The sequence below is a fragment of the Urtica dioica genome, chromosome 8, assembly GCF_054948205.1.
Source record: "Urtica dioica subsp. dioica isolate 48M chromosome 8, U.dioica_male_clone48M_v1_H2, whole genome shotgun sequence".
In the NCBI taxonomy this organism is placed as follows: Eukaryota; Viridiplantae; Streptophyta; class Magnoliopsida; order Rosales; family Urticaceae; genus Urtica; species Urtica dioica.
This window is the reverse complement of record NC_142763.1, coordinates 12,399,997-12,461,063: the sequence shown is the minus strand read 5'-3', so window position 1 is coordinate 12,461,063 and position 61,067 is coordinate 12,399,997. Positions and strand designations below refer to the sequence as shown.

The 61,067-nt window shown below is 37.7% G+C and overlaps 3 protein-coding genes and 2 long non-coding RNA genes across 5 annotated transcripts; 1 reads left to right on the top strand and 4 right to left on the bottom strand.

The window, feature by feature from the left end:
* Window positions 1–1,354: 1,354 nt before the first annotated feature.
* On the bottom strand, window positions 1,355–2,949 carry LOC149388197 (uncharacterized). Its single transcript, XM_089622374.1, has 6 exons — window positions 2,859–2,949; window positions 2,343–2,779; window positions 2,174–2,260; window positions 1,997–2,055; window positions 1,813–1,882; window positions 1,355–1,459 (listed from the first exon to the last, which is right to left on the bottom strand). The coding sequence occupies exons 1-6, from the start codon at window positions 2,947–2,949 to the stop codon at window positions 1,355–1,357; spliced, it is 849 nt and encodes a 282-aa protein (XP_089478500.1).
* Window positions 2,950–3,665: 716 nt separating this feature from the next.
* Window positions 3,666–6,543, bottom strand: LOC149388196 (uncharacterized). The gene is made up of 4 exons (XR_016300764.1): window positions 6,375–6,543; window positions 5,513–5,612; window positions 5,042–5,137; window positions 3,666–3,962 (listed from the first exon to the last, which is right to left on the bottom strand). It is a non-coding gene; the product is annotated as an uncharacterized LOC149388196 (long non-coding RNA).
* Window positions 6,544–12,230: 5,687 nt separating this feature from the next.
* On the bottom strand, window positions 12,231–15,108 carry LOC149388195 (uncharacterized). Its single transcript, XR_016300797.1, has 4 exons — window positions 14,940–15,108; window positions 14,078–14,177; window positions 13,607–13,702; window positions 12,231–12,527 (listed from the first exon to the last, which is right to left on the bottom strand). It is a non-coding gene; the product is annotated as an uncharacterized LOC149388195 (long non-coding RNA).
* Window positions 15,109–22,898: 7,790 nt separating this feature from the next.
* On the bottom strand, window positions 22,899–23,570 carry LOC149388194 (uncharacterized). The gene has a single exon (XM_089622373.1). The coding sequence runs from the start codon at window positions 23,568–23,570 to the stop codon at window positions 22,899–22,901; it is 672 nt and encodes a 223-aa protein (XP_089478499.1).
* A 3,312-nt stretch (window positions 23,571–26,882) lies between these two features.
* Window positions 26,883–40,732, top strand: MYA2 (myosin 2). The gene is made up of 39 exons (XM_089622975.1): window positions 26,883–27,293; window positions 28,139–28,267; window positions 28,360–28,503; window positions 28,641–28,786; window positions 28,869–29,025; window positions 29,148–29,206; window positions 29,339–29,498; window positions 29,682–29,831; window positions 29,927–30,063; window positions 30,136–30,282; window positions 30,412–30,513; window positions 30,967–31,024; window positions 31,108–31,209; window positions 31,958–31,995; window positions 32,143–32,269; window positions 32,393–32,563; window positions 32,650–32,781; window positions 32,893–33,002; window positions 33,087–33,147; window positions 33,607–33,784; window positions 33,896–34,101; window positions 34,477–34,596; window positions 35,008–35,106; window positions 35,406–35,618; window positions 35,718–35,857; window positions 36,173–36,290; window positions 36,506–36,550; window positions 36,665–36,745; window positions 36,847–37,017; window positions 37,118–37,273; window positions 37,615–37,803; window positions 38,348–38,473; window positions 38,567–38,637; window positions 38,719–38,818; window positions 38,938–38,994; window positions 39,329–39,385; window positions 39,680–39,760; window positions 39,850–39,932; window positions 40,114–40,732. The coding sequence occupies exons 1-39, from the start codon at window positions 27,291–27,293 to the stop codon at window positions 40,226–40,228; spliced, it is 4,539 nt and encodes a 1,512-aa protein (XP_089479101.1). The 5' UTR covers window positions 26,883–27,290; the 3' UTR covers window positions 40,229–40,732.
* Window positions 40,733–61,067: the final 20,335 nt, after the last annotated feature.

Below are 61,067 nucleotides of genomic sequence, written 5' to 3'. Positions count from 1 at the left end.
GGATTGTTAAATGTTATTCAATTTATGAGGGGAAAAAAGTTATAATCAGTTAAAAACAATAACAAATCTTAATGATTTCATAGGGTTCGTAAACCCTCGTTTTGAGAGTTTTGGGTGCTTCAATGGAGACCCCTTAAACCACAATTTTGAAAGTTTAAATAGTGAACCCTCAAAATTTGAGTGCACTGTTCACACTCTAAAAAATTGTTATGTAATTATATTTTAGTAATTTATTTTGTATAATTGTTAAAATTGATCCCATTTTTAAAACTTAATCAAATATTTTTATTTTTTTAGTACACAAAGATGAAAGTATTATGATTAAATCCTTTTAACTTAATAATTTGATATATTTACTTGTAGATGAATAAAAAAAACACGATATAATATACAACAATGTTATTAAATATTAAGGACTAATATGTAATATAAATATGAAAGTATAAAAAATGTTCAATATTATTAAATATTAATATGTAATATTAATAAATTTTTAAGGTTTGAAGATGAGAGTCTCCATTGAAGGGGAGGACCTTTAAACTTTCATTTTAAAGTTTGAGATCGTCAAAATAAGAGTCTTCATCGGAACTAAGACAACTGTTATTTGAAAAAAAAAGAGTAAATGGCGGCAAAAGTCCCTAAAGTTTCCAGAAACAGCTAAATTGGTCCCTATTCTTTTTTTTTTACGGCGAAAGTCATTCATGTTGAGTTTTAGTCATGCCGTTGATCCCCAACCCCATTTTAGCGTCAATTATTGACGATGTTACAGCGAAAACGTTAGTATTAACTGACTGTGGGTTTTAAGGCTCAATTTAAACAAATAAAATGAAAGAAAATTAAATAAAATGAAACAAAACAGAATAAAAAGAAATCAAAACAAAGCAAACCAACAGAACGAGTATCGATAAACATTTCCCCAAATCCAAAATTGAAAACCCTAGAATAAATTCCATCTGTAATCGTTGTAATTAGTTCAGCACGAACTCAAATGGGTGATGAAGGTTCAGCGTCGTCGGTATATAGCCATTCACAGCGCACGTCGAGGCGAGGAATCACTGGGAGTCAAAGCTCGGTATCTCATGGTCGGATAGTTAATGGACGTTGCTCGTGTGGGGTCGCGGTGGTGCAAAGGACGTCGTGGACGGATTCAAACCCAGGTAGAAGATTCCTTGGTTGTTACAAGAAAAAGGTAAGTTATCGGATTCAAACCCTAGTTTTTTGTTTGGTAGTTTAATTTCGGTATTAAACTAGGTCTGAGTGATGTAGGCAGATGGTGGATGCACAAGTTTTAGGTGGGTTGACCCAGACATTTGTGAGAGGTCAAAACAAGTAATTCTTGGGCTACTGAGAACAATTAACCGCTTGGAGTTGGAGAATCGCCACTACAAAGAACAAGCAGAAGCATCAAGTGTTTGTAGCAAAGATTGTTGTAGCAGAGTTCAAGTTGTGGTAAAAGAACCTGTGAATAAGATGTTGTACATAAATATTGGAGAGTTTGTTATGATGTTTGTAGTGATAGTATACAGCTGTGGTCGATGAGTGGTAGTGTAATTTGTAACTGACTTGAGTTGTAATGAATTGGTATCTGGTTTGAATGTTATGAATGGCAAGCTAAAATTGTAAGGAATTGGTATTTGGTTTGAATGGGAACTCTGGTTTGAATGGCAAGTCTGAATGTTATGAATTGTTATCTGTTTTAAAATTGCAATGGTAGTAGGTACTGCATTGACACTGCAAATTGACACTGAATTGGCACTCAAATTTCACTGCAAATTGACACTGCAATTTAACTCAAATTGACACTGCAATTACACTCAAAATGACACTGAATTGGCACTCAAATTTCACTGCAAATTGACACTGAATTACAGTCAAATTGACACTGAATTACAGTCAAATTGACACTGCAATTACACTCAAATTGACACTGCAATTACACTCAAATTGACACTGCAATTACACTCAAAATGACACTGAATTGGCACTCAAATTTCACTGCAAATTGACACTGAATTGGCACTGCAAATTGACACTAAATTGGCACTCAAATTGGCACTGCAATTACATCATAATAAACAGATTCCAAAACAACATACTACAACTACATAATCTGTTTTCAGCAGTATTCCAACAAAACAGGTATGCACACCAAAACAACATTTAAAATCTAAACTTGTGACTGAGCAGTTTGCTTCTGTCTTCTCGCCCTTCTCTTGATTGTCTCTAATGCAGGGTTTTTAGTCTTAGGTCTGCCCATCTTCTTTGTTGGTTTGACCTGTGAAACAAGCAAATCAGTTGTCCAGATTTAAATCTAAAATGTTACAAGTCAATTCAAATTGTACCTGACTTGATCCTGGATTAGAACAGGTTCTCTTGGAATGGCCTTCTACACCACAATTGCTGCAGTGATTCTTTTGCCCCCTCCTAGACTGTTTTGTTGCAGTTGTATACTCTGGAAATGGCCCAAACCCAGGAGCTGCCTCATCACCTGTTCTGTTCCTTTTCTTCTTAGGTCTTCCAGGCAAAATCATTTCTGGTGGTGGCAGAATTTTGTTGAGACCAGGTTCTAGCCACTTATCTGGACTTGCCATTGGCTCAATTATCACACTGTAACACGCATTGTGAGCCTCACGCTTGTGCCAATTGTCTACATACTCATAGTCTTTGAGTCCAGATGCCCATATACATGTCAAGGCATGTGGACATGGTATGCCAGACAGTTGAAACACCCTACAAGTGCAAACCTTAAGCCTCAAGTCAACAACAAAAGACTGTGAGCCTTGAAAGTTAACCCGGCAATTGAAAACAATGTATTATTAATCACTTGAAAAACAATGTATTGTTCATGTATTGAAAACAATGTATCAAAAGTACCTGGAATTTGGAATTTCCAGCAAGTGTGGACTGACAGTATCTTGATACAGTTTTGTGCTTCTCAATTATCTCCATGATCCTAGGACCAACTGGTGTTTTCCATTTCTGAGCTGCATCTCTTTTTTTTGCAAACCGGCACATTAGCCAAAACCTAATCTTCTCTAACAAAGTGACTATAGGTTTGTCTCTGGCCATGAGTATTGCATTGTTGAAGCTCTCACACAGATTGTTCAACAGCATGTCACTTTTGACAAATGTTTTGAATTGAGACCTACTCCACTCCTTAGGGTTTTTCTGACTAAGCCACTCAAAGGCCTTCTCATTCTCATCTTTTAGCTCAGCCATTTTGAGCTTGAATTCTTCTTCTGTTGAAGCTCTAGCACAGTTCCACATCAGTTGCTTGAGTAATAACCCCTTGTGTTCCTTCTTAAAGTTGGCATGTAAATGCCTAACACAGAATCTAACCTCTGCACCAGGAAACACCTCTGCAATAGCCCTCTCCAAACCCTTCTGCCTATCACTAATCACAGTAAATCCTGTTGAGTTTTGTATGCCAAGATCCTCACTGAGAAGCAGCATGAACCACATCCATGTGTCTGTATTTTCCTTCTCTACCACGGCAAAAGCAACTGGGAAGCATGAGTTGTTAGCATCAATACCCACGGCAGCAAGTAACATGCTGTCACGACCCGTAGGACACCCGTCGCCCTCGGATTGCGACCTTTCTCGTAACATTTTCATAATCATTTATATTTTCAAACGAAATGAACATAAAACATTTTCAAACGTCATTTACAAAACGTTTATTAAACAACAGCGGAAATAAAATTAATTTACATATAAGGAATAACAAGGGTTCCTAGAGCTAGTCCGCTAAAAACTGGTAAAATTTTTCGCTTTTAAAGGGGTTACAAAAATGCGGACTACCCTAGCTTGCTATCCATAAGCTATATAAAACTTTCACGAGCATACAAGCTCGGTTTTCAAAAACCTGATACCCATTTTTCAAAAAGACATTTCCTATGCCACAGGTCGTCATGAGATCTACCTTGACTAGCACTCCTGCTTCGCCTGAGCTTTTCCTTTATCTACAAGGAGAGGGATTTAAGGGGTGAGTCACACCGACTCAGTAAGCAGGATATCTAACCTAGCACTACATGAGATGCATGGGTGCAGATGATAGAATGCAGATGACAGCAGGTGATAGATTCAGAAGAATAAAGAAGTTCCATCATTCAATCAGGATAACAAAAATCTCATTCAATCAACATAGACATATTCAGTTTTAGAACCCCGTTCTAAAACAATCAAACACATAATCATATAGGAATCCGGCTAACAACCGTCTTCCTAGAAACTCATCCATCTCGCTCATACCGGCGCCTTACATCAGTGGACTGGCCAATCAACACTTCAGTCCGCAGCCGTTCATGAGAGATGAGTAAACCATTCTGAGGACTTGAGCCTAGCCCTCAGAAGGCCGAAGTTTTAAACGTCTGGGATCCACTAGCACATGTAGGAGGGCCTTAGCGCGCGTTTGGTAGAGGGAATCAAACCCTCACCAATCCCTGGTCGATCCAGGGTTCATATTTCCTTCAGGACAGGTAAGCCACTCATCGACTTACCTGAAGCCACCCATCGACTTCCCATTAAAGGGCCTTCGGGAATGCCACTCGCTACATTGCCGACAAGAGTTCGTTATGTTTTACAGGAGCTGTCTACAGCCTACCTGTCTATCTTAATACAGGAGGAGATCTTATCGGGATAAAGCCCGTCATTAACATTATTAATTTCACTGTATGGCTCTTTAAGTATTTTAAAAGGAGTTGTCAACAGCTGTGAGGCTGGACCTTCTCCTAGAACAGTTCCTCTCGGGATTGAATCCGAAGGACACCGTCTTTCCTCCTCCTGTTGTCCTCTCATCAGGACGAAGGGGTAAAACCTATAACAGAAGCTCAACATAGTTTTAAAGGCTTCAAGGTTCTTAACCCGCTAACCGTTTAATCCTATCATTTTATTATCTTATTAGTTAGTGGCCGAAGCCTTATTCGGTCGTCTTGTCTAACTGAGGGTTTCTCTTTGTTTTAGGATTAAACGAATAAACATAAACAATTATTCTACTAGGCACCATTCCCCTTTTGGCGCCTCAAACTTAAATCCCACATACCCGGAATAGTTCGTCGGAGAACTCGATGAATTCCGGAGGACACTTTGCTTTACACGCTTCCCGAGACCTTTAGCACGTCCTGGAGCGTCGAGAGAACTAGAATCCGAAGTTGAAACTTCGTTAGTTATCGAACTACTTGAAAAGATAATGGTCGTCGTCGGGATTAGATTCGAGTCGGTTCGGAATTCGAGAATTTAATTCATTATTCTCCGGTTTTTCGGGAGTCAAACTTATTCAAGACTCGCGTATTTTCGTATCGAGAACAATACGAAATAAAATCCAATAACATGCTTATGAGTCTCAAATAAATTGATCCGAATAAAAAGTAACCGAGAATTCCAAAGCGAATCAAATCAAACTCTTAAACGTTATTAAATAAATAAACATAAATTATTTATTTAAATACGCGAAATACATCACATAATCAAATCCAAGAGTATTTAAACGCACTAAGCGATTTAAAAAACTCACGAGTTTATCGAGCTTTAACTACGATAACTCTTTTCTTGAAAATTCCAAATTCCGGCTTCGTTGCCTTCGACTCTGCCGGTTCTCACTCGTCCGTCTGAATCTGCGAGCAAGTCATCGAATCCAATAACGAGTCAATTTCAAACTCATAATCAATCCTGAAATCCAAATCCCGACATCTTGACCCAAAACCCGACTAAACCAAACAAACACTTAACCAGCCCCGGCTGAACACACAGAATCAAACGCTCGGCAAAACACAAACAAATCACAAGAATTTCCCGACAGCCCGACCCACTAGCGCTTAAGCCATCATAACTCGAGCTACAAAACTTGAAATCGATTGATTCTAGCGGCAAATGAAAGTAGACTCATGTAGCTTTCTAACGAGATATTACAAGCATACATACGACAAGAATAGCTATCTCAAAAACAGCCCGTAATTTCCGGTTACAGTTCTGGAAATCCTGTAATTACTGCTGCGAAACACAATCTTTGAAAATTCATAACTCATTCAATACTCAATGGATTTACATGTTCTTGATCATCTTAGAAAGCTCATACAGTCTACTATCCATGAAAAATATCCAAAAATAAGAACTCAGATCGTACCGTTCTGTCCACGTCGATTTACAGAGGCTACTCAAACAAACAGTTTTCCTTTTCAAAAATTCGGCCAAAATCAACAAACCCAGAAATCCGAATTCAAAACTTCAAATTCAGGTCATATACATCAACAAACGAGTCCAATTAACGTATGAAACCAATCAATTTCACGAAAATCCTCATTGAAATCGAAAACCCCCAAATTTTCAATTTCAAAAACCCTAACCATAAATCAATCCGAGGAAGAGAAATTCCTTACTTCTTTTCGTGAAATCAAACTCGTTGGCGCTCTCTCTCTGATTCTCCGGCGTCCTCTCTCGGTCGGCGCTCGCCTCCAGCTCACGGCGGCGTCTCGTTCTCCTCAGCCTGAAGCGCGCGACGACGGGGACTCACGGCGGAGATGGCGCGCGACAAGAAGAAAGGAAGAAGAAGAAAAATAAGGAGGAGAGAGAAACCCAAAGTCTTTACTTAATGAGGAAGGATCGGAGGTGGGCCTCGGATCCACAAATCCAACAAAGCTCAATATTGGGTTACTAACTCAATTTGATCCAATAAATCTCATCTCTTTGTCCTCATGTATTTATTTTCCAAATAAATACGCTAAACCCGACGAATTATGATTTTCGAAAACTCATTCGACTAAAATAAATTCAATCCTTTATTTGAATAAAATTCAAATACGAATCCATCGATATATTCTCACTTAAAGGATTACATTTATTTCTCGACTCGTCCTTGTCAAGATATCTAATTGTCCAGGATTGAGTTTCGAAATTAAATTCATTGAGTCTCGTGCAACAAAACACCATTCAAATCTATTCCCTTGTATCCAGATTATCGAAGTTCATAATTTCCATTTTGATTTCCAAATGTCATTATGAACTTCCTCTGAGATTCCAAAATCTCACTAAAACGTGGAACGAGAAAATATAGAGAGAACATCTCTAATAAACTGAAACGAGAGAGATTGTGAAATTAATAACTCATTCAACACGGAGAGAGAAGAAAATTTCCTTTATTTACTGATAAGAGGAAATTTTTACAGAAGCTGACGTGTACAAAAGTCGGGTCTCACAACCCCTAACCCCTTAAAGAAGTTTCGTCCTCGAAACTTAGAAAAGCGATGGGTACTTTTTCTTCATTTCTTCCTCGAGTTCCCATGTCGCTTCTTCGACATTGTGCCTTTTCCATTGCACTTTCACCAAGGGGATTACCTTGTTCCTCAAAACCTTCTCTTTCCTGTCGAGAATTGCAACTGCTGGCTCTTCATATTGTACACTTTCTGAAACCTCGACTTCATGGACCGGAAGAACGTGAGAAGTGTCCTCTACATATTTCCTTAGCATGGAAACATGGAAGACATTATGCAGATGAGACATTGACGGTGGCAAAGCTAAACGATAAGCTACCACTCCAACGCGCTCCAGGATCTCAAAAGGTCCTGTATACCTGGGGCTCAGCTTACCCTTCTTGCCGAATCTCATCACCCCGCGCATTGGTGAAACTTTCAGAAACACTTTGTCTCCGACCTGAAACTCAAGAGGTCGTCTCCGTTTATCTGCATAGCTCTTCTGACGATTCTGAGAAGCCTTCATCCTCGCTCGGATCTTCTTGATTGCTTCTGTGGTTTGCTCTAGCATCTCTGGCCCTACGAGCTTGTTCTCTCCGACTTCGTCCCAGTGGATAGGGGATCGACATTTCCTTCCATAGAGTGCTTCATATGGCGCCATTCCAATAGTCGCTTGATAACTATTGTTATACGCAAATTCTATCAAGGGAAGGTAACGGCTCCACGAGCCCTGAAAATCTAACACGCTGGCTCGGAGCATATCTTCCAGAATCTGAATGGTGCGCTCACTCTGCCCATCAGTCTGAGGGTGGAAGGCTGTACTGAACTTCAATCTTGATCCCATGCCATCGTGGAGACGTTGCCAAAACCTCGAAGTGAATCGAGTATCTCGATCTGAAACGATCGACAAAGGAACTCCATGCAGGCGCACTATCTCTTTGATAAATAGCTCAGCTAATCTATCAATTGAATAAGTGGTCCTTATGGGAAGAAAGTGGGCCGACTTCGTCAACCTGTCTACAATCACCCAGACTGCGTCATACCCTGTCGTAGTCCTGGGTAAACCCGACACAAAATCCATCGTGATCTGGTCCCACTTCCACTGTGGAACTTCCAAGGGTTGCAACATCCCTGCGGGTTTCTGATGCTCAGCCTTAATCTGCTGGCATGTAAGACACTTTTGGACGAACGTCACCACATCTCTCTTCATACCCGGCCACCAATAGATCTTCTTGAGATCTTGATACATTTTCGTCGCACCTGGATGGATCGAATATGGAGTCCCATGAGCTTCTTGCAGCAATTGGCGTCGGAGATCATCATTGGCAGGCACACAGACTTTACCGTTACATCTCAACATTTCCCGATCGTCGAGTTTGAATTCACCTTCTTGATTCCCTTGGGCGTCAAACATCTTCCCAAGCAAGAAATCATCCGCGTATTGTCCCTCCTTTATCTGCTCAAGAAGGGTTGGTCGCACATTAAGAGCTGCTAATCTCCCAGTGATCAGCTGCATCTCCAACCTTTCTATCTCTGACTTGAGCTGAGGAGACTGTCCAACTAGATTCGCAGCTACTGCGGCGGTCTTTCGACTAAGGGCATCAGCCACCTTATTCGCCTTTCCAGGGTGATAATGAAGCTCAAAGTCGTAATCATTCAACAATTCCATCCAACGTCCCTGCCTCATATTCAACTCTTTCTGAGTAAATAGGTATTTGAGGGTCTTATGGTCCGTGTAAATGTCGCAGTGTACTCCATACAAATAATGCCTCCAAAGTTTGAGTGCAAAAACCACAGCTGCGAGCTCCATATCATGCGTTGGATACCTTGTCTCGTAGTCCTTGAGCTGTCGAGATGCGTAGGCGATCACCTTGCCCCTTTGCATCAACACTGCTCCTAGGCCTTGTTTCGATGCGTCACAATAAATTGCAAAACCTTCAGTTCCTTGGGGAATTGCAAGGATTGGAGCTATCGTTAGGCGCTTCTTTAGCTCTTGAAAACTGCTTTCACACTTGTCTGTCCATTCAAACTTGGTTCCTTTTCGCGTCAATTGCGTCAGAGGCATGGCTAACTTAGAAAATCCTTCCACGAATTTCCTATAGTAGCCAGCTAAACCTAGGAAACTTCTTATCTCCGTTACTGTTTTCGGCCTATTCCAGTCCTTAACTGCTTGGATCTTCGCTGGGTCGACCATAACTCCTTCCTTCGAAATGACATGACCCAAGAAGATTACATTGTCAAGCCAAAATTCACACTTCGAGAACTTGGCATAGAGCTGTTTTTCTCGGAGTTTCGCTAGAACCATTCTTAAATGCTGCTCATGATCCTCCTGGGTCTTCGAGTATATGAGGATATCGTCTATGAAAACGATCACGAACTTATCCAAGAACGCCTCAAACACTCGGTTCATTAGATCCATAAATGCTGCAGGAGCATTCGTCAATCCAAAGGACATGACTAAGAACTCATAATGCCCATATCGCGTTCGAAACGCTGTCTTCGGAATGTCTTCACCTCGGACCTTAAGCTGATGATAGCCCGAACGTAGATCAATCTTCGAGAAAATTTGCGCTCCTGCTAATTGATCAAACAGATCGTCGATACGAGGAAGCGGATATCTATTCTTTATAGTCACCTGGTTCAATCCTCGGTAGTCGATGCATAATCTTAGAGAACCATCTGCTTTCTTCACGAATAACACCGGGGCTCCCCACGGTGAATGACTTGGACGGATGAAACCTTTATCCAACAACTCCTGTAACTGCGTCTTAAGCTCTTTCAACTCTGCTGGAGCCATCCGGTATGGGGTCTTCGATATCGGTGCAGTTCCAGGAATCAATTCTATGCAGAATTCGATCTCCCGATCAGGTGGTAATCCAGGTAGATCTTCAGGAAATACTTCTAGAAACTCCTTTACGACTGGAATATCCTTTGGCTCTACCTTCTGTTCATTCGATACATCTCTTACGCTTGCTAAGAATCCGGCACATCCACTCTGTAGCATCCTCAAAGCTCTCATTGCTGATACCATTGGAAAGGCTGGTTTCCGAGATGATCCATGAAAGTAGAACGATTCACTTCCAGGAGCTTGAAACTTAACCTCCTTCTTATTGCAGTTAATCACTGCGTGATGCTTGCTTAACCAATCCATCCCGAGTATAACATCATAGTCAACCATTTCAAGTTCAATCAGATGAGCCATCAGCTCTCTACCTTGAACGTGAATTGGTACGTTCTTGAACCATAACTTAGATTCGAACAGATCTCCTGCCGGACTGACGGTTATGAACGGGTAGGAAAAATTCAACTTTTCACGTCCTAACTTTTCAGCTACTCTAGATGCAATAAATGAATGCGTAGCACCTGAATCCATGAGTACATAAGCTGAAAGATTTCCCACAGAAAGCTGACCTGTAACCGCAGTGGACGTTCCTGCACGCACATCATCTTCACGAATAGTGAACACTCGAGCATTGGCTTTCGGTGGGGCCTTGGCTGGTACATCTCCTTGTCTCGGGTTTGGACAGGTCCTGGAATAATGTCCAACTTGGCCACAATTGTAACAGGTAACATTATTGGCTCGGCACTCGCCTGAATGTCGGTTCCCACACTTCGCACATTGAGGGATGTTCTGATTGTCAGGTCTGGCGCGCTTGTTGTCGACGTTCTGGTCACCTTTTGGGAAGCGCTTACCTTTTCCATATGAGTTTACGCCTCCCGACTGATTCCTCTGTTGAGGCTGATTTCCATAGTTCGTCGGATTACGGCGTCCTGACTGCTGCTGGAAACGATTCCTCTTGAACTGATTCCCTGTATTCGAACCAACTTGTGGTGGCGGCACTATAGTAAGAGGGGTTGGAGCAGAAACTGCCACGTCTCCATGCCAAGCGTCGATCCTCAACGCCCTTTGAACCGCACTAGCGTAGGTTCTTGGCCCAGTGTCTCCGCTCTCTACTAGCTTCACGATTCCAACGTTCAAACCATGCATAAACTTCGTCTTCCGTGCTTGATCGGTCGGAACCACGGACGGAGAAAACTTTGCCAACTCGTCGAACTTCGCAACGTATTCCGCTACTGGCATCTTCCCTTGACGCAGATTCATGAACTCTCGAATCTTGCCGGATGTGCTTGCCTCGCTCAGGTATTTCTCATGAAAGAGGTTGATGAAGTGTACCCATGTCATAGTCGTTACATCCTCTGACATGACAGTTACCTCCCACCAGCTTCGAGCCTCAGAGGTCATCTGGTAGATCGCGCAAGCTACGCGCTCCGCGTCGGACAACTGCATGTAGCTAACAATCTGTTGGATCTTCTTGATCCAATTCTCAGCCGCTACAGGGTCTGGACCTCCTTCGAACACTGGTGGCTTCTGCTTCCGGAATCGTTCGTACACTGGCTCTCCTATAACAGGGGCTACATCAGGAATACGGTAGTTCAGCTCTTCCGCTCTCGCTACCGGTAAGGCTGGAAGAGGTTCTTGAGGTTGGTTCTCGGCAGCTAGAGGAGGATCCGGTTGAACCTGCTGATCCATTCGCTCAAGCAGCAATGCCATCAAACGGTTCTGTCTCTCCGTTTGCTCATTCCTTTGCTGCGCTTCTCTAGCCTGTCGTTCCAACGATTGCTCTATCCTTGCGATACGAGCGTCAAGACTTTCCCCTTCTTCCGCCATTACTTCCAGATTCTAAAGGAATCACATAACAATAACCAGGTCAGAAACTGAACGACGCCAGAAAGCTCAAGATATCATACATATTCTCCAACGAATCCAAACAGGAAACACAGCACACCGAAACATTGATACCATCATACTATTAGTAACCATAAAAAAAAAGTCACACATGTAGACACTCAGACCGTAAACAAGATGCTTAGTCAACTAATAGATCTCACAGTCTACAGAAACGACTAAACCTGTGGCTCTGATACCAAAAACTCTGTCACGACCCGTAGGACACCCGTCGCCCTCGGATTGCGACCTTTCTCGTAACATTTTCATAATCATTTATATTTTCAAACGAAATGAACATAAAACATTTTCAAACGTCATTTACAAAACGTTTATTAAACAACAGCGGAAATAAAATTAATTTACATATAAGGAATAACAAGGGTTCCTAGAGCTAGTCCGCTAAAAACTGGTAAAATTTTTCGCTTTTAAAGGGGTTACAAAAATGCGGACTACCCTAGCTTGCTATCCATAAGCTATATAAAACTTTCACGAGCATACAAGCTCGGTTTTCAAAAACCTGATACCCATTTTTCAAAAAGACATTTCCTATGCCACAGGTCGTCATGAGATCTACCTTGACTAGCACTCCTGCTTCGCCTGAGCTTTTCCTTTATCTACAAGGAGAGGGATTTAAGGGGTGAGTCACACCGACTCAGTAAGCAGGATATCTAACCTAGCACTACATGAGATGCATGGGTGCAGATGATAGAATGCAGATGACAGCAGGTGATAGATTCAGAAGAATAAAGAAGTTCCATCATTCAATCAGGATAACAAAAATCTCATTCAATCAACATAGACATATTCAGTTTTAGAACCCCGTTCTAAAACAATCAAACACATAATCATATAGGAATCCGGCTAACAACCGTCTTCCTAGAAACTCATCCATCTCGCTCATACCGGCGCCTTACATCAGTGGACTGGCCAATCAACACTTCAGTCCGCAGCCGTTCATGAGAGATGAGTAAACCATTCTGAGGACTTGAGCCTAGCCCTCAGAAGGCCGAAGTTTTAAACGTCTGGGATCCACTAGCACATGTAGGAGGGCCTTAGCGCGCGTTTGGTAGAGGGAATCAAACCCTCACCAATCCCTGGTCGATCCAGGGTTCATATTTCCTTCAGGACAGGTAAGCCACTCATCGACTTACCTGAAGCCACCCATCGACTTCCCATTAAAGGGCCTTCGGGAATGCCACTCGCTACATTGCCGACAAGAGTTCGTTATGTTTTACAGGAGCTGTCTACAGCCTACCTGTCTATCTTAATACAGGAGGAGATCTTATCGGGATAAAGCCCGTCATTAACATTATTAATTTCACTGTATGGCTCTTTAAGTATTTTAAAAGGAGTTGTCAACAGCTGTGAGGCTGGACCTTCTCCTAGAACAGTTCCTCTCGGGATTGAATCCGAAGGACACCGTCTTTCCTCCTCCTGTTGTCCTCTCATCAGGACGAAGGGGTAAAACCTATAACAGAAGCTCAACATAGTTTTAAAGGCTTCAAGGTTCTTAACCCGCTAACCGTTTAATCCTATCATTTTATTATCTTATTAGTTAGTGGCCGAAGCCTTATTCGGTCGTCTTGTCTAACTGAGGGTTTCTCTTTGTTTTAGGATTAAACGAATAAACATAAACAATTATTCTACTAGGCACCATTCCCCTTTTGGCGCCTCAAACTTAAATCCCACATACCCGGAATAGTTCGTCGGAGAACTCGATGAATTCCGGAGGACACTTTGCTTTACACGCTTCCCGAGACCTTTAGCACGTCCTGGAGCGTCGAGAGAACTAGAATCCGAAGTTGAAACTTCGTTAGTTATCGAACTACTTGAAAAGATAATGGTCGTCGTCGGGATTAGATTCGAGTCGGTTCGGAATTCGAGAATTTAATTCATTATTCTCCGGTTTTTCGGGAGTCAAACTTATTCAAGACTCGCGTATTTTCGTATCGAGAACAATACGAAATAAAATCCAATAACATGCTTATGAGTCTCAAATAAATTGATCCGAATAAAAAGTAACCGAGAATTCCAAAGCGAATCAAATCAAACTCTTAAACGTTATTAAATAAATAAACATAAATTATTTATTTAAATACGCGAAATACATCACATAATCAAATCCAAGAGTATTTAAACGCACTAAGCGATTTAAAAAACTCACGAGTTTATCGAGCTTTAACTACGATAACTCTTTTCTTGAAAATTCCAAATTCCGGCTTCGTTGCCTTCGACTCTGCCGGTTCTCACTCGTCCGTCTGAATCTGCGAGCAAGTCATCGAATCCAATAACGAGTCAATTTCAAACTCATAATCAATCCTGAAATCCAAATCCCGACATCTTGACCCAAAACCCGACTAAACCAAACAAACACTTAACCAGCCCCGGCTGAACACACAGAATCAAACGCTCGGCAAAACACAAACAAATCACAAGAATTTCCCGACAGCCCGACCCACTAGCGCTTAAGCCATCATAACTCGAGCTACAAAACTTGAAATCGATTGATTCTAGCGGCAAATGAAAGTAGACTCATGTAGCTTTCTAACGAGATATTACAAGCATACATACGACAAGAATAGCTATCTCAAAAACAGCCCGTAATTTCCGGTTACAGTTCTGGAAATCCTGTAATTACTGCTGCGAAACACAATCTTTGAAAATTCATAACTCATTCAATACTCAATGGATTTACATGTTCTTGATCATCTTAGAAAGCTCATACAGTCTACTATCCATGAAAAATATCCAAAAATAAGAACTCAGATCGTACCGTTCTGTCCACGTCGATTTACAGAGGCTACTCAAACAAACAGTTTTCCTTTTCAAAAATTCGGCCAAAATCAACAAACCCAGAAATCCGAATTCAAAACTTCAAATTCAGGTCATATACATCAACAAACGAGTCCAATTAACGTATGAAACCAATCAATTTCACGAAAATCCTCATTGAAATCGAAAACCCCCAAATTTTCAATTTCAAAAACCCTAACCATAAATCAATCCGAGGAAGAGAAATTCCTTACTTCTTTTCGTGAAATCAAACTCGTTGGCGCTCTCTCTCTGATTCTCCGGCGTCCTCTCTCGGTCGGCGCTCGCCTCCAGCTCACGGCGGCGTCTCGTTCTCCTCAGCCTGAAGCGCGCGACGACGGGGACTCACGGCGGAGATGGCGCGCGACAAGAAGAAAGGAAGAAGAAGAAAAATAAGGAGGAGAGAGAAACCCAAAGTCTTTACTTAATGAGGAAGGATCGGAGGTGGGCCTCGGATCCACAAATCCAACAAAGCTCAATATTGGGTTACTAACTCAATTTGATCCAATAAATCTCATCTCTTTGTCCTCATGTATTTATTTTCCAAATAAATACGCTAAACCCGACGAATTATGATTTTCGAAAACTCATTCGACTAAAATAAATTCAATCCTTTATTTGAATAAAATTCAAATACGAATCCATCGATATATTCTCACTTAAAGGATTACATTTATTTCTCGACTCGTCCTTGTCAAGATATCTAATTGTCCAGGATTGAGTTTCGAAATTAAATTCATTGAGTCTCGTGCAACAAAACACCATTCAAATCTATTCCCTTGTATCCAGATTATCGAAGTTCATAATTTCCATTTTGATTTCCAAATGTCATTATGAACTTCCTCTGAGATTCCAAAATCTCACTAAAACGTGGAACGAGAAAATATAGAGAGAACATCTCTAATAAACTGAAACGAGAGAGATTGTGAAATTAATAACTCATTCAACACGGAGAGAGAAGAAAATTTCCTTTATTTACTGATAAGAGGAAATTTTTACAGAAGCTGACGTGTACAAAAGTCGGGTCTCACACATGCCCTTGCAATATCCTTTGAGAAAGCATCCATCAAATCCCAATAAGGGTCTGCAACCTCTATTAAACCCCTCCTTGCAAGCATTCAAACAAATGTACACTCTTTGAAACAGTCTTTCGTCATCAACTAAGTCTGTTTTCAGTATAGCTGTTGAACCTGGATTAGTTGCAAGAATTTGCTTGCAATAATCTTCCAAAATGGCATACTGGTCTCTAACTGAACCTTCTAGAGCATCTCTGGCATTCTTCCTGGCTCTAGTAAACACTGGATACGAGACATTGGTGTAATGAGCTGCAGCAGCTAGCCCTTTGAAGTTCTGATAGTCCATGTTAGGGTTGAGCCTAAAGTGCTCAAGGAACTCAACAGACAACCACTTACTCTTGACTAATTTATTATCAAACACTAGTCCACAGTCATGATTGTCTAAAAGAGTGTTGATTCTCATAGTCCTATTATCAGAATTCTGAACTTTAGCATATAACGTCCAATTACAGCCTTGTCCTGTGCACCTAGCTCGTACTCTGGTTTGATCATTATGCACATACTTGAATGACCTATGTTGTTTAATGAAAACCTCTCTTAACGTGCATCTCAGAGACTCAACAGATGGGAAAAGCATACCTAATTTGAACTTGAACTCTGCTAAGTTTGCTCGCGGGTTGAACGAACTCCTCGACGGCTGCTCATCGTCTTCGTCGTTGAGGCTCTCAAGCTCGCTCTCTGACCTAATACCTTCAGAGTCTTCGCCTGGACCACCCTCACCTTCTTCACATGCCTGATTCACCGACGACCACCATTGCTGAGGGTGCTTTGGATGTCGATCTTCGTCATTCTCTTCCTGGCCAACATATGCCTCCTCTGCGAAGTCAAACTCATCACCATTTCCTTCTTCAATTTCGGGTTCTTCGATTTGGGTTTCTTCGATTTGGGGTTCGATTTGGGGTTCTTCGATTTGGGGTTCGATTTGGGATTCTTCGATTTGAGGTTCTTCCATTTTCAAATGGCGGTTTTATTTTCAAAACTCGTTGGTTTGCTTTGTTTTGATTTCTTTTTATTCTGTTTTGTTTCATTTTATTTAATTTTCTTTCATTTTATTTGTTTAAATTGAGCCTTAAAACCCACAGTCAGTTAATACTAACGTTTTCGCTGTAACATCGTCAATAATTGACGCTAAACTAGGGTTGGGGATCAACGGCATGACTAAAACTCAACATGAAGGACTTTCGCCGTAAAAAAAAAAAAATAGGGACCAACTTAACTGTTTCTGGAAACTTTAGGGACTTTTGCCGCCATTTACTAAAATAAAAATATTAATTAAAAGCAACAAGAAAAAGAAGATAATGTTCAGAAACAAAAATAAAAATTCGCTCATCTTTCACGACGTATTAGCTAACTTGTCAATTGATTTAAGGAAAAAAAAAACGTAGCCTACGGTCCATTAAGGAACAGCCATTGTACTTAATGAGCTCCGACAAAAGAAAAGCATGTATTTAACCTTTTGGAATGTGGATCATAACATTATTTGGCTTTGTTTATGTAAACTCGTTTTTATCAATACCAACCTAGGCCTTGTTCCCAACAAAAAAAGATGTTAATGTTGTGCACGGTTTGAAAAAATGAAATGTAATCGATTCAATTAAAAAATAACAAAATTGTGCTAGTTTATTTTAGACTTGTTCCCAATAACTGATTTTCGCGGTTAAATATAAAATGGCCAACTAAAAATCACTTCTTTAGTGATCTCCTCCAGAGTAGAGCAAGTCACCATCGTTTAATAATTTTTTTTAATAATCTCCAAGTTTGAGTTGTAACGTCGTGGAGTTCATCTTCAGATTCCTAGAGTGTGAAACGCTAGAGAACTGTTAATGTAAGACTTATATATGCAGTTTCTTATTAAGTTATCATTTTTTATGAGTTTGTAATTGATTTAGGAGTTATGATGAATTAATATGCAATAATGGATAGAATGTGTAATCGTTGTCAATGCCTTGTTCTTTGGGATATCAAAATTTTAGTTCACAAGCAGGTACTTATTCATATATCTTTTTATAATTTTTTTTTTTTTTTGCCTATAATGTACCCACTACCCAGGGACGAAGTAATAAATTTTTTCAGGGGGATTAACTATAAAATTGTAACATTGTTTTGTAATTATTCATTGAAATAAATCGATTAAAAAAACTATTATTAAGATTATGGAGGATAATTATTTTTTAAACTGAGTTATGGAGGATAATTATTTTTTAAAATAAGTTATGGGCTTAAAGTTATGACATGTAATTATTATTTGAAAACGAGTTATATAGGGAATTAGTTTTTTTTTTAAAAGTCAGGAGGGGCTTTAGCCCCCCGAGTTGCACCTGCCATGTATCTTTCGGGACATCTAATAAGGCCAATGAATGAGTTAGTTACTTGTTCGACAAATTCATTAAAAAAAAATTAAATTTATTAAATATATAAGCTAATTGGACACATTTATTGACAGACAAATAATCAAGATGTTACAATTGTTCTAATAGAGTTCTTCCATGACATGCCTAGGGACGGATCTAGGTGGGGGCCAGCCGGGGCATGTGCCCCTCGATTTTTTTATTATTTTTTTTTTACATATTTTCAAAAATTATTTATACTTAAATATTTTGTTTTCAATGTAATACTAATATTTACCACACACAAATGAAACCTTGGCTGCATGGTCAGAGAGCCGAACTGCACATGCGGGTCCCAATACCAAGATCTTATATGTCTTTTTTTTTTGGAAACTAACATTTTATGTATGATTTAAAGTTGTCTGTTTTTAATGCTTAAAAGCATAAATATATTCTATTTTTTATTACTCATATAAATCTTTTATGAAATTCAAACTCTAATAGCTTTTAATTAATATAATTGAAAATATTTTTTCCTCATACAAAATAAACTACAAGAATATTATAATATTTATGCTGTGAATTCCATGATAATTTTTAAATGGATTTAAACACTGAGTTTGAATATTTTGGATTTGATGATATTTGTTGCAATTTTAAACTCTATTATGCTTCAAACAACTTTGAATATAAATTGACTTTAAATATTAGTAATTTGAATATTAATATTATTTGTTGTTTATTTTTTTATACACAATCCTCTATGATTTAAGTACTTTTTTATTAAAAAAACTTTAAATATAGCATTTTACTAATAAATTTATATATCATTTAACTATAATTTTTATAATTTTTAATGTTGTTAACACCGATTGTAATTTTAAAGTTTATTTTGCTCTTTTAATTTAAAAATAATAATAATCACTAACTTTTTACAAAGATGGTTAAAAATATTGAACATTTGCAAATATTTATACATATATACTAATTTATGCCCCCATTTAATAGAATTTCTAGATCCGTCACTGTCATGCCCGTCATAGAAGTGGAAAAAAATGAATAATGAAAAAAATCCATTTAATTATACTTTTATATTAATCCATAATTTATAATTACTATTTATTATTTTATTATAGCTTATGTATCACTTATATTCATATTGGTAATTTCATATAGTAATCTAGTAAATTTTATTTTACAAACCGAGCCAAACCTATAAATAAACAAGCTATTAAAACTTCAAATCCCTATTTTTTTTTTTTTTTTGACGGAACCGTGGGCGGCACCACGGGAATAATTCATAAAAACCCTCACATGTGGCGGAGGAATACCGTGGTTACAACAAGGCTTTTTGATCGTCTACGACATTCCGTAAGGCACAAGGTGGGACAAGCCCCATCCAATGCACATCGGAACCGACAGTAAGAGAAAACCGAGCCAAATTATGGGCCACGACGTTACAAGAACGAGAAATAAAATTAACTTTGAAATCCAAAAACAGCCTAGCTTTTACCTTAATGTCGTTGATGACGGTACCAAGCTCCGTAACCGGAATGAACTTACTCTCGATAGTTTTAACGACCTCAAGGCAATCGGTTTGGACCACAACCCGCCCAATACCGAGATTCTCGGCTAACATCAAACCGCGGAGAACCGCCGTAGCTTCCGCCACCGGAGGAGAGGCACCCACAAGATTGCTCGAAATAGCCGACGAGATGACAAAGCCGTGGTGGTCACGGATAACGCAGCCGGTACCGAAACGTGAAGCTTTCATATCAAGTGCCGCATCAACGGAGATGGCCATGGTTCCGGGCAGCGGAGGCGGCCACGCAGGAGCCACGGTCTCAACCTTCTCCGGCGAAACCTTCAAATTAGCCTTCCTAAAATCCTCAAGGTAGTCCCCGACCCAATTAACGAGTTCCTCCGGGATCCATTTCTCCTTGCCCGAAACGACATTATTCCTATGATTCCATATTTCCCAAGTCAACACAACGAAGAATTCAAAGGAACGTACCTCGACCGACTCCAAGGCTTTCGTGAAGTTACTAGTAGGGTCCTCCTCGTGCACCACTTTGAGGACTTCATTAAACCCGGCGCTATCCCACACCTTTCTCGTCCACCGACAACTCCAAAGCGCATGCGAAATCGTCTCCGGGCCGCCATGACAAAGAGGGCAGCGATTGTCGTTGGTAATCTTCCGTCTCTCGAGCACGGTTCCCACCGGGATCCATCCCTTACACACCCGCCACACGAAAAGCTTGATTTTAGGAGGAATCGGAAGATTCCAAAGGGAGTTCCACCAAGCGGACGAGGAAGAGGAAGAAGAGGAGCTAGGCAGCGGGGACCCGGTCATAGCCACTCTATATCCGCTTCTCACCGAATACTCACCATCTTTCGTATAATGCCAACGGATAACATCGGCGACTCCGCTTCGGCTACCCGGTATACTAAGGATGGCTTCCGCATCTTCAAGGCCAAACATGGCTCGGACCAAGGCTTCATTCCAAGAACCATCGAAGTTTTTTAATTCCGCAACACGCATATTCTCGGGGATGAACGGAGGATCGGCGAGGGTAAACCGGTGCGAGTGCGGGATCCATCGATCCTTCCGAACAAAGACCGATTCTCCGTCACCAATCTTCCATCTAGCCCCTCTATCAAGGATCTCTTTACCCCACATCAAACTACGCCAAAGGGAGGAGCTATTCGATCCACAATTCGCTTCCAATAAACCACCTTGCGGGTAGTAGCTCTCACGAAAGACCCTCTCAACGAGACTCCCGGGCCGCCTCAAAAGCCTCCAAACTCTCTTAGCGATGAGAGCTTGGTTGAACTTTTCTAAATCCCGAAATCCAAGACCTCCTTCCCCTTTATGTTTGGTTAAGTTCTCCCATTTACACCAATGAATTTTCCTCTCGTCGCCACTACTTCCCCACCAAAATTTGGCCACCGCCTTGTGAATCTCGGATATGAGCGTCTTCGGGAGTCGAAAACAACTCGCCATGAAGCTAGGGATGGCTTGTAGAATCGACTTTATGAGGACCTCTCTCCCGGACTGAGAAAACCAAATGCCCCTCCACGACTTAATTTTCTCCCAAACTTTCTCTCTAGCTTTGGCAAAGATCTCTCTTTTCCTTCTTCCGGTCAAGGTAGGGAGACCAAGGTATCGTTGGTGACAAGACGTAATACCTACTCCGAGGCTCGCTGCAATCTCTTCTTTCCTCTCGTCCGGGACATCACGGCCGAAGGAAATCTCGGACTTAGAGAAGTTAATACTTTGCCCCGAGGCTGCTGCAAAGGAATCAAGGCAGCCCGCAATAGTAATACATTCTTCCAAAGAGGCCCGGAAAAAAATAAGACTATCGTCGGCAAAAAGAAGGTGAGAAACATAGACATTTTCCCGACCGAACCGAACCCCGGTAATATTTCCTCTCCTCTCTTCGTTTCCAATCATCGCCGAAAGACCCTCCGAACAAAAGAGGAAGAGAAGAGGAGAAAGGGGGTCACCTTGACGAAGACCGCGTTGAGGAGAAACACGACCCCGAACCACCCCATTGATGTTGAAGGAGTAACTCACCGAGGAAACGCATCTCATAATCTTCTCCACCCACCGCTCATCAAAACCCAACTTCAACATAATGGCCTCAAGATAATTCCACTCCACTCGGTCGTAGGCCTTAGCCATGTCGATCTTAAGCGCCGCACAATCCCCATTTCCAAACCGTCCTCTTTTCATAGTATGAATCCCCTCGAAGCAAATCATAACGTTGTCGAAGATTTGACGGCCCCCCACGAAAGCCCCTTGGTTCTCCGAGATGAGAGCCTCCATGTGGACCTTAAGCCTCATCACAAGACAACGGGAAATGATCTTATATATCACGTTACAAAGGCTAATAGGCCGGAATTCACTAACCTTTGTTGCCTTGTCAATCTTCGGGATAAGCGTAACCACCGTGTCATTAATCGCTGCCACCGAATGCCCGTCGTTGAGAATACCCAAGCAAGCTTTAGTGACAAGCTCCCCGACAATACTCCAATTTTTTTGGTAAAAGAGGGCTGGAAATCCATCACTCCCCGGCCCGGGGCTTTGAGGGCCCCCATAGAGAAGACTGCCATTCTCACCTCGTCTCGATCAAAGGGTCGGAGTAGATCTTCATTAACATCGGCCGTAACTTTGCTCGGGACCCCCTCCAAAGCCGCCTCAATACACTCCACACTCGGCCTTGACGAGGTGAAAATATCCTTAAAATAGGACACAACCACCTCTTCAATCTCCAAATCACCTTCCCGCCACTCTCCCGTCCCATCAAAAAGGCCCCGGACTTCATTTCTCTTCTTTCTCGTAGACGCTTTCCGGTGAAAGAGGGCGGTGTTTTTATCTCCACATTTCATCCATGTCATTCTACTTCTTTGCCTCCAAAGCATCTCGTCCTTCTCGAGGAGAGCATCAAGTTGTCGTTGTTCTCTCCCAAAATCCAACCGAGCCGCCACACCTCTCTCATCTCCGGCCCTCCGTACCCGAGCCTTTTGACTTTCGATTCTAGTCTTCAACTCACGTCTCCTCTCGACTCCCCAAAGGTTGAGACTAGCTTTACATCGCCGAAGACACTCGACGACCTCGGGTAGAGCAGCCCCCGGGTTGTCATCATCCCACGTCTCCCGAATACGCACCTTGCACTCCTCTTCCTCGCACCACGCTTCCTCAAAGAAGAATCGCTTCGGTTTCTTAGAAGCCTCGCATCTCTCCCCAAGGGTAGAGAGGATAAGAGGTCTATGATCCGAATTCCAAATACTCCAAATGAGAGACATTGGCCCTTGGAAACAACGATCCCCACTCCGAGGTACCAAGACACTGATCAAGTCTTCCTTGAATACTAGCAGAAGACGCACTTTTCCTCCAAGTGAACTCAGCCCCCTCGTAGCCGAGGTCCATGAGGTCACAATCCTCCAAAAGGTGGCGAAAGGATTCGAGAAGATGTGGTTCTCGAACCCTCCCGTCACTAAGTTCCTTGTTATCCAAAACCTCGTTAAAGTCGCCTCCCACAAGCCACGGCTCCTGGACAGCCCCAACGACACGCCTCACGAGATCCCACGAGAATTTTCTATTGCTAGCAACCGGGTCCCCATAAAGCCCCAACACCCTCCAAGCCATCCCATTATCGTCCGTCACCAAACCCTCAATGTGGAAACGAGAGTACGATCCCAACGCAAAGCAAATCGGATGCTTCCATAAGATCATCAAGCCTCCACTTCGCCCAATACAGTCAACCGCAAAACAACCGTCAAATCCCAAAAACACACGGACCCTCTCCGCCGCACGACGTCTAAGCTTAGTTTCCGAAAGAAAGATTAATTCGGGCTTATGCTTTAACGCGTGCGACCGAAGAGTCCTCATCGTCCCGGAGTTGCCTAACCCCTGGACGTTCCAGAATAAGGAAATCATTGCGCTCGGCGGCCCTCATCATCGTGGGGCGCCGCTTCAGAATCTTGGGTGTCCGCCGCCAAATCCAGTTCACTAGAAAACACGGGAACGCTGTAACGCAATGAGGCCGAAACTCCGGGCTCCTGTGACCGCCTCGGTGATGACACAGGAGCTGCAGCATTTATGGCCACCCTCTCATCCCTTGTCAGATTGGGATTTAATCTCGCCGACTTGACCACCTCTCTGTCTTCTAGGTCACTAATAATTCCACCAGAGAAAAGCACCAAATCCGTACCATTACTCGAGATAGCTGGACCCGGGAGACGTGCTCTCTTTTTCCAGGAAGATTTCGCCGAAGTCTGGCCACGCGAAACCTGAGCCTTGGTCGCCCTGCTCTCCAGCTCACCCTTTCCTCCAGAAATCGTGCTCCCAGCCTCAAAGGCGAAACCGCCCTTGTCCCTGATCGGCGCAGACGCCTCCAGAGGACTCTCCGGCTTCCCACTACCACCCTTCTTCTCCTCCGGTCGGTCTTGGGACAGCTCACTCCCATCTCCCATGGTACCGTCTCCCGTATCAGCACTCTCGACATCTCCGCCACCTACTGTCCCGCCAGAGTCAGCAACAATAGTCGGTCCCAGGTTCGCCCGATCTGGATACGACGCAAAATTTTTTGGGTTCGCAGCAGCAAAAGAGGAATTCTTCGAAGGAGGGGTGAGCGTCGCAATCCCTGCGCTCTGAGACCCATCCCATTTCTGGACTTTCTGCCCAGAATCCCGGCCCAATGAAGTACTCCCCCTATCCGGGCCGATCCCATTTTGGGCCAAAGCAGAAAACGACATAATTTTATTTTTAACATTAAGGCCCACCTTTCCTCCAGCCACGTCACCCATCTTCTCCAACGGCACCGTGCGAGTCTTAACACTCGCCTGTTTCCCAGGTAAGCCCTCATTGGGCCTCAGCGATTTCCCACCCTTCGAGCTATCGGGACCAGAGGGCGCGGGTCTCGGGACCGTGCGCTTCGCCGAAGGGGAATTCCCAACTCCAGGCGCGTGCCCTCCACTACTCGGCCTCCCAAAGCACTGCTCCGCCTGTTTGGATTTCTCCGGAGAATCCTGTGGTTCGTTCACCCCTTCTTTCCCTCTTAATCCCGTAGGAGTATCTCTTCCTCTCTGGGTGTACTTCTTACCCCACCGCTGATCCTCCGATTTTTCAGACCCCTTAACTCGCACAATCGAGTTATTGAATCGGTTCGGAGCCTCAGCAAAAAGCTCGGGGCCGTATCTCTGTTCAGCAAGGGTATCCCCCACTCGCGCCCCTTCCTGGGTACAAGTTCTCCAGCCATGTCCCAGCCTTCCACAGAAAAAGCACAGGTCCGCAAGCTTCTCGTACTTCAGCTTAACCCACTTAGACTCCACATTAGTTCCAAATTTAACATGAACACCTCTCCTCAAAGGTTTAGTCACGTCAAACTTGAGTCGCATCCTGATAAAGCTGTCTTTACATCTTCCTTCTCTATCTTTATCAATACGAACCACTTGGCCAAGTTGTTTCCCAATCAGGTCCCCCATCTTCGCTGTCCGATACAAACAGGGGACATCATGCAATTGTATCCAACACTCCGACATATGGAAGCTGTCCTCCGAAAATCCTCCTATCCCTGGATCGACGAGGACCAGCAACATTCTATCGAACAACCAAGGGCCCGACTCCAAAATTCTGCTCTTGTCCGCCTGAGATTCGAACTTAAAGCATAAGACATCATGCTCAAGTTCAGAGATTTCTAGCGCACCCCGAGTCTTCCACAAACTCCCCATTATTGTCTTCAGAGCTTTCTTGTTGTAGGGCTTGCTGCAAAGCAACTTACCCACCAACGAGTCCTTCAGCGAGATGGCATTCAGCTCCACCTCATCCTCCCCAATCTGTATCACCTCTTCCTCCTCATCAGTGATACCCAATGAGGACCATTTCTGACAGAATTCTTCCATCAGCCACGAGCAAAAACCTTAACACGCAAGGACAGAACACACCTGACACCCCTAACTACAAAGCAACACGTCCTTCTCAGACCAGTGCTCTCAAAGGAAAGCGACAAAGGCAAGAGTCAGACGAGGCAGAGCAAGGGAAGACTGGCAGTTCTAGAGAGAAAACAGGCTTCTCAAAATATAGTCTTTTTGCCCATTTATTTGTTTGTGAACGATCAACTTCAAATCCCTATTAAGTTTGACTACTTACTCATATTTTTTACATTTTAATATAATAATACTTAATCGATTTAAATCTATTAATTTTAATAAATGACTTTGTTAGGACTTTGTTGAAATTTTGCCTACAAAGTGGTGCATGCTTTTATTATTTGTAATAAACTACTTCTTATTGATTATTCATAATAAAGTGCGAGCAATTTGGAATGAAAGAAGAGTCAAGTCCACAACTTACAAAATATATCTTCTTATAATTAGGAGACGAATACGATTCTACCAAGTCGAAAAGTCCATCCAAAAAATATGTTCAATTACAAAGTTACTAGTCAATTCTCGCCATGCTATAAACACCCAATGCAAATACAATACTCGATAAAAATCCGAAGAATCCACACGAATACAATCTGTTCTCTAACACAAAGAAGTACAATCAAGAACAACTCAAGTGTCAATGATCGAAGAGCACAACACTCTCCAACATTAATCACATAAGGTTATAACAAAGTCCAAAGTACAATAAAAAAGAAATGTAAATCCTCTTAATCACGGTCGTTAGTTTATAATTTTTGTGAAGATTAGTAGTGAATGTCGAGCATCATATCAACTTCTCATCAATGATCCAACACATAATCGACCAAAATTACGTGAGCATAAAAAAAATGTTCAACAACTTCGCTCATTTGGGATCCATCTATAGATTTTTTATAATTATGTTGTAGATACTGTTTATGTCACAAACAACACATTACAAGTGATTCCTCAATTAAAAAGAGGTAATTAGATAATTAGAAAAATTGATTACTGTGTGGTGTGAGACTACGACCGCCAATTCTTTCAAATGGTTAAAAAAACTACGTCGTTTAAGCCGCTTAAAAAAATAGAATAATGTATTTACTGATTCAACTTCCTATTGAGAAAGCCATGTTCATACCGCTTCAAACATTTGAGTTTCAGACAACTTTTTTGAATACGTGTCTTCGGTGACCGCGTCTGAGCTGTCATCTAAAGTTCCGCAATTTGCGTAAATGTCAAAGGGTACTTTCGGTATACTCACTAAATTTTTACGTTATATTTTATATTTCTTTAATAATTTCAGTTTCCTTAATTGAAAAAATCAATTAATGCAAGGCAATACACAATTAAGACTCGAATCAATCAACTACTAGACCAAGAAACGCCATCGAGGTGTGTTTAGTTAACAAAGAAAAAATGAAGATTAACCAAACGAAGCAAAATAAAAATAAATAAAAAAAACAAGCGAAGAGGCGAATCTTATACAGAAAGGAGAAAGAGAAAGAGAGCGGCTTGAATCTCTTCTTCAAGATTTTTTTTTTTTCAAGATTGTTGAAGAGATTCAAAGCTTTTCAGTTCTTGATCAAGTAACAGTTTGTATTTTTTTTTTGCTGTTTGTTAAAAGCGGGATTGAATTCTTGGGGAGTTCAAAATCTTGCGGCGCTGAGTTTAAGAAACCGGTCTGTTCAAGGTTTCGAAGTAGATCCGAGAGGAATCAAAGTTTCTGATCGGATAAATCTCTGCGTCAATGGTATATCTTTCATTCTCATTTCTTGTTCGTGTTTACTGTAAAGACTTGAAATTCGTGGATTGTTTGATATCTGGTTATTGGTTGATCATGACACGATTGTATTTGATCTATTTGCTATATTTTCGCTGTTCTTTATACGTGGTTTACTTCAGATCAAAGGTCGTATTATTTTTATTTTTAAAGGCAATGTTTTTGGAGAGAATTGGATGGTAATTTTATCTCCGCTTTTTGTGGTTTAACATTGTTGACAGTGATTTTCTTCTGAAATTCAGTCAATGCAAACTAATATATATATATATATATATATATATATATATATATATATATATATATATATATAATACTGGCAAATTATTTGGAATTTGTTTTTCGGAAATCATATTTTGGTTGTTTGATCAAATTCAAGGCTTCTGATATTTGTATTAATAATTTTAATTTATGTGCAATTACATTTTGTATTTGGGTTCTAATGTAGAAGTGTTGAATGAAAGACAAAATTTATAAAGTTGATGTAGATGGTATGCACTATGGAAGCTATATTTACTATTTCTAGTTTTTATTGCCATTTTTTTAATGAATGTATTTTGCTCAACTATGGAAATGTGCTGCGATATGTCTGTCATTCTCCTTCTTGGGATATGTTTATACTATCTACTAAGGAACTTAACAGCTAAATTTATCAATTCAGAATAAAAAAAAAAAAATAGCCATCATTTGTGAAATGTTTTAGCTCCTTCTTTTTGCTTTCAGCTTGATTATTGGTTGCATGAGATTTCATTATAAACAAGCAACATTTCTACAAATATTTCCATTTTGTTCAACTCTTATCTGGGTCTGCTTTTCAGGCTGGTGCTTTCAGCCCCATAGTTGGTTCTCTTGTCTGGATAGAGGATCCTGAAGAGGCTTGGTTAGATGGTGAAGTTGTTGGGATTAATGGCGATAACGTGAAAGTCCTCTGCACTTCAGGGAAGACGGTGAGTGTTTTCTGTACATTTGAATTGTACTCGTATCATCTTTTGTTATGATAGAAAGATAATCAAAGGTCTCTTTCATTGGAACATGGCAGGTGGTTGTTAAAGCTTCCAATGTCTACCCTAAAGATTCAGAAGCCCCACCCTGTGGAGTGGATGATATGACAAAGCTGGCTTATTTGCATGAACCCGGAGTCCTAGACAACTTAAAATCGAGATACGACATAAACGAGATATACGTGAGTGCTCGTTGTAAAGAAAAAATTGACCATATTTATTCCATTTTGATTGACTTGGTTGATATCTGGTGAACTCCTTTAAGTTTATCTGCATTTTTCTTATATGGCGAGCCTGATACAAAAAATTGTGTCTTCAGACGTATACAGGGAATATTTTGATTGCTGTCAACCCTTTTATGAGACTACCTCACCTCTATGATAGCCATATGATGGCTCAATATAAAGGTGCTTCTTTTGGCGAGCTTAGTCCACATCCTTTTGCTGTTGCAGATGCTGCTTATAGGTATCTTTTAGCAGTTGTGCTCATAACTGTGAACACTTTTTCCAAAAGAAATTGCATGCAAGATTTATTTTTTCGGTTTCAGACTTATGATGAACGATGGAATAAGTCAATCGATATTGGTGAGTGGGGAAAGTGGGGCTGGTAAAACTGAAAGCACAAAGTTGCTCATGCGTTATCTTGCTTACATGGGAGGGAGAGCTGCATCTGAGGGAAGGTCTGTCGAACAGCAAGTTCTGGAGGTATTAATGTTTCAGTGTTCCATTTATGAACAACCCGACAGTAAAATCCAGTTTGGAAGTAATTTGCTTTCTCGTTTTATTCATAAAATTTGGTATACACTTAATTCTTATCTTTTGTGCAGTCTAATCCTGTTTTAGAAGCATTTGGTAATGCAAAAACCGTCCGAAATAATAATTCAAGGTGATGATCTTGTATCTGGAGTTTTTCATCTGTTTATGGCATTTTGAATTGTAAAGTTCTATGTGTGTGTGCGCTTTTTTTATATTTATTTTAATTTTAGTTTACCCATTTGGTTTTGTTGTTCTGTTGCAGTCGTTTCGGTAAGTTTGTGGAGATTCAGTTTGATCAGAGTGGAAGAATCTCAGGAGCTGCAGTTAGGACTTACTTGCTTGAAAGATCGCGTGTTTGCCAGTTGTCTGATCCTGAAAGAAATTATCACTGTTTCTACATGATTTGTGCTGCACCGCCAGAGGTAATAGTGCATCATCCCGTTTGTGCATCCTGAGATTCCTATCATAATTAACATATATGGTTGTCGCAAAATCGGACAGATATAAGTACCGCTGTGTCTAACCTTTCTCACGTTGTGTTAACTCCTGTTAAAAGAATGTGAAACATCTGAATGCTTACTATTTTCTAAATTTCATTATCGCAGGAAATAAAAAAATATAAGTTGGGGCATCCAAGAACATTTCATTATTTGAATCAAACAAACTGCTATGAGTTGGACGGCGTCGACGATGCTAAGGAATACATTGATACTAGAAGAGCAATGGATATTGTCGGAATCAGCCCTGAAGAGCAGGTAAATTGAGTGAATGGGCTTAAATGGTTTCCAGAAGCTTACGATTAATTTCTGCTTGATATAATGTCTTTGTTTTTCTCATCTTCCCTCTTCAGGAAGCAATATTCCGAGTCGTGGCTAGTATCCTCCACCTTGGAAACATCGAGTTCACAAAAGGGAAGGAAACAGACTCCTCTACGCCAAAAGATGAAAAGTCTTGGTTCCACTTAAGAACAACTGCTGAGCTTCTCATGTAGGTGCATTTTCCATGCTACTAATTTATAAGGGGATATGTACAATCATTGAATCACATATATTTTGCTAGGTGTGACGAGAAAGCTCTTGAAGATTCACTTTGCAAACGTGTAATTGTAACCCGCGATGAAACGATCACAAAGTGGCTAGATCCAGAGGCTGCAGCTCTTAGTAGAGATACTTTGGCTAAAGTCGTGTATTCGAGTTTGTTTGACTGGTAAGTTGTTGGAGAAAACTCGGTGATATGGCCATCTATTTACCAACTTATTCCGTCTTAATTTTCATTGCAATTTTGAATCGTGTTTATTATATAATTTTTTGCGATGTTTCTCTTTGTTTTCTACAGGCTTGTGGATAAGATTAATAATTCAATTGGTCAAGACCCTAATTCGAAGTTCTTGATTGGGGTTCTGGATATATATGGATTCGAGAGTTTCAAGACAAACAGGTGCTAACCGGTATGCCTTTTGTTATCATAATTGTCATAAAACATACCGTAGACCAATAAAAAGTGTTCAGTAGAGTTGCTAACTTTCTTTCGAGGATACTCCTTTCTCAAGCATTTCGTCTATATTATTGGATACATGTCCACAAACCATGTTTATCTCTCTCCGTCGAAAGAATGTTGTTGCACTGTATTCTTAATAGTAAAATATTTTGCTAAACTATTTTTGGATTATTGGCTGTCTTGGTTTAAGGGTCATTACTATCAGATCGTAAAAACTTTGAACTTCAAGGTCAAATTCTAGTCAATATATGCTTTCTACCCCAATGAACTCGTATGATTAAGGTGGATAGTAAAATTAAAGTGATAGATAAAGTGGGTTTGTCGAATTGAACTTACAGATGAGCGGTAACTTGTATGGATGTGAATGACCAAATATATCTTTACTGTTTTCAGTTTTGAGCAATTTTGTATCAACTTGACAAATGAGAAACTTCAGCAACATTTCAATCAGGTTTGTTTTTAAAGAAAACTACCCAAGTTTTATTGTATTCTTGATATTGGTTCTATTTTCTTATATATTATTTTGTCGAACAGCACGTTTTCAAAATGGAACAAGAAGAATACACAAAGGAAGAAATTAATTGGAGCTACATTGAGTTTGTTGATAATCAAGATATCCTTGATCTCGTTGAAAAGGTTTGTCTTGTGTATTGCTTATGATGATTTTCATACTCGTTGAAAAGGTTTGTCTTGTGTAATGCTTATGATAATTTTCATACATTTGACATTTGTCAAATCGCCTAGCCATCTACGTAGAGTAAAGATTTCGGAGATTTCTTTTTAGTGAATCTTGTTTGGCATTGGGCAAGTATGTTTTAGTTTTGTAACTGCTGTTTTTGGGTAAAAAAAAAAAAACTAAAACGGTGCTAGAAGAGATCTCGAGTTCGAAAACCTTCAATAGCCCCTTAATATTTTTTCACAAAAAAATAGCCCCTTAATATTTAGCATTACGCTGGCCGTCAAAAGTTAACACGTTTATGACCGTGTATTCATATTTAGGGTAAACATTTGAAGTTATTGTCGGTCCACCTCTCATAATAAGCATAGCCTTTTGGTAGAATCGACAAACTAACAGTTGCTCCTCTTCTTGCAAATATCAGACTATAGTGTCCTGTAACGTTGGATATATAAGATTGAGATATGTTTGAGTAAGTGAACTTTGTTCTGTAAGAACTCCTGAATTTGCCTAATTATATTTTTAGCTGGGCTTAGTTGGATTTTAACTTTAGCATAGTCCACATCAATGTTGAATAGAAGCATGCTATATCAAATTCAAAGGAAATAAAGTCAAAGAAACATTATCTTCCACCCTTGCTTTGCATCAAGAATTCTGTACTTTGTTTATGTCACTCATCGTTCTCTTTTAAAAATAATTAAATTTCAGAAACCTGGTGGGATTATTGCTCTACTGGATGAAGCCTGGTAAGTTCATTGTCATTGACTACTTTTGGTGTTTTCGATGACGGGTCAATGTTATATTACAACTGGTTTCTCTGTTCTTTTACAACTGGTATCTCCATTCTTATGTCGTGATGCCTGAGTGGTTCTGTTTTCTTTCTTTGTTTTTAGTATGTTCCCAAGATCAACACACGAGACATTTGCCCAAAAGCTATATCAAACATACAAGAATCATAAGCGATTTGCCAAACCAAAACTGTCACGTACTGACTTTACGATTTGCCACTATGCTGGCGATGTAAGTGTAAATTTGTGAATGTCATGTTCTTTTGGGATCTGTAGATTATAGAAACTACTCCTAACAATGTTGAAAATATTTGAGATGAAACTGCACATAATAATAGTTTGATATATTTTTCAGGTTACTTATCAAACTGAATTGTTCTTGGACAAGAACAAAGACTATGTGGTGGCCGAACATCAGGCTCTCTTGAATGCTTCAACATGCCCATTTGTTTCAGGATTGTTTCCATCTTTAGCCGAGGATTCATCCAAAACGTCAAAGTTTTCTTCCATAGGTTCTCGGTTTAAGGTATTTACTACTCTTTCAACTGATAATAACGTTCTATTTAATAGAGTCGTATTGCTTTTGAATTCCTCTTCTCTGTCCCCATTTAGCAACAATTGCAGCAATTGCTTGAAATTCTCAGTTCCACGGAGCCACATTACATTCGCTGTGTTAAGCCAAATAATCTTCTTAAGCCAGCGATCTTTGAGAACAAAAATGTGTTACAGCAACTGCGGTGTGGGGTAAGGGATATTGAAATTTTGTAGCATTCTTTTTCCCAAAAAAATATGAAATATACATTTGTCATTAGATTCTGTCTTTGACCCACCCGCGATATTTATTACCACTTTCAGGGTGTCATGGAGGCAATTAGGATTAGTTGTGCTGGATATCCCACTAGAAAATCCTTTGACGAATTTGCTGACAGATTTAGCCTCCTTGCCCCTGAAGCTTTGAATGGGAGGTACACATTTTCTGTTCCGACATATTTTTGTTTTCAAGACTGCTGTTAGTTCCAGCTGACTTCTTCATTGTATCATTATAACAGTCCCGACGAGGTTACAGCTTGCAAGAATCTTCTGGAAAGTGTGGGACTAGAAGGCTATCAGGTAATTCAGCTGGCAACCATCATTCTCTGGCTCTTAAGTAATATTTTAATAAAAAAAAAACCTCCTAGTCCTTATTGCCAGTGTAGAGTAGCATCACAATAACACTGTTTTTATAAACTTATAGACACTTAATCTTAATCATTTTTTTTTTGGTACCAGAACTGTATTCTCAATCCTATATTGCCATCTATCATGCAATAAAGATTCTTTTTCTATTATTATCAAAGAATAAAAAAATCTTATAAGTCTTTGATGCAATCCTAGTGACGACTTCAATGACCTTCTCCTTATTTGGCCATTATTGGTCCAGTTTGTAAGGTAACACGATACAGATAGCTTTTTAGAACTCTCCTGTCAGACGATTGAAAAAGAAGTTGTCAAGCCTTTCGCTCGTTGTAATGCCATCAAGGCATGTATACAGAACCATGCTACAGTAATTTTTGTGTGTGTGTTTTTCAGATTGGTAAAACAAAGGTGTTCCTGAGGGCTGGTCAAATGGCTGACCTGGATGCCCGAAGGAGTGAGGTTTTAGGAAGGTCAGCAAGCATTATTCAGAGGAAGGTCCGTTCTTACTTGGCGAAGAGAAGCTTTATTGCCATCCGTCGAGCTGCAATTCAGCTTCAAGCTGTGTGTAGAGGTAATTAGTATATTTCATCTTTTCTTCACGTGGAGCCATATGAACCATCTACTAAGGCTGTAAATAGTTTTTTTAAGTGCTCATAATGAGGTATTGTGGGTGTGATTGTAGGAGAACTTACTCGGAGGGTTTACGAGGGGCGGCGAAAAGAGTCTGCCTCTCTCAGAATCCAGAGAGATTGGCGAATGCATGTGGCTAGAGCAGCTTACAAAAAACTGCATTTCTCCGCCATCTTTATTCAGACGGGCATGCGTGGTATGGCGGCACGAAACGAGCTACGCTTTAGAAGACAGACTAAAGCAGCAATTGTTATTCAGGTAAGAATTTTTACGATCGGGAAGTATATATTACGGGGAGGAACACACTTTTTAATGGCTATGTCCGTCCGAACCACCAAATCCAATCATATTATAGAAAATGATGCATGGAAAACTAGCAGGAAGTACTTTAAAAGTAATTATATTTAGCAATTGCACCCCAAATGTCATATCTTGTCATTGCTTTCACAATTCAGCATGACGTTCAGATCTTTAGCATATGATATAGAATTATGTTGGGGAGTATTTTCTTTATACCAAATTATAACTGAAAAAAAAATACCTATAAACTTTACACCGTATCAGAGTTGTTATTTGAATTTAAATATAAATATATTTATTGAAATGCTGCATATTTTTTGTTCTGGACTGCAGAGCCACTGTCGCAAATTCTTAGCACAAAATAATTATAAGGCTCTCAAGAAAGCAGCGCTTACAACGCAATGTGCCTGGAGAGGAAAAGTGGCTCGTGCAGAACTACGAAAGCTTAAGATGGTGATTCAATCTTTCTTTGGGTTTCTTATTACTCGTTTTCAGCATATAATCTTCCAAAACACTTGGTGCAAGTGTGTATTCTGCTTGTTTAGTTAATTGTCACTTTAAGACCGCGTGATTGCGTTTGGTCCAGGGGTTTGGGGTTTTCCATTCCTACCGTTGCCCGTATCACAATTTTGATGAAATTTGATTCTTGCCCAGTTATTTTGGTATTAATAAAAACTCCCTGTTTCTAGTTAAAAAAGACGGTTATTATTGTATTCAATGAGTATCTGTTCTGTATTGAAATGTTTAATTTATAACAGTAGAAAGAAAACAAATCTAGAGCTTCCGGTTATTGTTGTCTTCATATAAAAATAGGCGCCTTGGTTATAATTGGATTCATGTACAAAATGTTGCATTAATGTACAGGCTGCGAGAGAAACTGGTGCTCTCCAAGCTGCCAAAAACAAACTAGAAAAGCAAGTTGAAGAATTGACTTGGAGACTACAGCTGGAGAAACGAATGAGGGTATTTTATGACGCTTTAACTGCTTGAGCTTCATCTAGATTTATTAAATTTTATGGTTTTCAGTTAAAAATGAATTATTATGTAGCTTTGGTCTGTTTTTTTTTTCTTTTCGTTGAGTTGATGTATATTTCCACTATGAATTTCTAGTGCTTCTGTGTGGCCGTATCAGTAATTATTATTCGTAACCAGAATGTAGATAGGTGTTGCCAAGCATGCACAAAAATCTATGGGAAATTGTTTTTAGTATATAAAGGAAAAGAGAGCTATTATTTTGTTTCGTGACATTTCTCTACGTGCAGGCTGACCTAGAAGAATCTAAAACACAAGAAAATGAAAAGCTCCAGTCCGCTTTGCAAGAAATGCAGATTCAATTCAAAGAAACTAAAGTAATGCTTGAGAAGGAGCGTGAAGCTGTGAAAAGAGAAGCTGAAAAAATCCCCATCATACAGGAGGTTCCAATTGTTGACAATGCAATGTTGGAGAAACTTAATAGCGAAAATGAAAAGCTCAAGGTGAGATGGTCAGATCTGTAAAGAAAGAAAAAACTAATTTGTTTACAAGGCATGATCACATTTGATGACAATCCTGTTTTTTTTGCAATAAATTTTTAGGCTCTTGTTGGTTCGCTGGAAAAGAAAATAGATGAAACCGAGAAGAAATATGAAGAGGCAAACAAAATTAGTGAAGAAAGGTTGAAGCAAGCATTGGATGCGGAATCTCAAATCATCAAATTAAAGAATGTCATGCAAAGGTATATTGACTGTTTCAATGTCCATAACTTCCAAAAGTTCACTGTTGATATTAAGGGTATTAGAATAATTAGTAAATGGTTAGGGGTCAATATAGAATAATTAGAAGTTAGTCAGCCTTTAAATAACAAGAATCAGTAGAGAAATGGCATCAAAGAGAAATCTGAAAACTATTTAGTCTTTTGTAAGAAATAGAATTCCAATTTGGAGAGCACGGACCTCTCGAATGTCCGATATCTTGTTCCCTTTATATTTAAATTAGTACAGAAATGATCAGTGCGTATCATTCACTGAGAACTCTATATTCTCGTTTGCAGGCTAGAAGAAAAGTTTTCTGACATTCAGTCTGAAAACCAAATTCTTCGCGAGCAGACCTTACTAAAATCACCAGTTAAAAGTGCATCAGGGCATCCACCACCGATTCCATCAACTCCGGTACATATATATATATATATATATATATATTTTTTTTTTTTTTTTTTTTTCGGGGAGAAAAAACTAGTATTTAACTAGTAAATAAAGAGTAACCGGGCTACATTACCAGTGAATTTAAAGAGCAATTGGGTTCTTTCACTTATGCTGTTGATATATAACCGAATTACTCTCTCTCTCTCTCTCTCTCATGTATTTGATTTGATTTTTCTTTTCAGGTTATGGCCAATGGTCACCATGCGAATGAAGACAACAGAGCTATTGTAATTTATCATCTTATCTTTGACCTTTTCTTTTCGTTATAAAGTTCTGCCGTCCTCCCACTTAACCTTTATAAAATTTTCATTTAGAATAATTTTTTTTTTTTTTTTTTTAAGGAACCACAAAGTGTGACTCCAGTGAAGAAGCTCACAGAATCTGATACCAAAGTTAGGAGATCGATTATTGACCGCCAACATGTATGTGCTATAAACTCCGATAACTTTGTTTTATTTTTCTATTGCTGTTGCTGAGTGCGAGTGGATTCTCTCTTAACACTGGATTTTTCCTATTGCTACAGGAAAATGTCGATTCTCTTATAAATTGTGTTATTAAAAACATTGGCTTTAGTCATGGAAAGCCAGTTGCAGCGCTTACCATCTACAAATGTCTTCTTCACTGGAAGTCTTTTGAGGCTGATAGGACCAGTGTGTTTGATCGGCTCATTCAGATGATTGGTTCAGAAATCGAGGTGAAGAAATAAGAGCAACAGTAGATATAGGATAAATCTAATTAATAAAAAAAATAATGGGAGACACACGCACTACTAAATCTATCTTTCCTGGTTTCAGAATCAGGATAACAATGATCACATGGCTTATTGGCTATCAAATACGTCAGCGCTGTTATTCTTAATCCAAAAAAGTCTCAAGGCTGCGGGTTCGAGCAATGCAACTCCACAGCGGAAACTGCCACCAGCAACCTCTCTTTTCGGAAGAATGACGATGGTAAGTTGTTCTTCCCTCTGGTGTTTTCCTTTTGCTAATTCTGAATCAAGTACCTTTTACTCTATTTAAAATTTTATCCATCTTCTAGTTTTATTTTAGTATATACTAACAAAAATCTTAATCTCATTTTCAAATTACCGAGAAGAGAACCATGGAAAATAATTCGGTCTCTTGCAGCTGAAGTATTGCCGGCATCTGGCTTGCTATGTGTTTCTTAATATCTGATTGCACGTGTTTAATTAGTTTCTTTTATATTAGCAAAAGGATGGGTAAAATCTTCTCTCTAGTTCCGTACGTTGTTTCCTTACAATATGGCTGTTTTGTTATTTGTATATAAACAGGGTTTTCGGTCATCCCCATCTTCTGCGAACCTTCCTGCGCCGCCGATAGACATTATTGTTCAAGTGGAAGCAAAATATCCTGCTTTGCTGTTCAAGCAGCAGCTCACTGCCTATGTTGAAAAAATCTATGGAATCATACGAGATAACTTGAAAAAGGAGTTACATCCCTTGCTTTCATCGTGCATTCAGGTTACTAAATATTCCACATTTTAATTATGTTTCTTGTAAAATAATATACTACGGAAAAATTAAGCTTGATAAATCTAATTTTGTATTTGTACTATTTCAATTGTATGAGGTTTACCGGTTCACTTGTTAGAATTTGGTGGTTAAGAATGTCCAAAAATTCATTTTCTTTGTAGGATTGTGTGTTAACTGTAGTATGGTAATCAGAAATTAGAGGTTAGTTTAATTTACATAGTATGAATAAGAGAAGGGGGAAAGGAGGGAAACTTGCACAAAATTTTGAGTGAAAAATTGGGATGATTCCCCTGGTAGAGATCAAGCCTCTCAAAAGCTTGTAATATACTACGTTAATACTGGTTCTCGGCTATGCCGGCTATGCCTTTTTGAATTAATAAAGTCCCGATGTTTCTTTAAAAAAAAAAATATCCTGTATTTTTTCTATTTTCCAGCGGTGAAATATCCAGGTTCCTATCAAATTAATATTCTGTTAGAATTCAGATAGCTATTTTTTTTAATTAAACGTGCAATGGGTCGTAATGATATTCAGGCACCAAGAGCGTCAAAGGGAGTGCTGAGATCTGGGAAGTCCTTTGGGAAAGATTCCCCTTCCAGTCACTGGCAGAGCATTATTGAAGGCCTTAACACTCTCCTTGCAACCTTAAAAGAAAACTTTGTAAGGATCATCGCGCCATTTAGCTAAATTTTGCTTAACATTGCTTCTTTTTAACTTTGTTACTGACATGAAAGATACTCGGTTCATTTGCAGGTGCCACCTATTCTAGTCCAGAAAATCTACACTCAAACATTCTCGTATATAAATGTCCAACTCTTTAATAGGTACCCGAGACTTTCTTTAGGACACACCTCTGACAAATTATGCTAAGTTGACTATAACTGGAATGTGTTGTGCTTTTCTAGTCTTCTTCTACGTCGTGAGTGTTGTACATTCAGCAACGGGGAGTACGTAAAGTCTGGACTAGCGGAGCTGGAACTATGGTGTTGCCAGGCAAAGGACGAGGTGATTTATTTTCTTTATAACTTTTTTAAGTTTTTCTATTGGTCCTCTACATAGCCACTGAACTTCGCATCAACTTAAATTTAATTTTCTTTTATCTGAAACTCTTTCGTTGTTTACAGTATGCCGGTTCGTCTTGGGATGAGCTTAAACACATACGACAGTCAGTTGGATTCTTGGTATTCTCACTGTTCTTTTTCTTATAAGGTTCTATTGGCTATCTAGCCACATGAAATGTTAGAATTTTGAAATAGCCAACGTTTCGTTAATTTTTTGTAAATAGCCACATAAATCTATTTACGCTATAAAAATAACAAAAAATGCAGAGTAAATTTCTAGTAAATATGGTTATTTACGACATATTTCCAACAGTTTTTGGCTATTAACAAAAAATTTACAAAACGTTGGCTAAAACACTTATATCGCTAAATTTTTGTTCTTTCTTATAATGATATTATTTTGGGTACTTTTAAAATCCTATAGCTGATCGTCTTCACAAATCTCAATATGCAGGTTATACATCAAAAGTACAGAATATCCTATGATGAAATCATCCATGATTTGTGCCCTGTGAGTCTCTTTTTCCTCGACATTTTTTTTCTTCTTTTTTCTGTAAGTTCTAGATGAGTGGCAGGGTTCCAGATGAGCTTGGCTTCCTAATTCATCATAAACATGGATCCCCAGCTGAGCAGAGACATGACCAAAATATTTATAGATTATCATATTTCCTTACGAGAAAAATAAATTGTATTGAGAATAAACCAAAGATCCCAAATCATTTTTGTTGGTCTCTTAGTTCTCTTTTACACTGTGTTGACGTCAAAGACCCGTCTCATTAACCGAATCACATTGTCTTGTTCTCAGATTCTCAGTGTCCAGCAACTCTACAGAATATGTACACTTTACTGGGACGACAACTATAACACCCGAAGTGTATCTCCGGATGTAAGTTCGCTTGTTACCATTCATAATATGTTCGGAATTTAATTCAATAAATTAAGAAAGTCTTAGTAACTGCTTGAATCTTTTGACAGGTCATTTCCAGCATGAGAGTACTCATGACTGAGGACTCGAACAATGCTGTCAGCAATTCCTTTTTATTGGACGACAACTCGAGGTCTCGTTTTTTCTTTTTTCTGAATTGTCACAACTGTTAGAAACAAATGAAGGCACATAACATAAATTGAGTCTTGGATTTCATTTGCTTACTCTTTTCAAATGTGATAAAAAAATTTCCTTCTCGTGCTTCGAGATCGGTTTTTCTGATATTGATTTGTTGCTTGGTTCCTTTCGAACAGCATTCCGTTCTCGGTCGATGACCTGTCGACAACACTGCAAACAAAGGAATTCTCGGATGTCAAACCAGCAGCAGAACTCCTCGAGCTTCCGGCCTTTGAATTTTTACTCGACTAAGGTTTAAGAAGCTCATATTTATTTTGCTTGTGCCTTTTCTCTTTTAATTATTTTCTTATAGTAGGCAGTTCAAATTTCTTTTAAAAAACTCATCGGTCGTAAATCCTTTTTTTCTTCTTCAAATCAACCCCGGAAAAGCAAAAAAAGAAAAAGAAAAAGGAAAATTATCCCTCTATATCCAGCCCCGTTGTAAAATGATTTTATTTATTCTTTTTGTTTAAGGATTTCAAAGGGGTAGTTCTATAATTTGAAGGTGTGTATACTTTTTATTTAATTTATTTTTTTGGGTATTGTTTTTGTTCTGCCAATTTTGGGGGGCAGCTGGTGTTTGGTAGGAAGTTCAGGTGCAATTTGTTATGTTAGTTTGGTGGCTGAGAAATTGCTCTCCACTCAAATTTTGTTGTATAAAGAATTACATACATATTATATAAGAACAATGGTTTTGTGAAACTTTTGTATACTTATTCATCAGCAAATGTGGAAATGGAAATGCAAATTTAATTATGTTACATGCTTTTGTGACCAATAATTTTTAGTATTTTATTTGCAAACGTAAGAGGGTGATGTATCAGCCCTCATTCTGTTTATAAATATAACTACTAATGACTTAGAATCAATACTGATTTGAATTATTATTTGGACAGACCATTCAATCTAGATCATAAAACCATCCGTTTTGATCAAACCGCTTAGTAGTACCTCTGTTTTTGTACACAAGCAGCTAATAGAATAATTATAAACGTCATATTTAGAAAAAATCTAGCTCTAATTTATAAGATTTATGAAGTTAATTCCTTCACTTTAAAAGTATATATGAATAGAAGTAAACCAAATTTTAGAATGAGGCTGTTAACTATAAATATAATGATGTTTATACTTTATATTGGATACTAAAAATATTTGTTCAAGGGTTAAAGTCACAGCTGAATAAATTTATTTATTTGAAGGGTATCGGTAGTAGTGTGAAACCACCACTAGACCAGTTAAGAATAACACAGAAAGAAGCAAAGAACATGGTTGTGAAAAAATAAGGAAAAATTACAAGAATAGTGATTTTAAATAAATATTTTTAACTTTAAATGCTTGCAAAAAATAGTGTTTTGTCAAACTATACAGTTATTTGGGTTTGTTTTCCTAATAAATGAAATTATAAATAATAAACAAAGTTTAATAGAGTCCATAATAATATATAATTTTTTAAAAATATGTATATGCAAACATAAAGAAAAATAACTGTTTGATAATTTGAAAGACAATATGTTTCGTGATAAAAATTGTAGGCATATTATTTTTGCAACCAATTTTTAAAAAATACCGACATGCCATCGTGAATCAACCGTAGTTTTGAGAGATTTCAATGTGTATACGTGCAATTGAGAATGTTCTACACTTCTACATCAGCTATTAAACATCATTGATGGCAAGGGTTTGAGTAAGTACAATTTCATGTCTGGCTCAACGAGTTGACAAATATTTTGGAATCACATCCATATAAATATCAGCTTTTGATTGACACGTTAATTAAATATCCAATGGCCAACGGACTGTCGAATCAAGATGTAGAAGCTGCTAAAATTGACAAAGGGAACAGGGGACACAAAACAAAGAGTTGAAAGCCAATCAAAACTTTGATCCCGACTTAGAGCCAAAAAGAAACAAAGCAATTTTATGATATTCATGAGGTATTTCACATGGGTATGCCTTTGAGATTAACACATTCACACTTTTAAACGAGGGCTTGTAATAGCAACTTACAAATAGACCCATATTTTTAGTCCAAGCGATGGACCATAATGAATTGGATTTGGACCATCCTATAGGTCCATATACCTATACTACTTGTATTGTAAACCCTTTCTTTTCCGTGTTCATTTCGGTTGCTGGGTTTTCTCTATAACTTGTGGGCAAAACGTGTACATGTCACCATTCTAGTCAAAATGTGAAAGATGGTATCCTATCTAATGTTGGATTTTGGTTACTATATGAAAAAAAAAAAAAAAAATCTTATACCTAAGCGAAGAAGCTAGGACTCAAATGGGGTCCATTTATTTATAGCGGTTTTGTGTATAGCTACAAATATATGTATTTGAATTTGTATGGAAATCATTGATTATTTTCATTTTACACACTTTTTTCAAACTTGATGTTTTTATACATTTGTTTTTGTTGTACATTTCTCCTTCTCTTTCGAATTCTTTTATTTTTCTCGGCAAAATTTATCACTGAAGCTTGTTGTAAACCAGCACACTAAAGGTGGGCGTTTCGAATTCCATGAAATTCCTTAAAGGTGTTACCATAATTCCTGTTCCAAATGATCTGAAATAATCCATATTGAACCATACCGAAATTATGGTTCATTATGATAATGTTTATAAAATAAAATTATGTGAACAATAGTGGTATCATAATTTTTAAGTTCCGTAAACAGTACATATACAAAATTCCAGTACCATTTTGGGACTGTAATAAAACAAAATTGTGGTCCTGTTTTGTTCCAGCGGACGAAGTTTATTGACATGAATGATACTTTTTTTTTTTTTTAGAAACGCGGTGCCACGGAGATTTTATATAAGCCCTCACGTATGGCGGAGGAAAACTGTGATTACAAGAGATAAAAAGATACACTCACAAAACCACGCCACTAAACAAAAACCAAACGAGAAAACATTGACCCAACGTGCGGGATTGGATCTCTCTGTCATCGGCTCTAATAGCTTCTTCCGAGTAAGGAGGGACAAACCCCATCCATCTCGAGTTAGAACAATGGATAACATCAAAACGGGCTAAGTTGTGAGCCGCAATATTACCGAGACGAGGAATAAACATAAACTTAAACTCAGTCAACTTACTTACCTCTCTCTCAATGTGATGTGAGATGGTCCCAAGCTCGGTCATGGGGATCTTCCCCCCGGCCACCGCCTTGACCACCTCCCAGCAATCCCAATGAAGCTCCAATCTCGACCCGCCGATGCTGAGAGCTAGAACTACACCTTGGAGAACCGCAAACGCCTCCGCAAGCTGGGGGATGAATCCCCTAGCTTGGGAAAGCGTTTGCGAGGCTAACACCCTTCCGGTGTGGTCACGAGCAATGCAACCCACACCGAATCCGCCCTGGTCCCGATCTAGAGAAGCATCCACAGTCACCGAGATTGTTCCTTGCGCCGGAGGGATCCACATAGGCTTGTCCACACTCTTATTCTTACTCTGACCGGCTCCCTTGTTCGCTTCCCTAAACTCCTCGAGGAAGCACCCTGTCCACTGAACGAGCTCTGTCCGATTCCAAGCTTTCTTCCCCGAGACGACATTGTTCCTGTGGTTTCATAATTCCCAAATAATAGTGATATAGAGTTCAAAATTACTAACCTCAAGAGAGTTCGCCGCTCGGAGAATGGTGTCAAAAGCCTCTCCCTCCCCGTGAGGCGGAAAGATCCCACCGAACCCAGCTTCTTTCCACACCTTCCTGCTTCACTTACACCCCCAGAGAGCATGATGAATCGTCTCAGCCTTCCCCGAGCAGATCGGGCAGCGATCGTCGTCGATAATCTTCCTCTTGGCGAGTACAGATCGTGTCGGGATTCGATTCTTGCACACTCTCCAGATAAAAAGCTTCACCTTAGGAGGAACCTTTAAATTCCATAACTTTTTCCACCATTCCTCCATCCTAGTCCGATCAGACGAGCTGGCTCCCAAAATGATAGATTCCATAGCCACTCTGTACCTACTCTTGACCGTGTACTCGCCATCCTCCGTGTAGTGCCATCGACGTCTATCAGGGACCCCTTCACCACTGCAGGGGATGCTAAGAATCGCCCTAGCGTCGTCCTCCCCGAACATATCCCGAACTAGCGGCTCGTCCCAACTTCCGTCATACTTCATCAGCTCCACAACTCTCATGTCAGGAGGAATCATAAGGGGATCAATCCAAGCGAAGAGTCTAGGTCTGGGAATCCATTTATCTCCCATAACCATGACCGACTCGCCATCCCCAATACTCCATTTCGTACCTGCCAGGATGATCTCCCTTCCCCAAACCAAGCTGCGCCACATGAAGGAGCTGTTCGACCCACATTGACCGCTCAAGACGTCCCCGTGTGGGTAGTAACTCTCGCGGAAGACCTTGCCCACCAAACTGTCGGGCCGTCTAAGGAATCTCAACACATTCTTAGCGATCAAAGCTTGGTTGAACTTTTCCAGATCTCTGAAGCCCATGCCACCATCAAGTTTATTTTGCACGAGGACCTCCCAAGCACACCAGTGAGTCTTACTAGTCCTGTTGCAGTTTCCCCACCAGAACTTAGCTATAGCCGAGTGAATCTCCGAGATCAGCGTCTTCGGGAGCTTGAGGCAAGATGCTACATAGCACGGGATAGCCTGAAGGATGGACTTAATAAGCACCTCTCTGCCAGCCTGTGAGAAGAAAACACCGTTCCAACCCTTTATCTTCTCCCAGATGCGTTCTCTCACATACTCGAATAGCTCTTTCTTTTTTTCGACCAGAGAACGCGGGGAGGCCTAAGTACTGTTTATGACAGTCCGTCCTCCGAACTCCAAGGGTTTGGGCCAGGAGCTCTTTCTCCTCCTCCGACCCAATGTCTTTGCCAAAACAGACATCGGATTTTTGAAAATTAACTAGTTGGCCCGAAGTCACCGAGTAGACTCGGAGGGTCTCAGCCACAGCCTCGCATTCCTCAGGGCACGCCTTAAAGAACATCAAGCTATCATCCGCAACCAGGAGGTGGGATACGCGGAGGTTTCCAAAACGGACCCCACTAATAGAACCCGACTGCTCTCCCGCTCTGAAGAGGCTCGAGAGACCCTCTGAGCAGAAAAGGAGGAGGAAATGGGAAAACGGGTCGCCATGACGGAGACCTCTCTGTGGAATAACATGTCCCCGAGTAGTTCCATTGATATTGAAGGCAAAGCGAACCGGGGAGACATATCTCATCACTTTTCCAACCCAAAGAGCCGAGTACCCGAGCCTCAGCATCACCGCCTCCAGGTAGGACCACTCAACCCGGTCGTAAGCCTTCACCATGTCAAGCTTGAGGGACGCCCACCTACCATTTCCAAACCTCCCTCTCTTCATTGTGTAAAGCGCCTCAAAACCCACCATTACGTTGTCGAAGATAAGTCTACCCCCCACGAACGCAGTCTGATTCTCTGAAATGGCCACATGCATAGTGCCTTTGAGACGATTCACAAGATACTTGGCGACAATCTTGTAGACGAAATTACACAGACTGATGGGTTGGAACTCGCTCACTCTCCTAGGCTCCTCAATTTTAGGGATAAGCGTGATAATGGTATCATTGATGCTCCCCACATCTTTCCCTTTGTTGAGGATCCCAAGACAAAACTCCGAAACCGACTCCCCTACCACGTCCCAATATTTCTGATAGAAGATCGCCGGGAACCCATCTTTTCTCGGGGCTTTGATAGGGTCCATTGAGAAGAGCGCACTCTTCACCTCCGAAATCTCAAACGGGCGCTCAAGCTCGTAATTCATCTCCTCCGAGATCCTGGGCTGGATGCCAGCGACCACAGTCTCAATATCCTGCTGAGACGGGCTCGTAGAAGTGAAGATATCCATGAAGTATTTGGAGATCACTCATTCGATCTCCGTCCCACTACAGCGCCCGACCTCTCTCTCGTTAAACATGCCACTGATGGTATTCCTCATCCTTCTCGTCGTAGCCTTGCGCTGGAAGAACTTCGTATTTTTATCACCACACTTCACCCAGGAGGCTCTACTCCGCTGCCTCCAAAACTGCTTTTCCTTATCCAACAAGGCATTCAGCTGCCTCTCCTCACGACGAAAGGTTTCCATGCAGAAATCCGGACCAGACCTACCCGCCAACTCTACGATCTTTTTTTGTTTCTCGATCCGATCTTTCATCCCCTATTTTTCTCGTAACCCCAGCTGGCCAAGCCTTCTCTGCACTGTCTAATCGACTCGGCCATCATCTGACTCCGCTTCCCCCCGTTATCCCTGACCTAAGTCCTCCGAACCACTTCGTCGTACCCCGGCTCACCGCACCAGGCTTCCTCAAAGAAGAACCTCTTCGGCCTCCCTGTCCGGCGAGGGGTCCTAGGACCCTCTGTGCATAGCAACAGGGGTCTGTGATCTGAATTCCAAAATCCAAGATGATGAACTCTGGCCCGAGGGAAGAGGTCCCCCCAGTCATGACTAGCCAGACCTCTATCCAGACGTTCTTCAATCCCACCCCTCCGCCATGTGAAAATCTCCCCCTCGAAGCCCAGATCCTGAACATTACTTTATTCAATGTTTTTTTATTATATACCAAATTGTTCAAACATTACTTTTTTTTTCAAAGTTAATGCTTTCGAACTATAAAAAAAACCTCGTAAGAAGACACAATATTTTATGACGAGTTTGTCATGTATATAGTACTTTGGAATAAAACAACGTTAACAAATTGTAGTAATTTTTTTTTGAAGAAAGCATTTTCCATGTCTATTTCTAAAATATTTGTATAATTTCTCAAATTTAAAGCGTATAAATAACCAGGGGCGGACCCAGGTGGCCTCAAGAGCCCCCCCCCAAAAAAAAATTCGGGGTTAAATTTTATTTTTATTTTTATTTTTATTTTTTTTCAGCCTAAATTCATTTTTGGCCCCCCCTCCTTCCGAGTTTGGATCCGTCACTGTAAATAACCAATTATTCTTGTATGGTGGGTCCAATTTTCAGGTTGAAACTTGAAACATCACATGGCCCAGAGAAACGCTCAGACACTTGATTTTTTTTCCCCTCTCTAATTTTATTGACAATTGAGGTCTAACTTCGAGTGTATAATACAGTGTATTATTATGTATGTAGTACGCCTTTGAAGTTTGAACACGGAAAATTAGTATTTGCAATAAGTATTGAGAGAGCAACCGAGCTGGATAATTTGAACAAATTCAAATTTGAAATAATGAGAAATTTTGGTCTTTGCTAAAATGCAAAATATGAATTCAAGGCACTATAAATATGAGTTGATCACGTAAAGGAGTAGAATTTGGCTTGATTTATTAATTGTTGGACCATGTACAGTTGAAGCATAACTGGGACCATTAGAAGATAAATAGTTTAGAGATAAGAAAATCTCAGGCAAGGATGATTTAATCATGTTCTATTTCGTCATCATAGATCAAGAAGAAAGTCATCTTATTTATTCGACTTCCATAAAGCGTAATCGTAATTGTGTATCTGTGTTACACTTACATGTCTGCGAGCTATCATTTACGAGACCTTTCTCCAATAAAAAAAAAAATACTAAATGATAACACCAAAATTATATATTTAGTTTTTACGAATAGGATTACACGAAAGTTTGAAACATTATATTCATTACACCAAATGATATTTTGAAATACACTATACAAATTAAATATGAATTTAAAACATGCACGGAGTTTTCATTGAATTTTTATATGAAAATTTTTAGATAAGCTACAAAAGCAAATAAAATAAATTCATGAGGGTGAAGGTAAAATAAAATTTCAGAAATCAACACGATAATTCAAGTATCAATTGCACCAAAAACCTAATAAGGAAATAATGAAAAATTTGATCGATCTCGATGTCTTATAATATATATGGTCTAGATCTATTTTCATCATCAATTATATAAACGAAGTGTGTGTTCAAAATGCATTATATAGAGTCGGCCGGCAAGTTGGCACACAATATCTTATAAACTAGAATAACTTTCGGGAAAATTACAAGAATAGTGTTTTGAAACTGTAATGTTTTTAAAATAATTGGTGCATTTTTTTTTTCAAATCGCAAATACTTTTCAAATAATTAGCAAAATAGTCAATTTAAACGTTTGAAATTACTAAATAGCTAACGTTTCGTAAATCCTAGATAAATATCCACTACATTTATTTATAAGCGTAATTTTACAAGAATACCCATACATAACATCATTGTCCAAAACCGATTTTGTTTTCATCTTAAATTAAAAATAAATAAACAATCAATTTAAATAAGTAAAGATTGCTCGAATCAAGGATATTAACTGATCAAATCAATCACAACACGTTAAACCTCATTCGACTTCATTATATTTCAAAGGAAAAAAAAAAAAAAAAAAAGACGATCGGAGAAAAAAATTTCTCGCCACCGAGAAGAATCTTAGGAACGACAAACTTCTACAGGAAGAGAAAGAACAAGAAGATGAAGCTTACTCACAACCAACTAGAATCTTAGAGACGACGAAAAGCACAGGTAATCAATAATCTTGGTTTTTTCTCTGTTTTTCGCGACAAAATAATCTTGTACCACTTGTTGATGGCGGCCATGAATGCGGGATCTGACGAAACCGAGGCTGAGGGCTGAGATGGAGGGCGAGGACTGCGGGATCCGACGAGGTCGATGAAGATTACGGTATTCCCGACATAGGCTCATTGAGGAGAGGCATGCCTCCATCAAGCGAACGGCGGAGATCAGTTACGATCTTCTCAGGATAGGCCCATTGAGTCTCTATAGAGAGTTTTGCGTCGTCTATAATCAAATAGCTGTAAATTTATGTAAATAGTTGTAATCATTTGTAAATAAGTGTACATAATAGTGTATATACTTGATGGCATATATTTTTGGCACTATCATGATTTCAACAATTCACGTAAGTATGTAGAAAATAATTATTTGCTATATTTTTTAAAATAATGACTTAACACGATTAAGTCAACTAAATAATTAATTTATAAATTTAAACACATAAAGCAATTCAACTTTAAAAGAATAACTGCTAAAAATATTCAAATAAAAACGTATAATAAATGCGTTAATATATTTTAATATATGTTTATAGCTGTAAATATTTTGTAAACATCTGTTAATACGTATAAATGTGAACTACGATTTTAAAGAACACAAAATCATAAAAATAATTGTTGCATATATTTTGGGTATTGATATGCTATCAGGAATCAATGAAATAATGTCGAAATAATTACTTGCTATATTTTTTGAAATATAAGAGAGAATTTAAAATTCAAATTTTTTTAAAAAAAATTGCCTTACATAAATTACCGAATTAATAATCAAAATTTAATTAAAGTTTCAGAAATAAAAGAAGAGACAAACCTGGAAAGCATAAATTATTTTGATAGGACCACGTCATCTTTGTGACTATTTACTTAATTTTCCAAAATGTTGGCTATTTAACAATGTCAAACGAAGTTGGCTATTTTCTTGATGGACCCATAATTTTTTCTTATAAAAGAAATCGTAAATCATAAACGAAGTTAAATGAAGTCCAAAATAAAAAATGTTCGTTTACAATTTAATAATTATTATTTTCGCGTTAAAATTTTTAGACATATTCCTTTATTTAATTATTAAAAAAAAAAAAAAAAAAACCCCACTTGAAATAATTTTTACATAATTTTCTATACCATAGCTTGGGCAAAGCCTACGAGGACCTATTCATAAAAGAACTTAGCTATCAGGTCATTTTCACAACAAAAACAAAACAAAAATTATTGAAAACTCCTAGCCGACGTCTTTCCCTAAGGAATACCTTATTTCAATTTTCCATTGCTGTATTCTGTATAGTACATAATTATATATTAGACAACAATAAGTTAAAAGTTTCAACAAATAAGTTTTGTGTGTGTGTGGGGTTTAAGCTATTCACCAACACATGGTATTGCTTTCCAAGTTAAGTTACTGGAAGTTCAAATGAGTGTATTAGGAGGTTATTGGTCTATTTTATTCAACTATAACTGTGAATATTTCGTGGTCATAAACAAAAGCGTATATTGGGAAAGGACAAAAGTGGTTACTGTTGTATATGCTTCATAAATGATCTGTAAAGAAAAGGGCCACTTCCACTACGTACCAATTTAACGCTGCCAAATTATCTCAAAAATGCATTTTGAAGCAATTGATTTGGACGTTAATTTTTTTTTTTTTTTTTTTTTTTGGACTGTGCATGTACGTCTAGTAGTGATTGTCACCTAAAAAGATATACATAATTTTTTTTGCCCCCCGTTTTCTGACCTAAAATTTTATAGCTTAAAAAAAAAAAAAAAATCCTTCCCTTTTTCGAGTTTATCTCACATTGCCAAAAAAGACATAATATATTTTATATAGACACGGAATTCCCTCGTTTTTGGACATTAACAACACACAAAGATTAGCTTTCCAATCAGCCCGTTACTTTTCTGATCAGAGGAATGATTTTGTGGGCCATGGCTTTTGATTAGTGGTTTTGGGCCCATTTTGACCAATAATTAGTAATCCCTAATCAGTTTTGTTTAACAAACTACGGAGATTTAAGAGCTATTGAAAAAAAAAAAAAATACACAGAACTGTATAATTTTAGCACATTGAGCGCTACATCATCAATAAATATTTAAAAGATATTTTTTTGACACGGTTGTACATTTCAATAAATGATTGAAGTCCACATGAAATAAGAAAGAATGATTGCTTAGGTAAAAATTAGGACATGAAAATATCAATCTTGAATGTGGATGACAAATTCACAAGCACATATATTCACATGTCTACAGCTTGGGGTTTTCCACTGTACGTACGTTTGGATTTTCCTAGAAGTACATTACCTGTTAGTAATAATATGTGAATAGTACCCAAAATAGTCTCAATAATAAGAGTGCAACTATACGAGTTTTTATTTGTTGTTCGGTAGCAAAATGTCACTTTCTACTTTGTGATCAAAGTTCCACTAATGCGTGACAGCATATGAACCAACCACAAATTGACAACTGGCAGATCAAAACCTATCTGATCACATAGAAACTTGAAAGTGATTGAATATAAAAATAATAAAAAACATAAAATTGGGCAAGTATTTATTTTTCGAATAAATAATGTTGGTGGGATTGGGAATAGGGTTATTACGTGGAATAGCCTAAACATATCATTGTGGGAAAAAAAATATACATAAGGAGTTCAGGGCATTTTGAGATGGATAAATATTTATAATTGAAAAGAATCGAATCTTTTGTATCAAATAGAGGTGACAGTTCCGAGCAAAGACGTGACAGTTAGAGATTCATGTGGTTCGTTGTATCAATACACAAGCATGCATGGCATATGGTACGTGATATATTATACATATATATCAAGCATATACTAACTCACATACATTTACGTAAATATAAGGTCACTTATTCACGGTCAAAGGCCCACAAATAATAGTAAATGCATGGAGAGTATAATTATTGATTTTTAAGAAATACTAATAAATAATAATGTCATCTACAAAAAAATTAATCGGATGTCATCTCTCAGCCCATATATATAAAAATAAAATCAAGATTGTGATGACGGTTGGGCGGGTATCTTGCACATGTCAGATATACAGTTTGGTAATTCAAATTATTACAATAATAACGCCCATTTGACTATAGTTCTTGTTAACGGTCTTACATATAATTATAGCACCCTAATATTCTTATCATAAATTTATTAATTAGGATGGCTAATTCCATGTGGTCTCATGTGTTTCATCACCTTTCTTATGCTGGTCAAATTAAATGGTTACTTATGAGCATCTAATCTTCGATCACGTTCTTGTTAGCCGTTTTCTTCATGTTCTCGAAGATATTAAATATATCCCAGTTGAGAAATAATGGATATATATTTAATTTGCAGTTATTCTAGTTATAGAAGTTAGTTAAGACTGTTAATATATATTAATTAACTAATGGAAGGGTTTCGAACAAACTAAAACAATCAACATTAATTAATAAATAAATTATTGTAAAGATTGCTGCTAAGGCCTTGGTGTAATGCCAAATTATTAGACGTTGTAAATCACGAAACGTTTCGTTGCGCAGAATCAGCTATTCTCATAACGTAATCAAATTGACGTGTCATTGGAGACGATATATCTTTACTGTTTGATCGTATTTGAAAAGAAATGTAATAGGAAATCAAAAAGGATAATATTTCCCAGCACTTGACTGGGTTGGAAAATTCATGGCTTCGAATTGAGATTCAGATATATTTTTTTTTTATCAATTAATATCTATGATCGTGTAGAGAGAAAGAAATATAACCACGAGTTTTAACAAAAACAATTAAACATTTTATGTCAGAAATATGTCAATACTAAATTAATATAATTCGATCTCTAATTTTAATTAAAAATAAGAAAATAGTTGTAAAAGATACTTAAATATTTTAATATAGGTTTTTGTTTTATTTTTAATTGTAAAAATTTATTCACAAATATAATGATTTTGCCTATTTTTTTTTATAAGAAAAAGAATCTCATATAGGATACATCGATTCGACCCCTAACCAAACGCATACATATGGGTGTTGGCGATTATCGGATTCCTAAAAGATGGAACAAAATAGAATCATGGTCAATCGACTACTTTAAGTACATATTTGAAGTCGATGAGCATTTGAAGCGATTAAGAGACAAACAACCATATAAGGGATACTAACGCCACTTTGTTTAGAATTAGTTATCCTAACAAGACCACTACTACAAAAAGGTCAATATCGCTTCTAAAAACTCAAAAATCGCTTCTAAAAGCTCGCTTCTAAAAGCTCGCTTCTAATGATAGAAGCGACTTGTCTTCTCCAATATCGCTTCTAAGTGTAAAAATTTGGAGCACTAAATGGCTCTCCACTACAACAAATAAAACCATTACCGACGATTTTTTTCGTCGGTAATAACCTCATAATTGTCGCTAAATCTATTTAGCAACGATTTTAGCGACGATTATTATCGTTGCTAAATGTCCGTGTCTAAATATATTTACCGACGAAATAGTCGTCGCTAAATATTTACCGACGAGATTAGCGACGATAATGTCGTCCCTAAATATTTAAACGAAGAGTTTTTTTTTATTTTGTGAAATATATTTAGAGACGATTTTATCGTCGCTAATTCGCGCGGGAAAATTTTGCGCGCGAATTAGCGACGATAAAGTCGTCGCTAATAACTTCACTTTTTTAATAATTAGCGACGACTTTGTCGTCGCTAATTAATAATTTTTTATTTTTTTTCGTTTTTGAAATTATTAATTTTTTTCGTCGTTAATTATTAATTTTTTATTTTTTTCGTTTATGAAATTCTAAAATAAAAAATCAAATAAAAACCAAATTATATTATCGAAATCAACTTATATATAAAATCCGGTTACGATTTCGATTATCGATAAATATGTAAATAATAATCTACTATACACAAAATATATAATAAAACACTAGTCGCGACCTTTGCTTCGTCGTCTCGCCATTTCGCGGAAATTTCTTAGAAGCGATATTAGAAGCGTCGTTGACTAGCCTGGAAGCGATAAGTCGCTTTTAAGTGAAAAATGTGCTTCTCAATCTTGTTTTAGTAATGCGGAAAATTAGAATTCTATACGATTTAGATTCTATGGAAACACGAACAAACGTATCTAGTTTCTATTTTAATTCAACATTCGATGGGCTACTATAAAAAAAACTAATGAACTATTCTAATAGAAGGATCAAGGAAAACTTACATCAAATCTCACTATTTGAATTTCCACGCCGGTAGACAATCTTCAATAAGTGTTCGAGATCCTCACGTTCTTCATGGAGGGATCGTCACCAAGTCTTCCGAGCCGTTCTCCGGATGAACAAAGACTAAGGCATATTGAGTCAACTCTTTACTCATTAATTATTTCAACAAAGTGTTGGAATAATTCTTTCTTTATTTTCTCTTTGGGAAGTGGTATGAACGAATTTCATAAGATACGATAAATATATACATAGACACCCGCCATTGAAACTAAATTTTCATAAGAAAATAGTGAAAGAGTTTCGCGCCAAAATATTTTATTATATCGAATAAGCTCTCTTTACTTGTTGCGTCTGCTTGTAAATGCGACACCTAAAAACGACAACTTGCGTCTATATCTCGGTCAATTGAGAATACACATTATTTTTTAATTATTTATTTAGGTAGTAGACACAATCAAATAGGTTGTATTATATATATGTTTGTTATTATAATCACTTTTTTTTTTTGTTATTATAATCACTTTAATGTAAGTGATGGTATCTTGAACCTAATTAACAATAAACCAAAATATACGTTAAGCTAAATCGCTGACTTTTTTTTCTTTACACAAGCGACCCTACCTGAGCCTCTTAAATTTCCTTTTACGTCAACAAAAATTGACAAGATTGACTTTCTACTTGTGGAAACCGATAAGGCTAACTGAGGTTCAAGATAATAAGTAATTAACATGTAGGGTCACATGGATTCTGAAACTCCCATGTTAATTATAAACAAAGTATACAAGTATGGCCGGTTTAGAATGGGTTTTGAAGCAAACAACAATTCTGACTGGCTTAGAAATATGCAGCCATGTGCTCAGAGATTAGTGCATAGTAAACGCGTCGTAAATGCATTTGTAAATTTATATATTATGAGAGAGAGAGAGAGAGAGAGAGAGTCGTTCAAGGAATAATGTAATATAATATAGAATAAAATAAGATGTTTTACTACTACTTGAAGCACATTTGAAGGATCAAAAACCATTGAAGATATATTATTATTAAAAAAAATGTGACGTTTCATTATTCATGAATCTATTCGTTCCTAATCACCCACGTAGACATTTTTTTTGCAGTTTGAGTCCAATATCGCATCTTACTAAATATAAATAAACCTTGAACTTCTAACACAAAATTTAGGGTTAGATCATGTTTTATTATCTCGTTCAATTTATCTATTTCTCTCTCCTCAGTGATATTGTATGGAAAATATAAATTCTGAACTATACAAGAATGTGGGCCAAATCCTACTTAAGTATATAATCTAAAAAGAGTACATATGCATGAACTTTAAATTTACGTGTAACTTATTACATGGCTATATTTATTAACTACTAGTTAGCTGATATTAAAAAAAAAAATATTAGTTAGCTTATTCAATTTCTAAACTATATATACATAAGACAATAAAGGTATTATGATTTCTAATAAAAAAAATATTTTCCTCAACCTAATATTATTATGTATCGGAAAACTTATCAAATATAAGCATAATTTTATTTATAAGTCAAATAAGCATAAATTAATCACCAAATTATGGGGAGGATGTTTACCCTATATATAATAGTAAGATTAAAATATGAGTTGAAATGCATACAGATACAGGGACATTGGTTTCGAAATCCAAGAAACTTAAACTCCATACACCTAGACATATATACATCTCATTAAGTCGTTTCACATGTTTCCTCTATAAAAACTATTAGTTTAATTAAGTTGGGATACTAAAATGCGTGCTCTTAGTTTGAGTTTTATGATAGAAACCATGGAAGGGCGGCACCTAGGATTAAGAGAGGGATATTTATATAAAAACATTATATTACCTCGAAACCAAATATTTTATCAGTTTTTTTTTTATATATAAAATATTTTATCAGTCATTGTGGGTTATAAGACTGCCACTTTGCAGAGCTTTGTTGTGCCAGGTGCAATGACCTTAATATGGTCTCTATTATTTAATACATAAAATACTATTATTTAGGAGTCTTCATTCGCACTGTTTTACCGACTTCATGAACCGAATTTTATAGCCGTTTTATTGGGAAATGGGTGTTATAAATGAAGGAATAAGAGTGCATGAAGGATTGCAAAACTAAAAGGTCTATTTGGAGCGTATTTTGGTTGAGAAATTTTTAAATGAAACTTAGTATTAGAGAAATATTACGAATAAACTTTTTTGAAGAAATATCTCAAAATGAATTTTTTTTTTTATTTCAGACAAAAATATACATCAATCTATTTTTTAAAAAATTCATTTTAAACTTTATTATTGTAAAATATATTAAATTTCATCGGAATTTATTAGACATTATCGGAATTAATCAAAATTAAAATAAATTAACGAAACAACGAATCTATTTTTTTGGCACAACAACTACAAAAGGAGTCGCTGTTAATTTTAATTCAAATTAATTTCGATTGATTTTGATTAATTTATTATGATGGTATTCAAAGATCACCGGAATTCATCAGAAATAATCAGAATTCATCGCAATTAATAGAAATTAATCAAAATTAAATTTAATAAAAAGCAACAGCGACTCCTTTTATAGTCGTTGTTGCTAAAAAGTCGCGGTTTCTCTAATTTTCCTTAATTTTTGATAAATTATGATGAAATTCAATATTTTCTTCAATGATGAAAATTAAAAATAATAATAATAATAATTCGACACGTATTTATCCGAGATTGTCAGAGATCATCAAAGATTGTTGGAATCCGTCAAATATCTTCGAAATCCATCAATACCAAGAGAAGAGAGTTGTAATGAGGAAAAAAAAAAGTTTAAATAGTTTATAGGGAATTTTTGTACGAAATAGGAGCAAAATTCCATGTTGATATATTTTTAAAATAAGAGGCTCATTAATGACATTTTTCTAACTATTAAGCCTAGTTAAAGAAAATTCTCTTTTGGTTCTTAATTTATTAATTTATAATACTTGGTATTTCGAAACAAATACTTATGTTATTTATTATGAAATTCAACAATTTATGTTGCGAATTACTTCAACTAAAGAGATGTTAATGACTTCTATTGTATTATGTCTCAGAATGATGGGATAAAAATCTCAACCTTCACTCTTATTAAGCTTTACGAGGCCTTTGAGGCCCCTGTCTTTTGGTCGGAGTGATCTGAATGATCCGCCGAGCCACCAGCAACTGAATCGTCTCTCCTCTCTCTCTCTCTCTCTCTTTCTCTCTCTCTCTCTCTCTCTCTCTCTCTCTCTCTCTCTATATATATATATATATATATATATATATATATATTCATATAAATCTTATAAAAGGAGAGTTGAATCATATTCAATCCACATTCTAGATAAACACACTTTGTAATTATAATAATAATTGTTAAAATTTTTGTGCAAACACGCGGGATTATAATTTAATTGGTCAAATATCAATACAACGTGTAGGCCTATCTACAAAAATATAATTTATATGAATGTGGAAAAAAGGTAAGAAGAACAAACTTTAACCACAAATATGAGTGGTACCTAACATAACCTAATTGATAATTTCACACAACCTCTAAAATAGAGGTTGTGGTTTCAATCTCCACTGACATCAAAACTGTCATAAAAAAAAATTACATTATGAAATTCATATTTCTAGTTTTGAATTTAAAAAAATAATGAAACCTTGACTAATTTACATTAATACCTTAATATTATTTGGCTTAGCACTATTCATATTATCCATGCACTTTTAAATATTGTAATATTTATCCTAAAGTTTTAATCGATTTTATATATTTATCTCAAAATTATATGATTTTCTCCCCCGTTAAATTTGTTACTCAAATTTGACCAAAGTTGAAATATAGTTAAAACTTAGATCTATAACACAAGTGTGAGTTTAAAATTGTTTTCAATTTTATTTTTATTTAATGTTTTTGCTTGGTAAAAAGAGCAAATTGTTGACCTTATAAGTGTGAGTGGCGGAAAATTATTATTAAATCAAACCAAAAAAGGAATCGTTATAGTATTTGAAGTTTTTTTAGGGGGAATATTTGGAGTTGTTGATATACTAATAATTTCATGCAGACTAATACAACTAATAGTTTTGTTGAGGTATTATTGAATTTACAAGATGTCGAATAATTTATAAATAATACACTGTTTAAAATTAAGAAGACACCCGTAAACTAGAGCTTAAATTTTATAACTTAAGTGAGATTTTGGATTAAATCCAGTGCTATAATGATGTATTAATATTCATAATAAAGAATTTACAAGAAAATATTTACAATTATGAAGCCAACGATATCGAACAAGTCATCCACTTTGTTATATGGGTTATAAATGAGTGTAATAACACAACCATCTTTATTAACTAATGTTTTATTCGTTGCATTATTGCAGTTAAGGTCGTCCATGTTCTTTTCCATGTGACTTAATTAGCCCCCACTTATTGCTGGGATTCTTAATTTTTTGGGCGACTATTTTCGGCGAAATCCGTGGTTAGTGATATTCCGATTTTATTTGCGTAGCCTATTTTCCTTTACTAAATCTAGAGATGTATGCAAGACGTATGAGCCATTTATTTTCTCCAACTTTAGCTCGAGTTATTTTTAAATTAGATATTAACTATATAATACCCAATTATATATATATATATATATATATATATATATTAATATATATGATACATCTTCTACTGATAAAGAATCTTCTACTAATAAAGGATGATGTCTCGTACAATTGATTCAAGACTAAAATCAGATAAAAACATATAATATGTAAGCTTCAAAAGAATGGAAGGACTACCACAATAAACATCAAATAACTCATTGACTCTTTTTATAAAACTCTCAGAGATTAATATATGAATTAAAATTATTGAAGATCGCTTACTACAACAAAAAATGAACGAATACCTGACTCGCAAAAATATCAACATATAACCAAAAGGTAATCCGCCGGACGACCAATTCATCTCTATGATAAACAACCACAAGATGACCCCTAGACACTTAAAAACATACATTAATTTGACTAGACCAAAACAACGTAACACTAAGAAAAAACCCATCCGTATCCAATCAAATATAGTTCATGTGAATTTCTTCTAACTACAACAACCGGGAAACGCCGCTAGAAGCCAATGAGACAAAATCCTAGAGAAATTGGACCTCGTCAGGGGAGGAGGACAAAGAATCCGAAGACGACAATGATGGACACCACACTGAGAGTTCCTCCATTGGAGAGGGTGTCAACGAGAGTAGAGACGAGTACTGTTTGCATTGATAATTAGTGTAAACTATATATACAATCGGTGATACAATAAATGTGGACATTTGACTAACCACTCGACTAACTGATTAACTATATGACTAACAACTTTATAACAATAAATAACTGATGTGGCAACTCTGACTTTATACTCTAATAGTGTCCACCATAATCCTCTCAGAGTAAGCGGCATCCATAAACTCTCATGTGAGATCGGGACTGACCATTGGAGAACTCCCAAACCAAGTGACATGTGACCTCAGAACATCACCAAGATCCACTGTGTTAGGAATCCCACATCGAAAGTAAATGGGAACTAACAAGAGCTTATAAAGGTCATGGGTTACTCCTCTCATTGCCAATTGGTTTTGAGATGAAACCTCATGATACTTTCACACACTGCGTCGACCTGTAAAAGAACAACCAATGAATCGTATTCTCGAGCTCATCCACGAGGAGCGACGCCATAGAAAATAAAGTCGTGTTCACAAGAACATAAAAGGAAAGTGCAACACCGAAATAATACAAGGAAAATAAAAGTAGATGGTGGGATGGAGCTCCTCCCCTCCTTGTCGGAGCATCGCCACTTGTTAAACTATATATCGGTCTATATTTTCATTGGCTTGTGAAATTTTATAGGTTGTAGTAGATTGATCCTTTGTTTTTTGTTAAATTTCCGTCTTAAAATCAATTGGTACTAAGTAGAGAGGCTCAACTGATATATAAACACGTGTCCATTTATACACACAACCAATGTGAGACTATCTCACTTCAATACTCCCCCCATCACACGTAGCGTGAGCAAGCGGAGTAATAATCTTTCTAACGCTACGCGTTGGCCGGGCCAAATTCAAATTGTGAATGGACAAGGCTCTGATAACGTGTTGAATTTCATCTTAAACCAAATGGTATTAAGTGGAGAGATTCAACTGATATATAAACACACGTATATTCACACACACAACCGATGTGAGATTATCCCACATCAATAGTTTTTACAAGTAATTGAACTATGAAAAATTTGTACTCTTCATCATTTTTCTTACAATAATTCGTAGGTGGCAGTTATCACCTAATATGCATTATATATATATATATATATATATATATATATATTATCATTCACTAATTAGTCATCATTCACTAATTAATCTCATTAAAATGCCATGTAGCCAATATTTTGACTATAATTTAAAATAAATCTCACGAATTTGAATATCAATTCCGTTTTATAATTTGTAACTTATACTCCTTGATATTAGGATGTAGTTACCTATTAAGAGTAAATGATTATTCAAATGTTTATCGACTCTTTCATTCTGATGTTCATTCTTCTCTCCGTGTTCCACTTTCGCACAAATGTTTTGGTAATCTTTTTGTCACTATAATTGCGATATTTTTTATTTGTCAGCGCAATATTTGTTGTTTACTAAAATTAACAATTATTTACAAGGACCAACAAAATTAATCATTACATCTGCCTGTGCAATATACATTATTTATCAAAATTTACCATTATAAATTTTTATTAACAAATAAAATAGGCTACAAAATTTTGTTTTTTCTAATATGATGAATTAAAGAAGAATATGGGAAGAAAAAGAGAGAGAGAGAGAGAGAGAGAGAGAGAGAGAGAGAGAGAGAGAGAGAGAGAGAGAGAGAGAGAGAGAGAGAGAGAGAGAGAGAGAGAGAGAGAGAGAGAGAGAGAGAGAGAGAGAGAAATTATTTAAAAATAAATTAATTTATTGGACTTTGCAATAAAATCAAATGTAATTTCAAGTTATCTTTGCAACAACATAAGATACCATTGATGATGATGTATCATAATTCACAATACCCATACACATGTATATCTTAAAGAAAAAATTAGAAGAAAAAAAATGAGCAAACGCTGCATTACAAAATTTCTCCCAGAAGTTAAAAATAACTTGACACAGGCAGCCGTATATATTATATATTAAGTACTTAATTTGTATTTATAAATCCTAATTAACAGATATTTGTATTAATTATTATTGTTTTTCATTCACCGAAAATGTATTTGGTATAGATCCACTTAGCTAGGCACAATTAAGAAAATTC

Excerpts from the sequence above, each read along its gene's own strand:
- LOC149388197 (XM_089622374.1), bottom strand. The coding sequence starts at position 2,949 with ATGGAGATAATTGAGAAGCACAAAACTGTATCAAGATACTGTCAGTCC. Across the intron at positions 2,261-2,342 it reads CTAATCCAGGATCAAGTCAG|AAGATGGGCAGACCTAAGAC; the intron begins GTACAATTTGAA and ends AAACCAACAAAG. Across the intron at positions 1,460-1,812 it reads AATTCAGTGTCATTTTGAGT|GTTCTTTTACCACAACTTGA; the intron begins GTAATTGCAGTG and ends TCTTATTCACAG.
- LOC149388194 (XM_089622373.1), bottom strand. The coding sequence starts at position 23,570 with ATGATTTCCTTATTCTGGAACGTCCAGGGGTTAGGCAACTCCGGGACG.
- MYA2 (XM_089622975.1), top strand. Across the intron at positions 38,474-38,566 it reads CAACCTTAAAAGAAAACTTT|GTGCCACCTATTCTAGTCCA; the intron begins GTAAGGATCATC and ends GTTCATTTGCAG. Across the intron at positions 39,933-40,113 it reads TTATTGGACGACAACTCGAG|CATTCCGTTCTCGGTCGATG; the intron begins GTCTCGTTTTTT and ends CCTTTCGAACAG.